The sequence below is a fragment of the Quercus suber genome, unplaced genomic scaffold, assembly GCF_002906115.3.
Source record: "Quercus suber isolate HL8 unplaced genomic scaffold, Cork oak 2.0 scaffold_207, whole genome shotgun sequence".
Taxonomy (NCBI): domain Eukaryota; kingdom Viridiplantae; phylum Streptophyta; class Magnoliopsida; order Fagales; family Fagaceae; genus Quercus; species Quercus suber.
The window spans coordinates 468,462-540,550 of record NW_027069665.1 but is presented as its reverse complement, the minus strand read 5'-3'; the positions used below and the strand labels follow the sequence as shown (position 1 = coordinate 540,550).

Sequence of the window (72,089 nt, the reverse complement as noted above, 5' to 3'; positions counted from 1 at the left end):
CACAGCTTTGTTAATAATGTTAATAATGTATACATACCATTTGCATCATAGGAATGGTTCTTTCCCTGTAAATATACACCCACAATCATTTATATTTCCCTTTTTTCACAGTATTTTCATAATACCTTTATTTTCAGCCATTGTAAGTTTCGGTCTAATCTATACTACTATTCAAGGGGCTTCCCCTGTTTGGACCAAATTTTTTTCTAGTTCCAAAATACTCCCAACACTCTTAAGTTTAAGTAGAGATAAAACTAAACAATAGTCAAGTAAAAATACATGTCTAACTCCCACTAAAAACATGCTCGAAAAAATCGTAGCATTCTTTAAGGCAAGTTTCTTAGAATCACCTTACCCACCTTTTCCATGTATCCTATCTTCACACAAACTGCCACAAAAAAGAAAACTTCCAAAAAGACTCTACTCCACCCTCTCTCTCTCTGTAATGTTCGGGTAGATATTGAAGAATAGGAACTGCAAGAGAAGATGGCAAGCAACTGCCTGGCCAAAAAAAAAAAAAAAAAAGAAGAAAAATTACTATTATTTGTAGTTCGTTTTTGTTGAATTTTTTTGTTACTAATGGGTTTCACACAGCTTTGTTAATAATGTTAATAATGTATACATACCATTTGCATCATAGGAATGGTTCTTTCCTTGTAAATATACACCCACAATCATTTAAATTTTCCCTTTTTTTTTTTTTTGGTGAAGCTAAAGTCTTATTACACCATCCCTTTCTCTCTAGAGATTGAACAGATTTTGTTCTATGAAATGATAGATCAAGTTGGTGTTTTTGTGGTAGAACATTGTCAAGTCATGGAGGCAATAGCAGAGCACACAGTAAGGACGCAAGAGAAATAAAATTCAGCCTCTTCATGCTATTATGCTTTTCCTTTAGCGGTTATAAACACAATCACATTGGTGATAATTTTACACATGACCTTGTAACCGCCAAAGGAAAAGCATAATAGGACGAAGTGGCTGAATTTTATTTCTCTTGCATCCTTACTGTGTGCTCTGCTATTGCCTCCATGACTTGACAATGTTCTACCACAGAAACACCAACTTGATCTATCATTTCATAGAACAAAATTTGTTCAGTCTCTAGAGAGAAAGGGATGGTGTAATAAGACTTTAGCTTCACAAAAAAGGGGGAAAATATAATGATTGTGGGTGTATATTTACAGGGAAAGAACCATTCCTATGATGCAAATGGTATGTATACATTATTAACATTATTAACAAAGCTATGTGAAACCTAATAGTAACAAAAAAAATTCAATAGAAACGATCTACAAATAATAGTAATTTTTTTTTTTTTTTTTGGCCAGGCAGTTGCTTGCCATCTTCCCTTGCAGTTCCTATTCTTCATTATCTACCCGAACATTACAGAGAGAGAGAGAGAGAGAGAGAGAGAGAGAGAGAGAGAGAGAGAGAGAGAGAGAGAGAGAGAGAGAGAGAGAGAGAGAGAGAGAGAGAGAGTGGAGTAGAGTCTTTTTGGAGGTTTCTTTTTGGTGCTGTTTGTGTGAAGATAGGATACATGGAAAAGGTGGGTAAGGTGATTCTAAGAAACTTGCCATAGAGAATGCTACAACTTTGTCGGGCATGTTTTTAGTGGGAGTTAGACATTTATTTTTACTTGACTATCTTTTAGTTTTGTTTCTACTTAAACTTAGGAGTGTTGGGGGTATTTTGGAACCTAAAAAAAATCCGGTCTGAACAGTGGAAGCCCATTAAATAATAGTATAGATTTAATTCCAAGCCCAAACCCAATGCCTTCTAAATTGAAACCCTTTGTAAAACCTTCTGCTTTCTCACGGTTACAACTTTTGTAGTTGCTTTCCTTTTGTTACACAGTTTCAAATTCCTTTCTTCCACGTTTTGTTTCACCGTTTCAGGTTTAGTTTCTTCCCCTTCCCCACCTTTTGTTTCTCACAGTTTCAGCTTCTGTTCCTACAGTTTTACTTGCGGTTTAATTTTTTGTTCTACAGTTTCAGCTTTTGTTTCGGTTTCTAATGGTAGCCTCTTGGTCTTCCTTCATTCTTTCCTCTCCTCACAATATATTAGTACTAACATAAGCTGGGTGATTGAGTTGAGGTATCCTTACATCCAATTTCTTTTGTGCTCTATTTCTCCTCATGGTTTAATTTTTCCCTTTTTATGTTTTGTTTCTGCCTATTTTGTGTTGTCATGTGGATGGTTGTTACGTTAAATTTATTTGTAAATCATTTTTCTTATGTTGTTGAATTTGTTATTGTTGGTTTTTTTATTTTATTTTATTGGAGCACTGCTTCTTTTGGGTATGTTCATTCTGAGTTCTTGGATTGGGTCATATCTTGTGTTTTGTGCTCTATTCTTTTGCTTGATGTTTGTTTGTTTTTTTGTTTTTGTTTTGTTTTGTTTTTTTTTTGTTTTTTGTTTTGTTTTTGTTTTTGTTTTTTCCCATTTTGTTTTTGCCTATTTCATTTTGTGGTATAGATGGTTGTTACGTTGAATTTACTTTCTAAATCATTTTTCTTAGGTGTTGAATTTGTTACTGCTGTGTTTTTTAATTGGAGCACTACTCCTTTTAGGTATGTTCATTTAGAGTTCTTGGATTTCTATCATATCCTGTGTCATTCCAAGTTTCCAACGACTTAGTGTGACTCTGATTTATATAATTGCAAAATCTAAAGAGTTCCTACAAGCGTTAATTGGGAACATTTGTTGTAATTTTTTTCATGCAAGAAAGGTGTTGTCTTTTCAGAATATGAACTACGTGAAGATGTATCACTTGGAGAAAGTCATCGACCTGCAATTTTTAGTGTTTATGTTAATGAGGATACCAATGAAGTTAACTATAATGTGGCGTTTGGTACGGAGTAATATTTTAGGATTCCTAGGAATGTTTAAAGATTCTCATGTTTGGTTGCAAATCACGCTAGGGAATCATATGCCAAGGGAATCTAGATTCCCCCTTTAAACCTCTCTTAGTAGGAATGTTGATTCCCTTTAAAACAGGTGGGTATCCAAATTCCCAAGCTTAAAGGAGATTGTATTCTTTATAAATTGACAATTTTAACCCTTTTTTTCTTATAATTTAAACAATTAAGTTAAAATATAAAACAAATCATCAAATATTTTCCCTTGTCGTTATCTTTTCCCGCCAAAATAACATAAACATGATAGACAATTTTGTTGATATAATTTTAACAAAGTTCTATTTAGGTTTCACGTGTGGGAAAAAAAAGTTTGAAGGACCCCCCATTATTGCCAGGTATTCACTTTTGCTGTTGTGTGTGTATTGCTTAACAAATTATTAATAGTTTATATTTTGTTTTTCATTATTTATTTAGAGGAAGATTTTTTTTAAAGGATTTGGTAGTTCACATTCAAATCTAGAATAGAATGGGAACAATAAATAATTTATTTAAGATTCCTGGAAATAAACCAAACATTATCATCTCACATTCCTAGGAATCTTAAGATATTCCCAATAAAACCAAACATAGGAATAACTACATTCCTAGGCATCCAGATTGCAATGAATCACATTTCTAAGAATTTGGATGCCAAGAGTAATGTGGATTCTCTCGTACCAAATGCCACATAATTCCCAATTAGAGTTATTGTACTTCAACATAGATAATTTAAGATTATAAATATCTAGATAAACTTTTGATTCCTAATCTAAGCTCAAAAGAATCTAAATTTGGTTCCCCCCCCCCCCCCCAAATGTCTTTGGTTTAATATTTCACTTTGAAATAAAATAGCTTATGCACTTATTTTTAATAGTTTTCTTAAAATTTTGTTTGTTTATATAGTTCAACATATTTTGCTGCATAGCATACTTTAGATCTTCAAATTTCCTCCCTACAATAGAAATCAAGTATTTCATTTGAAAAATCAATTCATAACTTCTGAGATTTGTGTGTCATGTGTTTATTCTGGGCTACCAACAATGCATTGATTGGGGCTCTTTAGTTTCTATTATATTGTCTTCATTTGTTAAGTTTTGACTTAGCAATTTTGGATTAATTAAGGCTATTTAGACATTCAAATTTCAGATTTTACCAAAGTTTGTTGATGTTCTGAATTTATATGAAGTTATTTTGAACTTGAGAAATAATCAATGAAAAATTATTATTCTATTTTAATTAGATTTGTAGATGAACTTAAAGTCTGGTTTACTGTGTAGTGTACAATATAAGGAAGTTCAACTTGAAATTCAAAACAAATTGAACAAGTGGGTTAACCTATTTTTTCTTTTGAGATCACATTATAATGGTCAGTAAGTTGTATTACTTATGATTAAATTGCTTCAAGTGATTCTCAAGCTACATTAATTTTATTGTCTTGAGTTTTCTTTCTTATTATTTTTTCCTCAAAAATTTCTGGTGTAGGTCAACTAGAACCATAACTTGTGTGTGTATCTGCAATTGTTGATTGGGTATATTCACTATCACCATCGACAATGCATCAAGTAAGGCCTAGGCTTTCCTTTGGTTTACACTTTATGCCATGGTTGCTTCCATTTCCTATCTATATAATCAGAAATAGCTCTTTTCTTTCTTGAATATATTCGGTTTTTGACAATTCATCCCCGTTTCAAATCTTATGTTATGGCTCCCTAACTTAAAGTTGCTGAAGCAGTGACTTCAACGCTTTTATAGATTCTGAGGTATGCATCTGTTATTAACCTTATATACTGTTATCATCAATATATCTTTATTTGAATATTCAATCTTTAGAAATAGTCAATGACTGAGACTATGAAATTCTGTCTTTAGATTTGTGCAAGAAATTGAAGAGTCCAATAAGGAAGAACAACTTGAAACTCGAATTTGATGCATTTTTGCCTGATATTAAGTTATGGATTTTGTAAGCCATATTACTATTCTTGAGTTTTCTATCTTTTTTATTATTTACTTTTATCCTTGAGACTTTTAGAGAATCATTTCAAATAATATTTGATAGAAATGACTTCAGCACTTTTTTATATAACATCTGTGATTAGTCTACTTACATATTGATGATCATCGTATATATCTCTATTTGAATGTTCAATCTTGAGATATAATCAATGACAAACTATGAAATTTTGTTGTTAGACTTTTGGCAGAAGATAAAGTTTCCAATAAAGAGGAGCATGTTGAAATTTGAGTATGATTCATTTTTTTGTCAAAGATTAAGTTATATTATGTATCATCTTTAAAGAATGCCAACAATATAATCTACNTTCTTGGGCAGACTTTTGTTTTTTTTTTTAACACATTATTTAAAGTAAAAAAAAAAAAAAACACACATAGTTTTACCAACAAAAAAGAAATATGGAAAAAAGTACTTTCCTCCTATATGTTTAGGCTAGTTTCATTCCCCAACTTTTAAGTTGAATAATTTCCTCTTTTATATTTTGTAGACAAGTATATAGTCCCTAATATTACTCTCTTAGTTAAACCCCTAACAAAATCTTATGATTCCTAGAATACTTCATTGTGCAATATCTAAAATACCTCGCTAAATTTTAATGTTCCAAAAATTTTCTTCGTGTAGTTTGAGTTTTATGCGTCAGTCATACTTAGAAAGTAAAAATGATGATGCATGGTATTCTGTTTGTTATCTAGAGAACACTAATTTATTAGTGGTTTAAATTATCTAGATATACAATTTTATCTAATAGAAACTTCAATGACATATGTCTTTTGTTATTTTGTTCTTTTTTTATCTGTTTTATTTCTTAAAAAGGTGTTCATTAAAAATTAAGTAAGCTAAGTATCGTAGTTAGGCTCATGAAATAAAATGATAAAAAAGGAAGTATGAATAACAAAATATTCATTGAAAATGCTTGTAGGTATTTAATTTAATAAAGAGTTTCAATTGTAATAAATGTCAGCATTTATTGCAAATTTTAAATATTTTGCAATGTTTTATCAAAACTTAGTTTTTTGTTGTTAGAAGATGACGACATTTGTTATTATTCTTAGTAGAATTTTTTTGTGAGTATATACTGTCTTTAGTAAATAGGTTTCTAAAAAATGAAAAATGAATTTTTTTTTTTTTCCAATTAACCTTAAATATAAAAGAATTTCGTTAGTTGTAACGTTTCAAAACTATCTAGGAAACTAACATCTCGAGTGTTTAAAACTCAAGATCAATGCAAAACTCGAGCTTTTAATCCTCGAGTTCAGGATTTTTTCATACACTTACGTGGACAATTTTCCACACGGAACCACGTAGAACTCGAGTTTTAGACACTCGATTTTTCTTTCTTCATTCCTTCCTCTGTTCTCCATGTTCTTCCTTTTCTCCTTATACCTCACCCACCAATTCATCAAATCTCGGCACCGAAGCAACAACCCAAACCCACGGATTCATAATATCTTAGCACTGAAGCAAAAACCCAAACCCAAAAATCACGATCTCGGCACTGGAGCAGCTCCCTAAGCTTGGGTTTGTTGATCTCGACACCAGAGCAGCTTGGGTTTGTTGTGGGTTTGTTTATCTCAACACCAGAGAGCACTTGGGTTTTATGTTCCTCTCTGGTATTGTTTCTTGGTTTTGTTTTTGTTTTTTTCTGGGTTTGCTATCTTCAGAAGTAGGTTTAGGGTTTTGAGAGTTAGAGAAATCATTAGGGTGTGGGTGAAGGAGAAAACAGAGAAGGAAAAAACAAATTGAAGAGAAAACAGAACTCAAGTGTCTAAATCTCGAGTTCCACGTGGATTTCAGCCTCCACCTCAGCTGTGCCAACTCATTAAAATCGAGTCTTTTAGGCTCAAGTTGCTACAGTAAACTCGAGTCTAAAAGACTTAAGATGCTATTTTACTGAATTGTTTCAAACACGTACTAACTAATGATATTCTCTCCCAAATGGTTGCTAGTTGGAAAATTACATCAATGAAAAAGTATTTTGTATCAAATGATACCAGATCATCCGTATCAAAATCCAATAAATGAGAGACATGTGTACAAAAATAACTACCCACTAACACATATCTTTCAATTGTTAGTGGGTTAATTATTTTTTACTGACATATCTCATACTTATGAATTTTGATACCACTAACATGGTATCATTTAATACCAAATACCTTCTCCTAAGAAATTATCATACTAAATAGATAGTCATATGTTAAATAACTATTCTAAATTTAAATACATAGTTTGATACTACTTCAAAAAAAAATTATCTTAAATTTTCTCACTCAATGAGCAACTCGTGCCTTGTGCGTACAACCCTTACTAGTATTAATAAAAATGTTGAGTGTATGCTGACCTTCATATGTTGTTTTCTTCAACCATTTCTAAAACTCTAAGGCCTGTTTGGTACGTGTGTTTAAACAACAGTTTTCAGTTTTTTTGAAAATACATGTTGGTGAAAAAGTGTATGAAAATACGTGTAATGTTGTTTAAAAACTGAAAACATGTGTTTGAAATCGCGCACCAAACGAGCCCTATTATCCAAAAATTCAATTTGTCCTACGTCACATATACTAAGCTAATGCCTGATTGCGTTGTTTTTGACACTTCCTTTTCGTTACATATCATAGACATTACCAAACACAAACTTGAAAAGTCAGGATCCAACAACAAAGATGGCGAAAGGAATCACATTAAGCCCTAATTGCGGGGCAATCAACTATGCAACAACGAGCTTAGATTAATAATTTAAATAATTATTAAAAGAACAAAATTTCTCTCTAAACTAGTTTGGAGAAAAACTCTACAAACTCTTCATATATCTCTATATTGAGTGTGAATTTTGAAAATCTAACCGTTAGATTGCATGTTCTTATTATATTCTTCATGCATGTAAAATTTCAAGAAAGATCAAACATTTGCTATCTCATCAAAAAAATGTTAAAATTTTAAATTTTTATGATCTAAAATTGTGTATAAAAAATGAGTTTATTGATCGAATAGTAAATAATATTCAATTTGAACAAAATTTGATATACATGTTAAGAACATAAATAACATGAATTTCAACGGTTAGATTTTCAAAATTTATACCAAAAAAAGATATATATGAAAAGTTTGAAAATTCTCTTCAAACTAGTTTGAAGAGAAACAAAGTTCTTCTAAAAATGCTTTCTATCTTTCTTATCATCAAGTTGGTCGAGTAGGGTGACACCCTCAACCGCACAATAAAAATTAGAACTTTTTTGTTAAAATAGACTACGCAGGTCCAGAGCCTGTATTCATTCAACCGAGTATCAAAGATTCAAGATTTCTGGACTCCATGTTGCTATTCAGTATTCAACTGAGTATCAAGATTTCTACATTATAAAGTTCAGAATTAATGAAAGAAGGTTGAAGATAATGAAAGAATTCATTCACCTCCCAAATATTACAACACAAAAATGAGCATTGCCCTCCCAAATTTTGAATCACAGAAACAATGAACACTGCGTGAAGCAAAGCATAATACACACATGACAACCATGTTTTCATCGCGCTTCCTTACAATGATACATGGATAAATTGATCTTAGAACTTGCAAGATCTTCAACAACATAAACAAACATATACCATTAGACAGGATTTGTCTTTTAACTAAAATGGGAATGATCTTTCCTGTGTATGTAAAAAAAAAAAAAAAAAGCATTTATGTTTGACCAGCACATCAAAGACTTAGCTGCTTTGTCCATGGATGGTAGCATTGGTCAAAGCTTTCATTTTCATGGTCTACAATAATTCATTGGTCAACCTTTTTGGTAATGAAAAAGAGAGAGAGTCTAGCATCCAACCTTCCACAAAAGAGCCCGCTACCAAAGATGATGTTGTAGACCATATTATATTCACTCTTTTATTGTTTATTCCTTACAATGTTAGAAGTCAATGAATTCAGCCCCATGCTTCACCAGCTTCTTCATCTTAGCTTCATCATCTTTTTCATTCTTCCGGTATCTATATTTGCAGTCGATAAGGACTACACTGCTTGTAGTCAGCCATTCAAGTGTGGAGGCTTCCACAACATTAGCTACCCTTTCTGGGGAGATCCCTTATCCTCATACTGTGGCATTCCAGAATTCAAGTTTGTGTGTCAGGATGGATTCCCTGTTCTACAGATCATGTTAGAAAGATTCCAGGTTTAGTTGATCAATCATGAAAAACATATTCTAAGGCTTGCTAGATTAGATTTATACAACAATAGTTGTACTTCTAGATATGTTGACACCACCATCAGCAACCTTTTCAGCTATGCTCCTCACTTTGGAATCCTTAACCTTGTTCTACGGTTGTTCATCAGTCACTCCAGCCTTGGCCTCCGATGCATTCAGCTTTCATAATAATGATTCATCCACTGAAACTGGCTTTTATACAACTGGCTCCAATCTAAATGTTGAAAACAATAGAACATGCAATTTCAGTATCACTGTCCGGTACTTCAAACAGCAGCATAAGCCATTAGAGATAATGTTTCATCTCTTACTGAAGTTCTGAATCAAGGCTTTGAGGTCCAGTGGATTATTGATCATTCAGCATGTTCAGAATGAGTCAGCTCTGGAGGGCATTGTGGATATAACCAGTTACTTCCAACCCATCTGCTTTTGCCCTGATCAGCCTTATTCTTTCAGATGTCCAGAAGGTACATAGAACTGTGTTCTTTTCCTTTTTTCCTGTCAAAGTACATGTTATAATGAGTGCTTACCTTCTAACTTTTTGGGATAAATTATAATGAATGGTTACATACTAAGCACACATTCAATTTGTCCAGTAGAAAGCATCAAATAGAGCAATTTCTGTTCATAGTCCAAATTATTGAGCTTATGTGGAAAGTGAAGCCAGAGACAAAATAGAGTATCATATTGTAATGGATCAAACTAATTAGCCCTGAATTCTTGCCTTTCATAGCAAATCATAACAACCTTGATGGTACAAGTCAGTAAGGAGAGACAACAGCTAATTTCTGAATAATCACTGTAGAACCTCTATCATATTGAACCTACAACCTCATAAATTATAACACAAATGTGAAAGTCAATTGGCAATTAGTTGCTTAAATAATCTCACTCACTGTTTGGTGTCATGCTTCTGTTGCAAGATCCAAATTCAATTTGAGGAACAACATTTTAATAGGCATTATACTTATAAAAGTGATATTCCCCTGCCTTCGTTTTCATTTAACAAAAATCAAAGATAAAAATCTACTGAAGAACAATAGATATATTTTTTTAACTTGAAGGGATATAATATGTCTCTTGTGTTTGCTTTCTTTAATCGATGCAGCATCAGTGGTGGCAGTCTGCAGTATAATAGTGACAGTAGTCATTCTTTGTTGCCTTAGACGGAAGTCAGCATCATATAAATTAGTAGTCTTCTGGAAGAAGAAAACAAAGAGTGCTGAATATGTGGAGGCTTTTCTAAAGAAATGCGGACCCTTTGCTCCCAAAAGAAATAGCTATTCAGACATAAAGAAAATGACCAACTCCTTCAAAGACAAACTAGATCAAGGAGGGTACAGTGATGTATACAAAGGAAAGCTACCGGATAATCATATAGTGGCAGTAAGGTTGAGTGAGTCAAAAGGTAATGGAGAAGAATTTCTTTATGAAGTTGTCAGCATCAGTAGAACTGCCCATGTAAACATTGTCACTCTTCTGGGTTTCTGTTTTGAGGGATCCAAAAGAGCTCTTATCTATGAGTTCATGTCGAAAGGATCTCTTGAAAAGTACATATATGATTATGGTAAATTAAACAAAATTCCCCCCTTAGGATGGGAAAGAATTTACCAAATTGTAATTGACATTGCAAATGGCCTGCAGTACTTGCACAAGGGCTGTAATACACAAATCCTTCATCTTGATATAAAACCACAAAATATCCTCTTGGACCAAGATTTCTGTCCAAAAATCTCAGATTTTGGTCTGGCTAAATTGTGCAACAGAAAAAAGAGCACCATGTCACTAGTAGGTGCAAGAGGAACAGTTGGATACATTGCACCAGAAGTATTTTCAAGAAACTTTGGAATAGTCTCACAAAAATCTAATTTTTATAGCTATGGGATGATGATTCTAGAAATGATTGCAGGAAGAAAGAACCCTGATGCAGGAATCCAACATAGCAGTGAAATATATTTTCCACACTGGATCTAGAATTAGAAGGGAATTTAAAACAGCTCTTGAGCATGAATAAAGCAGTGGAAGAACTTGCAAGAAAGATGATTCTAGTGGGTTTGTGGTGCATACAATCTAATCCAGTTGACCGGCCTTCCATGGATAAGGTAGTTAATATGTTAAAAGGGAGTCATCAAGTTATCCAAGTTCCACCAAAGCCTTTTCCTTCTTCCCCTTTGGGAATTCCATAAGGCCATTCCACAACATCCTCTCCAAATCCTTCCAAAAACGGTGTTGAGACTCTACTATCACACTGAAATTCTGTTAGGAAGTTTTACATTTAGTGTAATTCTAGATTAAAATTTGAATTGACATGATGGATGGAGAACATTGAATGACTTATTTGATTGCCAGATGTACACCCATTTGTTTCTCTTACAGTCACCTTCACACCAGCAGAGACTAGTCTTATGGATGTCATGGTTTACACCTGCAACCAAATGTTACACTTTCCACCAACATGATTAACTGTAGCTCCATTTTTTCAACTTTTTGAGTCAGTGCTCCAGGAATTATCCTGTCCAATAAATTAGGGTAAGGCTGCCTACTATAACCTCTCTCAAACCCAGCAAAAGCAGGAGCTTTGTGCACTGGGTACAGCCTTTTTTCTTCTTTTTTTTTTTAACTCTGTACCCCAGTATAACTCATTTATTATTGGTAAGTTATGCACGTACCTCATGAGTCTTAAACCCATGACCTTACCCTCCACTTAAAACTTACAAGGATAGGAGATGCCAATTGAACTAGAGCTCATTGGCCTTTCTATCCCAACATGACAGTCCCACAATTCAGCATATGGTAAATTTATGTAAAATATGAAATGCTGCAGCATGCTTTAAACTAGTCCTCAGCACCTCACCTCTGAATGCATATTTATTATATCTACGCTGATCTCAGAGCACCATAAGACACATTTTTGAACAAATAAAATTCAAGTAGCACCAAGTAATACAACTGAAAACTTCCAGAAACTCCAACACATGCATTCTTTAAGAGGAAAATAATATACAGTCCATGATTGCTTCTGGTGCCTAGGAAGTTTGCCAAATCTTTTGAGGCTCACAACAATCAACCCCAAACCTTTCAATCAGGCTATTTTTATACTTTTGTATAATGAGTAGCTGTGCAAATTGGGAAATATTGATCACTTAATATATATATAAGGGAAATATTGATTAAATTGAAATGTTACAAATAAACTAAAACACTTAAATAATGGTCAAAAGGTAGACTCTGGTCCTCTTATTGATTATTTTGAGGGACACCATAATTGCAAAGGATGTAAAAGTACCTACCAGATTGTTTAAAGTTTTTGACAATCCTCAGCTACCGAAGTGGCATGATGATTGATATTGTGGATCTAACCATTCCAGAAAAGAGACCTAAAACCAATATTTCAAAAGACAGTATCAACTTACTCAAAAGAAAAGGTCAAAGTCCAAATTAAAGTAAAATTTCATTTGAACTCAAGGCAAGTTTGATAGAATACAGACAAAATTAAATATTCCATGTGATCATGAGTAGCTTTCTAGTTGTTTACAGTTCAACGAAATTAGCACATGATAGTTCACAGAAAATTCATCTCAATCTCAAACAATATTCAGATAAAAGTGAATTTTACATTGGAAATGTATAAGGCAAGAAATGAATGAACAGGGAGAGAAGTTAGAATTAGCATCATTTGCGGTCTTGTGAGAGAAACATATAACATGCTTTGGTCACGTGCAGTAACAACTAATGATTGCACCAAGAAAGAGTAATATAACTCATAATAAAAGAGATGCAATGACAAAGTGACACAGGACAAAACCAAAAAGATGCAACATGAAAATTAAACAACAAGAAAACGAAGGATGGATAACCTAGGAGTCAACACCTAGGCTTGCTTAGAGTCAACACCAAACAAAAAAGAACCTACAATTGGCTAGGACCAGACCATTAGAAGAATTTAAAGAGAAATTTTATTTGTCATCAAAATTCTTTCAATTCTTATAAGAATTAACATTATGCTTATAGACTATCTAGACTAAACCCTAATTCTAACTTACTTGAGAAATCCTAAGTATCGAATTACAAAAGTACCCTTGACTCTAAGAAATTAAATAAAAAATAAAGTAATAAACCTAATTAACTACTATCACCTAAAATTAAATTAAATTAAATTAAAATAAACATTTCTTTGCGCTTCCCACAGGCTACAAGGCATATGGATTATGGTACCAAGAATTCTCTTTCAGAATAAGTGAAATAGAAATTGATTACTAGATATTATACTAAATGGAGTCCCACACATGGGCTCAATAAAAATAAAAATAAAATGAACTTTAAACAAACAAAATGAAAGGAGTGACATAGGGAGCATGAAGACAATTTTATTTTTATTTTATTGAAGAAGTCAATTATATTTTTTTATTGATCCATTGGATTGTATTTTAGTTATAATTCAATTAGGTTATTAGTATTTTGTTTAATTTACTAGAGTCAAGGGTATTTTTGAAATTCAAAATTGGGCTTTAGCTTGGCTATGATTCAATTCCAAACAACCCTTGGCATTGATTCCTTGATTTTGCTTTCTTGCTTTTTGCTGATTCCAAGCAAGCCTAGGTGTTGATTCCTAAATTAATTTTCATTTTTGTGTCTTCAATTTCGTTGTTGCATCTATTTAGTTTTCTCCTACATATAAGGAGAGATCCAGTTACTAATTTTTGTTACCTTGGAAAATTACTAGTAGAGGCTAACTGTAAAAATGTCAAGAAAATCAAGAACAAATTCAACAACATAGTGGGTATAGCAAATTCATAAAAGCCTAAACATCATCAACTTAATAGGCCTAAAGTCTCAAAAGGCTAACCATTGTCAACTTAAGTGGCCCATAAACAAGAAGATGAGCATCACCAAAGGCAGTGTAGCAGAAACACAGCCAAGCCTAGAAGAAGGAATGAAGATTACTTGATGCAGCTGACACCTTCTAATTGTATCCTCGCTCATTCAGCATTTTCTTGCAATTAACACAATATGCAGTCATTTAACACCCACCTATTGGATAATACATATGCAAGAAAATCTAAGTTATTCATTTATGTGATTATTCAGGTATTTTCAAGAGTAGACATGGAACAATCTTGACAATTAATGTAGGATGTACTTAATCGCAAATTTTGTTTGATACAGAAGATCTTGGAGATGGTCAACTAAAATACGCTGTCTCAAAGCAAGAATATATGATACAACAACAACAAAGCCTTAGTCCCAAATTTTTGGGGGTCGGCTATGGATTATCAACAGATTAGTCAAGGTCGACTACATGTATTTTAGTAGTCGATAACCCAACGAGTATCTATAGTGGTCCATTCATAAAAGAATGACTAATTTTTACACTAGCCACATGAATATGCAATACTAATTCCCAAAATTATCTATTCAGTCCTATTTGAGAGAATATTTCAAGCAAGATAACTTATAGATGCTCTGGCTTAATTCATCATACAGTGATACAACCAACAGTGAAAACACCTATCTATGTTGCAGGAGTTCATATGACACATTCAGAATGCCTATCCTAAAGCCAATCTAGATGAATTTTCAGTTCCAATATGCCAGTTTTATTGACTCATTAAGTCAAATCAAGTGGTGAGGCTCAATATGTTTGGATGAATGCTAATGTAGCACCTAACCAGAGGGAAACTTGCCTATAATTGATGCCCTTGAGGCCCACATATATTTGGGGCTCACCTTCTGAATTTAGCTTACAACTTGACAGTCATTCACATCAATTTTCAGAGAAATCTTGTCACAAATTCAGGCCCACGGTACCCAAATCGTTCTTAAACTAAGGAAAAAGTGCTCCTTGTACAATGATGCAAATCTAAAATGACTGCATTTAGTATTTTACTCAAATCATAATATAAAAATTAAAAATTGTCTCAACTTCATGGCATAGGGATATCAAGTAACAGGATTACATGTCTATAAGGAAACTATCTGAGTTCCACCAAAAGCCTTACTTGCAAAGTAATTTGGTGAGTAGCAGATGGGGAACTCCCCTCCAATGGCACGTTCACATCCTTCATCTCCCAAACAAGATGAACGTTTTAAGAGGAATCATGGCATGATAAATCCATTACCTAAGGTTTTGTAAAACTTAAAATTCTCGTTGATTCACCAACCTGCTTTCCTGCAGCTCTGCCTGCAAACTCATTAGCTAAAAAATGAAACCAAGATTCTAGTTGCAGTATTCACCAATTAGACAGTGACAGAAACAAATGTAGCAGGTTTGAGTAAGTAGATAATGCGGTATATAGTTTTAAAATGGTCAACAAGAAAAGGCAGAAAGCTTGCTTCAATTAGGATCTTGCTAGGCTCATGATAAACTACTTTAGAAAGATGCAAGTATAAGCTTAAGTTTCAAGATTACCAATTTGAGTTTCAAATCTGTGATTGCCCGCTGTCTCTCACAAGCAAAATACTTCAGCGACTGAGACAAAAAGGGGGGGAAAATTTTCAAATCATAGTCTCTAACCACATGATGACATATATGGATTGAAATATATATTCTTACAGAACCAGGAGATGATGAAGTAGGAACAAAATAAGAACTTGACTTACTCCAAGTCTCTGCATCTCAATGGATCTATGTAATGCTTTTCTCTTAGTCAGAAGATTCTTGTGCTCTGGTTTTAGAGGCCGTCGGTAGTTTTTCCCACGGTAAATAATTATAGCATGACCTTCTTTTCGCTTGTCCACTGAAACAAGAATTCCGCCACTTTCTGCTTCAAGCAGTTTAGCAGTGTAAATGACCTGATGAAACAATCTCTGCATTGTAATCACCTTGACTACTTCTCTGTATTTCCAGTGTTGATGCAGGCCTTCTATAACACCATCAAAGACCCCACGCCTACCTGAAGCCAACATAAAACAAAAATATGTGTGAACAGCAAAAATAACTTTAAAAAAATAGGCAGCTAAGACTACTGCTTCTTAAATCATTTCCAGAAAGAATTTTTATGTCCCTTCGTTACTTCCTTTAAGAACCATTTGGTCCAAGGCAAAGTTATGGCAGTAAGTAGGACTTTTTCATCTCTACACTCATGATAAAACCAGACAGTCACACAAGCACCCAGCTCTAGTTGGATTATGTAAATAAGTCAGTAGGAATGACTAAGAATAGTCAGCCAAATCTGTAGAGCATATGCAAGACAAAATTTAATGTTGTGAAGTTCCTCAAATAGGCTTTAAGTCATATTTTATAGATTGATTTCCATAATAGCTGCATATTCAATTAATGCCATCAAAATATGCAGATCAATTTAGAATAGCATTCACTGAGAGAGTTGACATTTCTGCCCCTAAGTTATAGCCCCAAAACAAGAGGAAGATCCACTGACCAAAACTAAGAAGAAGAGCAGGAAGGCCCATGTGCTCAGGAGTACACTATTAACAGAAGCAATTATTAAGCTCGGGATGTTGAATTCAGATCTTAAAAATTGAGTAAATTAATATATACGTAACAAAATACAAGAACTGACAAGGTTACTCATCAAAAATAAAATAAAGTAGAAAATAACTTATTACTGCTATTTAATCGCTACATTAAGAAATAATTACTGAGCACAGGATGTTGATTTCAGATGTTAAAACATAAGTTCATAAAAAAGGGTAATTATCCCACATTGCTTAAGAGAGTGTATTGTATGCAATATAACTTGCCCCCTCCCATAAAAATTACCCTGGCTTTTAGAACCTCATTTTTTCTCCCTCATGTGTGCGTGTGTTTGTTTCTAAAAACAAAGGGTAATTATCCCACATTGTTTAAGAAAGTGTGTTATGTATAATATAACTTATCCCATCCTCCCTTAAAAGTTGTTTGAGCGTCTCAAAAAAATTAAATAAAAGTAACAAGATACCAGAAGAGCTGACAGGGTTACTCATCAAAATACAATCACATAGTAGAAAATAATGTGTCTGCCATTTAATCACTCCGTAACAGAGAATACAATTTTTTTTTTTTATTGATATGTAAGAATAAAAAAGAGGAACATCAATAACATAACAGAGGATACATATTGAAAGGAAACAACTAGGATGCAGCATGCTTGAGCAAGAAACAAATGAAAACAAAAACTTAAACTCCTTTTAATCATGAAAAACATTTTTTAGGCAACTAATTATTAGGTTATATCGTGCCAAAAATAAATTTCTGCAGAAATTATTATCACCCAATACATTAAAGAGTAAATTCATTTCCAATTTTGACATTGGACCAATCAATAGTTTAGAACTTAAATAGCTAACCAAGAATACTGCCTTCTATAGAAATAAAGGATACAGGATAGAGCTATTACACAACTAGACAAATAAGATTTTTATTACCAAGAACTAAACAACTATCCATCTTCAGTCCTATCTTCTGGAAACACAGTCTCTCTTCTTCTGTCATCATTTCCTGGTCTGCATCCTGCTCTGCAGGTGCCCATGCAGCATTCAACTTTGATAACTCCTTCATTGACTTATCAATCTTTATGTTAAGCTGCCAAATCCACGACAGATATTTTACAAACGGTGCAATGAAATAAGATTAAAGGGAAGTCCAAGTCCATAATTGACCCTTACAATAAAAAGCTTGTGCTCTTGCTTTCTTAGCTCACTCTCTAATCTTTGTTTTTCAGCTTCAAATTTAATTTCAACATCTGAATTTCCACTTTTCAGGTCCCTGAACTCTGTTTGGATATCCTGGAATTCTGATAAAGTTCCAGACACACTAGTGTTTTCTGTTGGGCCATTATCTAAACAAATAGTTTCAATTGCTTTAAGACGTGCACCTTCTTCATGAAGTTGGAATCCTTTGAGCTTAGTTTCTCTCTCCGATACTAAATTTGCTACTCTTCCAGGAAGGAAGTCCTTTCCCCTATAAAGTATTATCAGAAACTTATTACGCAACAAAAGAACCCCACCTGTAAGAATCTGCAATCATAATTAATGTTCAAATAAATATATATCCATGGAGATAATGCACAGGCAGGAATAGATAGCATCACAAACATAGGTTATGCATGTATGTGCATAGGCACGCTTGGCTTCACCTTTGAAGCATCCCAGCGTACCCCCATGATCCTTCCAGAAACCAAACTTCTAAATCCAAGTATAACAGCCATCAATACAGGTGTTCTTGTGCTCAGATCAATGAAGAATTATTCTAGCAGCTACCACATCCACTGCGGCAACGATGTGGTGATATAAGCACAAGTGACATGGATCAGAAGCTATCATAGTTGGATCAGGTTGATATTCATTAGGGAGAACAAGGGGTGGGCAACCTTGCCTCAAAAGGTGGGCCATTTATTTGCCCCTACTGTCACTTTGAGATGACATGGACGGTCAAAGCTTGTGAATGATCAATATATAGGTAGACTTTACCCTTTTATATAAGAAACAAAACAAATACTGGCATGTCATAGACCTCACATATCTACAGCCCAAAAGTCTATATTATATCAAACTTGCCTTGAGTTCAAACGCCATTTCCTCATTGTTTGTATTTGGGACTCCCCACTTCAGAGCAATCTTCACTATAAGACTTTTTTCCCAAAGTTTTAAGATAGCCACAGCCAAGCCTTGAAGTTTTCTATTTCTCCCTTCAAAAATCAGAGGAAAGCTGGAATTAAAGTCTTGATGACACACACCAGCTAGCATAGCAAAGAATATCTAGCATGATAAACAGATTCAAAATTGAAAAATATTCTTTATGATGTTGAAATTTTGTGCCTAAAATAGACCCAAGATGATCATTCTCTACTTTTTCAAATATTAATATATGTTTTATTATTTTTGAAGACTACTTTTTCTAGGGATGCATTATATAATGCTTACTGCAATTTATATTATTATGGTACAATTACAAAAGATTAAAGTTGTTATGATACAGAATTGTAGATCCATATACTCAGGTACATAAGTGTCATATTGATATTCAAGTGCATGCTTCTGGAATGACATCAATAAAGTCTACAAGATATTTTCAGAGGAAAGGATAAATTCAGGTGATTCATTTATATGGCCATCATGTGTAGAGAGACTATATTCCTTGTCCCTGAGTCTGGACTCTTCACTAGTGCTCAGTTTAAGGGTGAACAAATTGAACACAATGAACAGGATACAATTAGCCATTATTGCTCAAAAATTTAACCCAAGGTACTTTAGATAATGCCCTGTCTAATGCACAGATGAGATTACTTAACTCATTCATCGCAGCATTATACCAAATTAGGAACTCTGAGTATGCTTGAAAAGTTGCAGATGCCACATAGGAATCCACCACTTTGTTACATTGGAAATATCCAGAACACATCTAACATGACCAAACACATGACAAGAATCTGGTCATATCAAAAGGTTTTAAACCCATTCCACACAAAAATCATATTTCAAAAAACATTACATAGGAATTTTCCGGTATTCTACTTAGCCTATGAGGTTTTTTTTGTGTGGTGAAGTTGTGATTAATTCGAGAGCCAATCATTATAAATTTAACCATTACAGGCTAAATTTTAAGCTCAAGTACCATGTAGACTTAATGTGCAAAAGAAAACTTCACTTCATGTGAATGACGGATTCTATATTCTTTCTGTTCCTTTAGAAGCAACAATACTAAATTACCCACCTATTGCAGTTATGGAAAATTCCCAACAGAAATCCCAAGGAGAAGGTGTTCAAGAGGGGAAACAAGAAGCATTTTACTTCTTAATTTTTATTTTTTACATTTTTGTCTTGAAACAAGAAGCTTTAATGAGTGGGAGCACCATAGGTTTGTTTAATTTCAGTTCAAACTCTAAAAATCAAAGGTTTCTCATTTTAACCCACTTCTTCTTAGGGTCATCTAACCAAAATTATAAAATCTGTATACTATACCTCAGTCAACTTCAATGTACCCCTTCACCCTAAAAGATAGATCTTAAATATCAAAGGAAATTTAGTGGTCTCTAGATGTGTCCAAAAAGTCATTTCTCCCAATGAAATAAAATAATTACAAAGATTGAGAGAATCACAAACATTTACATAATATTGATACCATAGTACAGTTGTATCCAAAAATTTATATCTGATCTTAACAGAAATAATAATAATAGTGACCGTCATACACAAATAAGTCTCTTTATAGTCCGTAAATATACAACCTTATGCAATGCTTTCATGGACTTCATCTAGGGGTATAGTTTCTCTTCCTTTATTGATAAGTATATTTTGCTTCTCTTCTTGTCCTAGCTTTTTTTATATGTAGATATTATATTGTTACCATGTTTCCTGAAAATTATATGTTCAGGGAAAAACTGAAATATGACAACAGACAAGGTCATACCAAGGACAAAATGAGTAGGTAAAGCACGAGCAAGCTTCCTCAAGGATGTCAAATCCTCATCTGTCAACTTTGCTCTAGTATGCGGTGGACAAAGCCTAAATGGTGGCCTAAATCCAGGAACCACTTCAGGAAGTAAGTCCGCATCTATTGGCAAAGGTTTGTGCATCCACCAGTCAATGAAGCGAGGTCCCAAGCCATCCAATAACCTGTCCATTTCCCTCTCATAAAGTGATCCACATACTGGTTGGCAATTCAAATCTTCATTTAAAAAGATGCTACTATGAAAAGTCTCTCTCTTACTGTCCTTTCTGCATATCTTTTCAACTACAGAACTTTCATTGGAGTTAACTTGAAAAGTATCAGAGTTTCTTTCCAACTGTGGCTGACCCATTTTGTAGAGAGGCATTTCTCGACTGCCAGCAAGCCATGCACGAGTGTTTAGAAATTTCTTCGGAGTTAACTGATAATTGCATCCTCGATATACAACAAGAGTATCTTTCTTACTCCAAACAACCAAACCTCCAGTCTTGATCTGTATATTAAGAAATGAATTACGAAGGCAAATATCAGAACAATAAAAAGAAAACAAATGTATTCAGCCAAAAAAAAAAAACAAACAAACAAACAAACATTATACAAGAATGAAGAAAATAATAATTTAATAAGAGAAGCAGCATGACAAATAATTAGAAATTTCAACCTATCAAGAAAGCATCATAAGTAGTACAAAAAATACCAGAAAATTAAACATCTTAAAGCAGTCAAATGGAAACATTCACAATTATATGGTCAATCTACAGAACATAAGTAATATTTAAACAAAAAGACAAGTCAAAGTAGAAGAAAAAAGATTAATTTTAAAAGCAAAGCACTTGTTTGTGTTGAAGAACAATCAGGGGATAATTTGCAAAAACCAAAGAATTTTTGGTAGTTGGCAAAATGGCCCCAGCTGAACCTAATTAGTAGTTGAATTCCAGCTTATAAGCATTGCAGTCAATTCTAAATCACAACAGCTATCTTCTATTGTTACATAAATAAGTAGTAATCTTCATGCTATTAGAAATATCCTACTTCAATTATCTAACAACTATATGACCCGTTTCAGTAAGTCCCCGTAAAAACAAAGAATTAACAAGTACAATTTCGTTCAGGAAAAAAAAAAAAACAAAACGAAAACATGAACCGAACCTCAACGATTTCTTGAGCTCTATCCATATTCCTGCACAAAGGGACATCGAATTTCAGCATAACAAGCTCATTCCTCCTCCAAAGCAGTCTAACCTCATCAACCACACCTTGAGTGACACCAGCTTTCTTCACCTTCACCCATTTCCTCATCTTAGCGGCCTCACCTCTCAACCTCTCAAGCAAGGCCTTGTCAAGCCTCAATTCCGCAGCAGTTACCACCTTTTCCTTCTTCATCCTCCGAAAAACTAACTTTTCCACATCCTTCTCCCATGGCATTTTCTCTATAACTCTCTCACCACTACTACCATCTTCTCCAAGCCCTTCCAAACACACTTCAAGCCCAAACTCACCAGAACCCATCTGGGTTTCTTCAGAAAGATCGTTTTTTTGAAGCTTTTCAATTTGCCTAACGATCTTACCCACCGCTCGCTTCCCTCTGACTCCAACTTTCTCAGTCAGGGCCTTATCAGACTTTTCCACTCTTTCATTGTTAGAGCTCTTCTTGGTGTGGAGTTTGGAGAGGTCAAGAACTTCATGGGGTTGAAGAAGAAGGGGACCCTTCATCCATGGAGGTGAGGGAGCTTTAATGGTGGCATTGGATTGTGAAAGTGGGTTTGAGGAAACAGAGAATTCTGGGTTTGTGGTGCTTGGGGTTGGGGTATTGGATTTGGAGGAGTGAGTGGGGTTATGGGTTTTGAGAGGTTTTGGGTTTAAGGAGGATGAGATGGTGAGGTGAGAATATTGGGAGGGGAAATGGGGAGTGGAAGAGAGGAAGAGAATTGTAGGCATGACTGAGTGAGAGAGTAAGTAAAAGTTTTTGCAGAATTGAGAAGACTGATTTTGGTGGCACTTTTTTTCTTTTTCACTTTCTTATCATAAATATCCATGGAATATCGGGGTAGATGGAATGGATATTTTGTTGGGCTATTGGATTTTTTCTTTTTTGAAGTCATATTTGCTTCTTCTTTTTTTCTTCTTTTTTTTTTTCTTTTTCTTTTCATCTCTAATAAATAAGGCATCATTTAGTAGGTACGTTTAAATAATAATTTTTAATTTTTTAAAAAATACATGTGAATGAAAAAGTGTATAAAAATATGTATAATGTTGTTTAAATCTTGAAAACATATGTTTAAAATGGTAAACCAAACAGGGCCTAAGTCTCTTTTCTTTTTATCTTTGCAAAAATATCATTTTAGTCCTTACATTTTGGAGTCACAATCAATTTAATCCCTACATTTTTGTAGTAATCAATTTGATCTCTATTATTTTCAATTTGTAATTAATTTGGTTATTATCGTTAACTCACTAACGAAAAAATACATATATGGCAAATAATGTGAACAATTGGTATACTTGACATTGATGTGGCATTAAAACAATAATAAAAAAGGCAGAAACACCATTTTGGTCCCTATATTTTGAGATCATAGTCAATTTAGTCCCTACATTTTTGTAACAATCAATTTGATCCTTGCTCTTTTCAACTTTCAGTCAATTTGGTTTCTACCGTTAACTCACTAACGAAAAATGCTTACGTGGCTAATAGTGTGAATAGTTAACACATTTGATACTGGCGTGGCAAATAAAATGTAGCGTAAGCATTTTCCATTAGTGAGTTAAAGGTATGGACTAAATTGACTGCGTGTTGAAAATAACAGAGACCAAATTGATTGCTACTAAAATGTTGGGACTAATTTGACTATGACTCCAAAATGTAAAAACTAAAATTATGTTTTAGCCAATAAAAAATGCTCCATCAGCATTTGAATAAACAAAAATTAATTTATCAATTTTAATGAAATAAAAAAAATAAATAATAAATAAAAACCAAAAACTAAAAACATGAACTCAGATGATTTTGAACGTAAACCTAGATATGGAACCTATTCAAATCTCAATCATCCAAAAAACCCCTCTGAAATTTAGCGAAAATAGCTCAAAGACATAGAACCTTTCAGATTTTCTCACAAAACCCCTCTAAAATTTGCGTTTTTTCATTTATAAAATTTTCAATAATGAATTGAAGTTGATGAAGAGTTTTGCAATAGCATTGAGAAAGTGAATGGAGATATTGTGAGTTTGGGTTTTTGGCTTTGTGGCTATGGTTTTGGGCTTCGTGGAATGGAATGAAAGTTGTGAGGGAACGAATAGAGATATTGTGAGTTTGGTTTTTCTTTTTTTGTGGTTAAGATTTGGGTTTAGTTTATGGAGATGTGTGTTTCCAAATCTAGGTTCACGTTCAAAATCATATGGGTTCATGTTTTTAGTATATGGTTTTTAATTTTTAATTTTTTTTTGTCTTTTTATTTCATTAAAATTGATAAATTAATTTGTGTTTATTCAAATGTTGATAAGGCATTTATTATTATTATTTTAATGCCACGTTAGCCTTTTTCTTTTCTTTTTTCTTTTTTTTGAGGGGGAATGCCACATTAGCCTTAAGTATGCTAATTGTTTACAATATTTGCCACGTAGATATTTTCCGTTAATGAGTTAACGGTAAAGACCAAATTGATTATAAGATGAAAATAACAGGGACCAAATTGATTACTACAAAAAATGTAATGACCAAATTGACTGTAATCCCAAAATATAAGAACCAAAATGGTATTTTCACCTATATACAATTGTACATAAAAATAATAGTATTTTTAAAAATTGTATATATACAAAGAAGTTAAAAAATAAATAAAAAATAAAAAAGCTAAGACTTCCTTTTGCTTCTTTTTGAGGTGAAGATAAAAATATTAAAAGTCATTATTCTCAATATTAGGGGAGGACAACCACATTACCATCCGAACCTATAAAAGTAAATTATTTCTTATAAATTGATAATTTCTAAAAGGCTCCATAATCATTGAAACCCACAACGATTTTTGCATTGATTAGTAGTTATATGACCAGGTGTATATATTAGTGTCGGGCCAAAGAATCTAGTGACCCCAATCCACTTCGTACTAATCCCAAGGCCCATGCTGAGAAGAAAGAAATGCCCAAGGACGAGGTGATAAGAGTGCAAATTGCCCAAGAATGTTGCCGAGGACGATTCTTTCTTCAGCCAGTCAAGACCATGAGAGGAGAAAGCAGTGGGGCATCATAGGTAGCTTCCTCGAGCATCCCAGGAGAAAGGGCAAATACAAAGTGTCGGCCAAAGAAGCAGGGTGAGCATCCCATTAAGTGCGCACATCTAACTCTCTGGCTGCATTAATGGAGATGTGACCTCTGAATAGTGCTGTCTCGGTTGCTGCAACTCACAGGAATGCTGGTAAAGTGGCCGATGAGACGGGCAGTCAGAGGGGGGCATGGATGATCAATAAGTGGAAGAAAGAGATCATGGAAGATGGACTATATAAGAGGGAAAAGCAGATCAAGAGAGAGGGGATGGAAGAACGACAGAAAAGCTTCCTGGCCTGTGCCAAGGACAAACTTACTTAGAAAATCTTAATTCCTCTACGTGTGATTGTGTTGACCATCATGCTAGCCGTTGTAATCCTCACTAGTGCCTAGTTCTTAAACTCATTCTCTACAAATTCATTGTATTGGGCTAGTTGGGTTTGAGTTCACTCATCCAAATGTAGAAGTACCCAAGCTCAGTCCCTACAATTGGCGCCGTCTGTGGGAAGAGCTTGTGCCTTAGTAGGTGCAGCGGTCAAGGTGATGGTGGGATCGACGCACCGATGACGTTCTTTGATGATCATGCAACCAACGGTATAGAACATGTGGCCACAATCCTGATTGTTACTACGTTGTTAGCCTGTTTAGGGTTAGTGGCTGAGCGCCGCCGTCAATTTTGTTAAAATCAAGAAAGCAACCCTTTCATTACCGTCAACGACACCAACTCCAAGTCCCATTGGAGGGAAAAAACAACGATGCACCCACTCGTGAAGTAGTTGTTGCAAAGAAATGAAAGATTAGGAAAGTAAAAAAATATATATATAAAATAAATAATACAGTCTTTTTATTAAATAAAAGAGGGGTACATCGTACATTGAGGGTTTTAGCATGCTTGCTCTAAAGCTAATTACAAAAATAGGGGCTTGGGTAGGCTTGTTCTAAAGCTTATTACAAAAGAGAGGCTGAGGCAGGCCTGTTTTAAGGCTACCAACAACTCCCGAGCACCTGATGGATGGTACCGGCGATGAGAAGGAAGAAGGAGCGGAAGCGCCTGATGACCTAGGTGTTTCAAGGCTACCAACAACTCCTAAGATGTTCCCTTGATTCTCTCCTAGTTTCATGATAATTAACATTGGGGGTGGCAGCACCTAGGCATCAGCAGTCCCACAATCTTACAAACCTCCATCAGATGCCCTGCTGTCAAGGTTCAATCTAAACTTGGCTGCACCGAAAATCTGAGGTGATTCACCCCCGCTTCGGCTCTCAATTAAAAAAAGTGGGCCTTCTTCCTGACTCGGTTGGGAGGTAGGAACGTCCTTGGCCTCCGCTTTCTTTGCCCCAACGGCATCATCTAGGATCTAGGCAGCACTCTTGGTTCCTGAAAGGGACTTGGCTTCCTTGCCCTTGCCATCATTCGAAGCCACCCCACTTCCCTAGGCTTCGATCACAGCCTGCACAAAATCCTAAAGAATATCTAGAGAGCTGAGAATTTAAAGTTTCTTTTTAAACTCAAAGGTTTACAAAATGTGTGAGAACAATCCCCCTAGAACGCCTTATATAGAAGGCGAAGGTTACTGGGAATTAATCCGCACGGAATTCGAAGGGAGAGCTATGACCAACTAAACCTAACCAATTTCCAAAGGGGTACCCAACCGCTGAACCTACGTCAATCCTCAAAGACATTAATGGAGGCGCGCCTCGCATACCGAAGCTTCAGGCACGCAACTCGAATAGCAAAGAGACTCGAACAGCCAAGAGACGCCTTGTAATCTGTAGTGGTGAAAAACTGGCACAATGCGACTACCGTCGCACGTGAGGGTGGAAGTCCAAGCCGCCCTTGTCCAGGTCAACGTTGGACTAGGGGCCCAGTCCGCGGAAGAACCCACCCCTCGGCAAGGCAAGGCCAAAGCCATTATTCCTTCTGAAGTCGGCTTTTCAACGCTGAGGACAAGCCCCTTCGCGCCAAGCAACAAAGATTAAGTACTAGACAGAACCAAGGTCTTGCATGGTCCTCGGACTCAAACCTATGGGGAAACTAGTTACTTCACAAAGATTAAGTGCTAGACAGAACCAAGATCTTGCATGGTTCTCGGACTCAAACCTATGGGAAAACTAGTTACTTCACAAAGATTAAATGCTAGACAGAACCAAGGTGTTGTATGGTCCTTGGACTCAAACCTATGGGAGAGCTAGCCACCTACAGCAAAAGGGAGCGTGAGCACTCACCTAAGTTGCGAGCGTGGCCAGAGGAGAATCTAGTGCCTTAGATTACTTGCCCCAGCCTACTTCAACGAAGATGCAAAACGAAAGCACGCCCATGAGCATCACTTAAAGCACTTCAAGTGCTGAAACGCTCTCTTAGGCTCAGCAAATTTACGTAAGGCGTATGTTTGTATAAAGCGTATGATGTGAGCCAGAATCCTTTGTGATTCACCCAAAGGGGAAACGAATTGCATTGCTGAAACTGTCCAGTTTTCAACTGGAACCTGAGGCAAAAATTATGTCGTGGGTCCATCACTTTCAATTATCCAAGCACCATAGGCATGCCGCCAAGATTAACCGAGTACAGAGCGAAGCATTAAAGTACGACAAGTAAACAGAAGCATCATTCAAGGAACTAAGCGCAAACGATTGAATATATTACATACCAAATAGTTTTATTACAACATCACCAAGACAAAAAGCAAGATAAAATGAAAAAGCGAAGCGGGGTTAGAGTGGCCCAAGCCGTCAAAATAAGGTAGCCCGTCGAAATGGCCTATTTCTTCAACTTGATGGACAGCATGCCCTTGGAGGTCTACCGAGGGGTCTCGTTTGATGCCTCGGGATCCTGGCTTGGAGGGGGGTCATCGGAGGACTCGTCTTCGGTAGGAAGGAACTGAAGGATAACAGGTGTGGCATGAGAGTCAACAAGAGGCTTCATCGCATCCTGGGGCACTTCTTGGTTACTGGTTTCTTCTTTCTCCAACGCTCCCTGGTGCTTAGTCTCCTTAGCAGTCTTATCTGTTGGAGTTGGGCCCTTGACAACACTGGCCTCAGCAGGCTTATCAGTTGAAATTAGGCCCTTGGCAGCACTGGCCTGGCCTCCATCTATCGCTTGCAATTCGGAGCCCGCTTTGAAGGTGGCGGAGGTAGCCTCATGAATGGCGGAGGGGTAGTACACTTTATCAGCCCTCCTCAGTTTAGATGAAGCCTCAACCCCAGCCTGGTTGAGGGCCTCATTTCAAGTCTAGGAGCAGCAGCATCTGCATACTTTGGGTACTTGAGCCTTAAGGGCAGCCTCAATTTTAGCCATTCCCTCAGCGAAAGCCTCCTCCTCCGCTTGCTCTTTAGAGCTCTCAGCCTCTGTCCTCGCAAACTCGGCTTCTACTTTGGCCCTCACAGCCTCGTCCCTAGCATACTTGGTAACGCCTCTAGCTCCCTCTGCCTCAGCCAGTTTCTTCTTTAGGTAGACGATATGCTCATTGGCAATTTGTAGCTAGCCTTCAACTTCCTTCGGACGCCCTGTCTAGTCCTCGGCCTGTTTCTTAGTGCTAGCTAGGCCGAATATTGCGCTGTCTCTGGCCCTCGTCATCTCCTTCAGGTCCTCTCTCACCTTCTTAAGGTCAACCTCAAATTTCTTAAGGGTGTTCGCGGCATCCTAGTACTTGTTGCGCTCCTGATCCAGGTCCCTACTATGGTTATTGGCCTCCTCCTCCAGCCTAAAGGTGGCCTGGACGGCCTACCAATCGAGACAAGCACACTTAAGCTGGGAATTAAAGAGTAAAAATCAGCAAAGGCACAAGTATCAAAAGTCTTACAATGCCTAGGTACCTTTTGAGGTTAAGGGCGACTTCCTGCCTCCTCAAGCCCTCCAGCTCGGCCATGTCAAAGGGGAGAAGCAAGGACCTCTCCAGAGCATCGGCTACGTGAGCGCCCTCGCCCCTTCGGAAGTCCCTGAGGGAGGCATCATGCATCAAAGGCTTCCTATGAAGCATGGCAACGGGCAGCCAGGCTTGGGGCTCGAACTGCTGGGTGACCTCTTTTCCCTTGCCTTGATGACTAATCCTCAGCTACTTGGAAGGTTAGCGAGCTTCACCTTCCTTTTGGGAGGAACAAGACCTCCCCCCATCCACTAGGACTTTGCCCTTGGAGGGCCTTTTCCTCTTCAGATTGGTAGGCCCGAGCTGAGGATCTGAGGTCAGCTGGGTAGAGGGTAACCTGGACTGCGTGGGCAGAGACTTGGATGGGGAAGGAGGGAGCTTTAGTAGAGGAGAAGGAATCTTGGATTGCTGCTTCTCCGGCGCATCTTTCTCGGGCTAGCCCTCGATCAAGTCGAACAGGCTAGTTTAAAGTTGCCTTTTGAAACCCATATCGGCTTGTGTACCAGTCCCTGATGAGAAAAGGTTTGCTTCAGATAGGTAGGGATCACTCAAGTCACCAAAAGGATCCTCAGACAGATGGACTTGGTTGAATACACCAAAGTCGTCCTCGGATGGACCCAGATCAGCTACCTCCTATTCTCTCTCCAAACTTCCCTTCTCAACCCCCGCAGCTTGGTGGGATGAGGAAGAGCTTGCCAACGGGATGCCCTCTAGGGTGGAAGATCCTTCAGAAAATGAGAACCTGTGCTCTACCACAGTGATTTGGTGAAGCCGAGGATCGCGGGCTCTGATCACGTACTTCGGAGCCGAGAACGACTTTTGGGCCTGATCGTACCCAAGGATCTTGTGAGCAGCCCTAACCTGATTGTCGGCCTCGTTCAGGAAGATCTCCACCCTGAGAACGGATTGCAAATCTTCTCGGTTAACCAAGTTGAAGTGCTGTTCAAAAGCACGTGGATCTGCAAAAAGAAAAAGCATGTTCTAATTAGTGACCAAACGATGCAAACTCTGAAAAAATAGCATATCAACCCCCATTACTCCGAGTACCCACCCGGCTCTCCCTCTACTGTTGGGCAATGGAGGCTGTTGTGTCACTCTCCTGACACAATGAGAAAATCCTGATTTAACCCCTTGCTAGACTCAGGGAGGCATTGGATAAGTCGAATCCTATCGTCCCTTGTCTTCATGTAGTAAAACTTACCCCTTAAGTGTTGGAGGTTATAACACCAATTTACATCATGGTGGGTTAACCTCAACCCCATATTCTCGTTCAAGGCGTCCACACACCCTAGAATCCTAAACACATTAATGGTGCACTAAGTGGGAGTTAGCTGGAAATGCCTAAGGTAGTCCCTCGTCACTAGCCCTATAGGGATTCTCATACCACCTTCTACGAAGGCGATTATAGGAACCACCACTTCACCTTCTTTCCTCCTAATAAGCCAATCCCCTTCTTCACAGTACCTCAAACCCACATTACTGGGTATCCTATAGTCGACAATGAATTTCTCCATTGCTTCCTCAGACTCAACCAACTTCTTAAATCTAACCATCCTAAAGAACGACTAAACAACTCAGGGAAGAGTGAAAGAAAGAGAGGAATGAGGGGAAAAGGAAAATCAGAAGTGGAAAAGCACGAGATGGAGTAAGAAGAAAACTTACAAAAATGAGGAGAAGCTCCTCAGACAGGCTTTTTATACTAGAAAGGGACGCGAGTTGGTTTGGAGGTTTGACCGGATTCAGAGTATGTGCGCCAGAGTTCTTGAATATGAAAGAAGGGAGGCAAATCGGTTCAAATGAGTATTTATATCCTCAGTTAAAAACAACTGGGCGGAGTTTCCTGCCCATAAAGGCAAAAAAATCCCCGCCATTAGATTACCATCATGTCGTTGAACATAGGGAATATGGAGCTGCTAGAATTTAATACGGGTGCGTGCCGTATATCGAGGTGCCAGAAACGTGCACTGAACAGACAAAAAGACTCCAACACTAACGTAGGTTAAGATTGGGCAAGTCATGACAAAGGTCTGAGGACATCAAAATCCTCCTCCCCGTCTGAGGATACGGGCAACAGGATCTTGAGGGGCTATTATGGGGCCAAAGAATCTAGTGACCCCAATCCACTTCGTACTAAACCCAAGACCCACGCTGAGAAGAAAGAAATGTCCGAGGACGAGGTGATAAGAGTGCAAATTTCCTAGGAACGTTGCCGAGGTTGCTTCTGTCTTCGGCCAGTCAAGACCATGAGAGGAGGAAGCAGTGGGGCATCATAGGTAGCCTCTTAAAGCATCCCAAGAGAAAGGGCAAATACAAAGTGTCGGCCAAAGAAGCAGGGTGAGCATCCCATTAAGTGCGCACACCTAACTCTCTGGCTGCATTAATGGAGATGTGACCTCTGAACAGTGCTGTCTCGGTTGCTGCAACTCACAGGAATGCTGGTAAAGTGACCGATGAGACGGGCAGTCAGAGGGGGGCATGGATGATCAACAAGTGGAAGAAAGAGATCATGGAAAAGGGACTATATAAAAGGGAAAAGCAGATTAAGAGAGAGGGGATGGAGGAACAACAGAAAAGCTTCCCGGCCTGTGCCGAGGACAAACTTAGAAAATCTCAATTCCTCTACGTGTGATTGTGTTGACCATCATGCTAGCCATTGTAATCCTCACTAGTGCCTTGTTCTTAAACCCATTCTCTACAAATTCATTGTATTGGACTAATTGGGCTTGAGTTCACTCATCCAACTATAGAGATGTTTAAGCCCAGTCCCTACAATTAGAATAAATTATCCTCATTTAAAGGTCTTGAGTAGAGTTTTTTCCAACTATAATAACTGTTCAAATCATCATCTACGATTCTTTATTTAAAAAAACTTGTTAAGGTATTTATATAAGTTACATGATTTTTTAAATAAAACAATGGCAAGGAGATAGGAATTGATTTTTATTTCCTCTTGAGAGAGAGAGAGAGAGATTTATTTAATTGGACTAATCCAATCTTCTCATTCTTCAATTAAAATTGCTTGGAAAATATTTAAATATTAAATTTAGTAATCATTGACATAGTAATTGGTTACAATTGCTCTATATCAATTTAAATAAAAACTAATAAAATAGGTGTACAAAAAAAAAAAAATGCAATAAATAAGTGATGGAAGTTCAAGGGGTGATGAAAATTTTTTTTTTCTACGAAGAAAGTTTTATTCCAAGTCACAACATACAAGCCCCTTTTTTTTGACCTGGTTCTTTCAATTAGCAGGGTAGAAGGATTCAAACCCAGCTCCCCTTGTTAGGAGAATTGGGCAGTGCCATTACAAGGCTCTTGGAAAAAGAATTGTGCCTTGGTCTAGTGTGACAAATTATTAATATTTAACGACACATAATCCTTCTCGGGTAAATTTCTACTTGTGTGAGGTCCTTAAAAGAATAGACTAACTATAGAAGGGAGAGATTTTTCCTTCCAGAATTGAGATAATTTCCTTGTTATAGTGTTGAGTTTCAACTCAATCATCTAACTAGGATTAAGATGCCAAATCTTATGGTAAGCGTAAACTCAAATATGTAGTATATATTGGATGTTGGAAAAGTATAAGGACATAAACATTGCCACAACTTGCTTATATATATATATATATATAGTGATAGGATTACTTTTCATTTTTTTTTACCAAGTGCCCATAGTGCCGTGGTGAATCTATGTATCAGTAACGTAATCCAATCACAAATTGACTTATGTATAAATTGTGGCAAAGTGTTTGATAGTAGAAAATTGATGGATATTTGCACATAACTTTCTTATAGACAAAATAAAATGCCATAGTGCCATCACCAAAATTGTACTTTAATTTTACATGCATTAATAAGTGGTAGTTTTAAGAAGAAAAAAAAAAATGCATTACGAAGTACTTTGATTTATGCTTTGCTCCAAGCATTGAGAAGTAATTGAAGCAGTACAGATAACCTAGCTCGTAATTTACCTTCGTTTGGATGGAGGGAGATTGAAGAGAGGAGAATGAAAACTGGCTAAAATGTGCAATTCTTTAATATATCATAACCACCATTCCCTTTACTCTCCCCTCCTCCTCCATCTACTCCAAAAATATCCTTACACTGCATAGCAAGTACATCGACATATTATATACCATATATCAAAACTGGCATGACATATCTATCAGAATATTAGAATTAAATGAGTTTAAGTGAACCCCTAGAGAAGCTAGCATGGCTGCTCACGTCCTGGCTTCATGGTCTTTGTCCAATAGATTAGCTAGTTTTGTGCTCAGCTCCTTCTAGTTTCTCTGATATAATTCTCATGGAGCAAGCCACTGTCTGTGGCACTCCTTTGTAACCCGTTGCGTTCTTTGTTTACAATAAAAGTTTTATCCAGATCATCAAAAATAAAGAGACCCACTGCAGCTCAGGTCAGGGATGCAAGGCAAGTCTATTTGAACAAAGCAATTGCATATACATCAATCTCCCACCCGTTCCATGATGCACATGCCAGAAATTTTCATATTACATGCCCCAAGGAAAGCTTGTGCCAGCAAGAATTTTTGTAAAGCTGATGACACTACATGGTCGTGTAGATTCTAGACGTTTAACTAAAACCCTTTTGTGAAATATAAGGCAATCGAACCTTTACAACTGGTACCTGACCTCCAAGAGTTACAGGCATTCTAGATGTGCATGCATCTCTAGAGCATTTGGGGGCCTAATGAAGCACGTGTAAGGACAAGAAGACCGGAAAATATACATTTTGAGAGCAAACCTAGTTTATCCATTGCTACACCTCCATTTTTTGAGAGTACATGGGTTTGTGAGAATTAGTTCTACCTGAGATAAAAACATATCTCAAATATTCTCTAGTCATGGGATATAAGAGAAACTAGTAACCAACATGACTTACATACAAAGACAGCATACAAGAAAGCAATCCGAATACATTTTGAAGTTGAATAACTGAATGACCAATCAGGAACAAAGGCAAGAGCATCACAAGACCTTGGATTCATCATCCTGCGGATCACGAAGAGTGCCAAACATCCAATCCATCCATATAGTATAATGGCCGTAGTTATGACGGTATGTAGTATGATGAATGGTGTGGTAGCCAGCACCCATGACAGGCCATGCTTTGGCATGTATGCAATCATGAATGTTTGCTGTCCATATAGCCTCAAGGAATAGCAATGCTATGTGTGATGTAAAATGGGTTGGTACAAGAAATAGTGCTATGACATGTGGTACAGCCTGCAATATTCCGTCAAGTGGGTGAAAGGCCAAACCTGACATAACATATAAGTCATAATCATCAGTTCATGTAGTTAAATAAGACTTTACAAATGCAACCTTCTAATAATAAGGCTGAATGTTTCAAGTATATGAACGTTGTACATAACATAGAAGATGTAGGGGAGCTTATTGCTTAGAAAGGTGAACCAATAAACAATAATGTCAGATTAAAGATAGAGCCATGCTTCCTATGCTTGTTGCTTTAAATCCCCTCAAATAATAAGATCTAATTCACATCTATGTAAGATGATGCAAATGATGTAGAAAGAAAATAACTTTTCAAGAAGGGAATCCAAAAAAAATTAGATAAAATTTGATTCTTCAACAAGATCGATCAGATATTACAAATTACAAAAACCCAAAAGAAATAAACTCCCATCATAGCCAGAATATATTAACTATCTTTCAATTAACTAGTAATGTACCTATCAATCCTAATCCACTTTGCAGAACAGTGTATATAGCCGACTACTACCTGTTCTTAAATTGGCCTTGGAAGCAAATAAGAAAAGCCTACACTTTAATCAAACTCCATGAAGACTAAAAATTTTCATTTGGCCTAAAAGAATCGTCTCATATTGAGAACTTTCTTCATTTTAGTGAGTTTTTGGATAGGAATTATAATTCCTGCGTTTGCGTTTTTGTGTTTCTTTTTTTTTTTTTTTTTTTTTTTTTTTTTTTTTTGCCGTTGTTTTTGACTTTTCAACCCGTGCACTGTTCACAGCAAAATAAGTAGTGGGGTGCACACCAGTGGGTCTCATGCACTGTTCACGAAACCCACAAATCTCACTTTTTAGCAACTTTTTCATTAAAAATAGGTCACACGGTACTATTTACATATTTAAAAATTATTTTGCTACAGTGTTTTCAGTTTTCAGTTTTCAATTTTCAGCAAAATAAGTTATATCCAAACGGACCCTTAAAGTTTGATTCTTAGAAAGGAGTAGGACCAAGGACAGTGATTCTTTATTTCTTTTAATTTTTGGGGATTTATTACTGAAATAGGCTGGGGTCTGCCCAAGTGATAGACCACAAAAATCATTAACCATTGAAGCCAACCAAGAATACGTAATGGCCAATGCATATTAAAGTGACCTAAACTTTGTGCCTGATAAGTGAGAGAGAAAAACAAAAAAGAACCCACTATGGACCCACTGTGGTCACGTACAGAGTTCTATGTCCACCTTCACTAACATGGCTTCTCTTTCTTTCACAAAATCCTTCACAATCCAAAATTCCTAAGTCCTAACAATAACCAAATGTGCACTTGTTAAATAAAAAATAAACAGCTATCAAATGCACACATACACCTTAACGTTAATTTGATGTTTCAATAAGGGTTTACCAAATCTGTTTTAACTTGAGAGTATCTTTTTCTTCTGTGACTATAATCAAAGTTGGAAAAGTACCCTGATGAGCAGTTCCATGAAAAAGCCAAGTGCAACTCTACTTACTTTAGTTCAACTTGAGCTTGAGCTGAGCCAAATAGTTCTTCTAGGAACACAATTTTTGCCACAACTCTGATGTGGCAAACTATGAGTGGATGCCTATCACTTTTACATGGACCCACCACATTTTCTCCACCACTGGCAAAGTCATGGCAGAAAAAGATGTGGTCCTAAATTTTCTCTGAGCCAAAACAGGAAGCAACTTGAATGAGTCAAACTGACACAGCCTAATTCTAAGCTTCCCTCAGTGGAGCATTACAACTCAGAATTCATTGTCAAACCAAATGGAGCACTTCCCTTCAGTAAAATAATATACTTGGTCCCCACCCAAACTTGATCGCATGGAAAATTGAATGAGACTGCAGTTAATCATATAACACCCTATAACATTTTAGAAATCCTCTCCTCCTTGCCCCACAATTAGGTAAACCCCACCCCCTTTAGTTTTCCAAAAGTAAAGTGAAGATATGATAATGGATGTCAGAGTCCAAGAGAAACATGGCCAAGAGGAAACCATACTGTTGCATCAAGTATAAACCAAAGAATACAATATCAATGTCATGTAATGAACATGAGAACCAGTGACAATGGGCTTCTAGCTTGATGACACTTAATTCCTCCCTTCTCCCCCCACCCCCCCCCCCCCCCCCCCACACACACAAAAAAAAAAAAAAAAAAAAACGAGAACCAAGATGAAAGCCAGTAAATCCAATAAGCTTTTATACAACTAAAGAATAAAAATATGCATTATGCAGCTTCAAGAATACGTTCTTTTAATGAATCATATTATCATATCTTTGTAGAAAGAAACGTTTCTGTAAAGAGAAAGGGACATATCCTCCTCATGATCATCTAACTGAAAAACTGGCAGTTCAAGCAATTAAAATTTCTAGGATTCAGTTTTCACACTCTCCAATCAAACGTAGCAATTGAGCCAGGTATGAGGTTGTAGCATACTTATGCTTGCAAATGTAAACTAAGAACAAAGCAACAAAATTCAACCATGACAGCCACACACACACACACACATATATATATTGAAACAAAAAGAAAGATGACTTTAGAAATTAGATAGCACACATTTCACGTGGATCCTATGGCTTGAGTGCAGTCTTTTTCTCATCCTCATTCCCTATATGTTTGTGTCAAAAATCTGGTAGAGAATCACCTAATGGGCAAAACATGGTTTATCACACTTTTGGTAGGATGGGAACTTTACACGAGAGAAAGGCTATTTGGTATAGAGATTTTCATAGTCATGGTCAAATTCAGTAAATGAGATCCAATGATGATTTTATTTAGAGAATATGAAGAAGAGGATAAGGCATAACTTGTAATGGCATATTTCCAAATCCCCAGATCTTTTTTTCCCTAAATTTTCTTGTGCAGGACAATATGTGTGTAGTATGATCATATCCATGAACGTTGAATGACTTTTTCCATAAAAGCCGGAGTTATATTCAACATAGTTCCTGCTGTCATAGCTAGTATTTGGGGGTGGATCATCATTTCACCCAAAAGAGAATTATATGCACCAAGTGAATACTTTAAATGCTTTCACCCTGGAAAATAATTCCACTATAAAATTATTTTAAGCAAGAAAGGATAAATCCTAGGACCTCCCTTAACATTCTTTTCAGAGTTCAGCAGTACCAATCGCACCCTGTTCTGATATGTAAATTATTTTCAGGATTAGATGTTTCTGATATGATACTTCTTATATATATACGTGCAGCATCTATGTCAGCTTATGTAAATCTAAAAAAGGCGAAGATTACACATACAAGCATCCAAAATCCAAGACCCGCCAACTAGAGATAAAACCGTGGAGATTGAATTTAGTAAATTTGAGAACTTACCAGCAAATGGGGAAAGAGTATTCTGTTTGTTGTAGATATGATGGGTAGCATGAAGATACTTATACAGAGGTTTAATGTCGTGCAGCTCCCTATGCATCCAATAAATTCCAAATTCCACAATTACAAGATAAATTGCTAAATAAACAAAGTAGGCAGGCCAACCTACATCACTTATTCTTGAAAAGCATCTTGTCCAGCCATTTTCAACCATGTACTCAGAAAGAGTTGGAAGAGCACAGTACCATGGCATGGCTTTCATGGCAACATACATTTGCAAGAGCATGGCCTTATTAGATGGAATGGCATCTGCAGCAAGGGTATTCAACATATCCAACAAAGATGTTAACATGGGCCTAGATGGAATAGATTCTCTCATAAAAATATCAACATACAATGGAGAACAATTGTCAGCTGAAGTTTCAAGAATTAAACAGCAACCACTTAGGTGTTTAAAATATAATAGATCAATTCAATGTTTCATAAACTATCTAGAGTTAGTTAAGTTCAGACAGTATTATCCTGAACTTATGCAACACAAAGGAATCAACAAGGAACGAAAATCAAAACAAGACAAAGTTAAATGCACATTACAAGCTATATTTCAGCATGCCTTGTAGAAATGCCTTTGGAATGAGGGGGAGAAAAGGGAAGGAGAGGGGAAGAGGTGGGTGACACACCTTCTCCCTCTTCAGATTTTTTCTTTAAAAGAAAAAAAAAAAAAATATATATATATATATATATATAGGAGGAGGCAGAGAAGATTTGAGGGGAGTTGGGAGGGGTACCATACCCCCTCAAAGTTTACTTTTCTAATGTCCTCAAATTGGGAGAATTCAAAGGTAAGGGATACCTGCTTTAATGAATTTTCAGTACTTTACACCTTAACAATTTATCATAGTGTTGCCAAGAGACTGGTAAGTTTAACTAGTTGGCACCTCCTAGAGTTTCCAACCGGGACATCCAAGATTCAAATCCCCTCACCCCCACCTATTGATATATCAAAAAAAAAATGATCATAATGTTAATTATCAAGCCAACCCTTAAAACTTCTCTCTCTATAATTGTCAATGAACATGATAACTTATCTTTTCTCTCCATTCCACTCTGCAACCAAAAGAGGGGAAGGATATCTACTCCCTTCTCCCGTCAGTTTCCTCCCTTTATCCTCTCGCTCCTTCCAAACTTTAAAACATTAGTTCAGACAGTATTATGACACATCTATGACTATTTAATCAAATGTTAATTCCAGGATAGATAACATTGCATAAAAAAAGTTACAAGTAATAACAGATATTCAGCACATTACATTAAAAGAAGCCCTCAAAGTTGTGTCATAGAATGTGAAAGTATTCAATATATAGCTTCTTGACAATTAGAAATTTTCCACAAATTTCCATGACATGAAAGCTTAATGCAAAAAATTTTAGGCCTTACTAAGGGCAAGGGGCAGAAGCAGAGGTCTACTTATCAAGCTTTGTGCTTAAAATTGTTCTACTCATCCTTAAGCCATTTAATTTAGGAAGTAGCATTAGTGGAAGAGAAAATCTTATTGATGAGAAAGCTGAAAATCTGACAGCACAAGAATAACCCTTTTTATTTTAAATTGAAATTGTTCCAGTCTAATTACTATCTAATCCGGATCCCATAGATTAGCAGAAAAAATGGTACTCGAGATACAAAACTTTCTACTCTCAAGAGATCAAAGATCACAGCATAGATCATTTCTAAAATCCTGAAAGTTTAACATACACATTCCTTCATTCGTTTCGGTTTTTCTTTTAGGAAGCATTCCCCTATTTTTCTCTCAACACACCATAACAGGTGATAGCTACTGGATTAGTGAGTTCAATCAAACAATTATTTTGTTCCTTATCATGTGATAAGAAAGTACCGGTGCAGAAACAGGTGGCAGCAAATGGAATAGACACGTATCCACTCATGGACAGAGCAAAATTTTAGACGCAGATTGAACTGACAACCAAACAAGACCCCATTGACACCAAAGAAAAACAAAGAAACAATGGAATCATACAGGCAGTGACTATTATTTTACCCTACAATTAACTGAAAAGTCTAGACCATCTCAGATCCAAAACTGACACTAAAAAAGAAATGCATCTGACAACACAACTGAAAATAAAACACTAAAACAAACACTGGTCATTGATGATACTTTACGATTAACTTTAAAATCCAAACACAATTATGCAGACAGGGTTTAAATAAATAAATAATACAGTGCCTAGAACAGAGCAAAACAAATTGAAATAAAGCATGTAAATCAATAAATAATAAGGTGCCTAAGCTCAGAAGAAACCATTATGCAGACAAAAAATTTCCAATCCTCAATTAACTTTCAAATAGAACCCAGATTCAGATTCAGCAAAACCCAACGGATATCAATGTCAAAAACCGCAAAAATCAACTACTATAATGAAATTTACCCCAACAAAAAAAGAAGAAGAAATTTATAAGAAATCAGGAATCAAAATCAAAGAATTACATTTATAATCTCATATTCCAGTCATCTAGATTACTATATGTTTAAGCAATGCAAAAACAGATTAAGAATTAACAACCAAGCAAAACCCATCTCATATCGGCGTAAACTAGTCCAAACCAAACATCCAAAACATTAAAAATCACAAGAACAACAAAAGCAACATAATTGTGAATTAAACCCAACACAAAACGCATATATACCTTTAGGAACAAAAACATTGCGCTTGAGATAATAAATGTAGAAACACCAGAGGAAGCCAGAGAGGAGGTAGACTAAAGTTCCACCAATGTAGTTGCGGACCCATGTCTGGATGAAGTGGGGTAGTGGGTCCCACAGTTTCATTGGCAAGAAACTCCCAAGCACAATGCGGTTGTAAAAGGTGGTCTCATCCATGAATAGTTGCAGATATGCATCACCATGGTCATCCATGTTTGGTAGTGGATGGTCCAATGATTTCTCGGGTCGGGTTCCGGTGATCGCCGACGGAAATGTTGCCGGCGATTTGGAATGGGAGGTGTGAGTTGGAACAGAGTATATATAAGTAGAAGATTCCGAAATTAATCGTGTGGCAACAAATGAATAGTGCGGCTTTGGGGATGATCCATTTCAATAACCATTGATGGGTTTTTTCTTTTTTAGTGCGCTGCACGTGGGGTTGGGTGTTTGACTGGTATTTATAAAAATAGCAGTTTGAATTATAAATTATCAAAAATAATAATGTATATATAAAGAAGTTTATTTTATATTTTTTTTTTGACATAGAGTTTATTTCATACTTAAATCAACTATTTAATAATACTTATTAAAAAAATACTTTTCAATAATAATAATAACAATAATAATAATAATTTATTGTTCACTAAAATTTATTATAAAAATATTGTTAACTAAAATTTGTTGTAAAAATATTTTAAAGATAACATTACTCTAATATAATTTTTTTTTTCATAAGCTTACTTAAAAAAAAATGTTCATGCCCTTGCCCCACACCACATGTATAACCAAAACCAACGCAACACCTTTTTTTTTCAACCACATTTTCTTCACCTCTTGTCTTCTTTATAAATTCACTTTTGTAGGTAATTTGTTCGAGTATTAAAATTGACTAGGTGTGGTTATGGCTATTCTTAAATATATGATAAAATAATATGGCATACTGAGATTGGAGGGATAAAACATGGGTTTTATACCACATCCTTACCGAATTTAATCTCTTTAAAATATGGGTTTTGACAACTTATTTGATAGCTTATTTGGTAATATGGGTTTTGGTAACATCCTTACGAAAATGTTACCAATTTTTTTGACAGCTTTTTTATATATCATGTGTCTATAATATTATAATCTATAGTCTATATAAATTGAAGAAGTTTGATTTTTAGTTAACCTTGGAATAATATAAAATTTTGAAGTTTCACAATTTTATATGTGATTATTCTCTCTCTCTCTCTCTCTCTCTCTCTCTCTCTCTCTCATATATATATATATATATATTATAATAAAATTTTCTTCTATATTTAAACCTTCCCTTATAAATTATAATCTTGATATATTATTTTACAAAAACAATCATAAGGCAAGGGTGGGAGGCGTGTGCACACATGATTAGTACACCCTTCCTTAGGCTCAATGCTTATAAGGCAATGGTGTGAGGCGTCTCTCCCCGATGTGGGATTGAGCAAATTTGTGAGGGTCACACCTAAACCCAAAGTGAACAATTCCTTCTTGGGGTAGATTCACAGATACTTTATGTCTAAATGGAAGTATTATTTTCTATTTACTACTCACGGATCACAATTACACAAATCAATAGATCGTAAAATTAGACACGAGAAAAATTGTATTTGTAAAATATTATAAGAAAATAAAGCACTAAAACAAATACTGGCCACTGACCATATTCTTTTCTTAATGATTTATTTTAAAATCCACTTGAAACTTTGCAGGCAGGGTGGAAATAATAGTGGCCATGATAACGTTCATCAACTGAGAAACCCAAAAAATAAAAACTGTAACTTTACGTTGAAATTTTGTAATTTTTACGTTGCTTCGTGATCATCAGTATCATCATGAACTCAACGTAACTCTCATATAGTTGAAAAGCAAAACAATGCAAGGAAAGAAGAAGAAAAGAAACAGAGAAAAACTAGAGAGAAGGATTTGATGAAAATGAAATTCTATTACTCTTCATTACTATAATTCTCGTACTAGCCCCAATATATATAAACCATAACCACCTTCACAGAGTGTGGAACAAACATAACCAACCCTAATTCAATCATACCAGACCCTGACATGTGTACACATAGGGGTGTCCACGGGTCAGGCCGGGTCGGGTTTGTGCCCAACCCGGACCCAACCCGAATTAATCGGGTGGATTAAAATTTGACCCGAAACCGACCCGGACAACTGGCTAGATTTTTCGGTTCGAGTCTTGTCGGTTTCGGGTTGTATCGGGTCGGTTTCGGGTTTTATTTCGGGGGCCGATTTTGGCCGGATCCGGCGAGATCTAGCCGAAATCTGGCCAGATACGACGAAATCTGGCCGGATCCGTCGAGATCTGGCCTAGATTTCCTCAGATAACGACGAGATCTCGCCGGATTTGGTCTGGTATGATGAATATTTCGCCGGAAACGTTAAAGGTATGGAAGATTTGGTCTGGGTTGCTTAATATTTCGCCGGAAACGTTTAAAAATATCGGCGATTGGTTTGGGTTGTGTAATATTTCGCCAGAAACTCCAAAAGTATCGGTTCGGGTCGAGTTTCGCCGGTTTTGAAATGCAAAACCGCCAACCAACCCGCCGGAGGTCGGGTTTGACAGTTCGGAACCCGCGTTTGACCGCCAGAGTTATCGGGTCGGGTGGCGGCGGGTTGACCGGGTTAAGCGGGTCCACGGGTCTCCTGGACACCCCTATGTACACAGACTTACTAACTAACTCCACTGTTTTTACCTAATTTAAGCTACTTGCAGTTTTACCTATTGTATCTCTATTACAGGTCGTTCACCAGCAACTTTGTCATCGTATGCCTTTACATCCCCCCCTCAAACTGAAGAGAGGAACTCCCATCAATTTGTGAGCAAGATCAAGAAATCATGGAGAAGAGAGAGCTTTGGTAAAAATATCAGCTAGTTGATCAAGAGTGAAGATGAAATTAACCTTCAATTCCTTACCAATAACTTTCTCCCTAATATAATGATAATCAACTTCAATATGCTTGCTCCTAGCATGAAAAAGGGGATTGGAAGCCAAAGACAATGCAGAGACATTATCACACCAAAGCATAGGAGGCAAAGACAAGAAAACACCCTAGTCTTTAAGAATCATCCTAATCCAACTCAACTCTGCAGCAGTGGTAGTTAAGGCTCTATATTCTGCCTCCATTGAAGATTTAGCCACAGTAAGCTACTTCTTAGCAGACCAAGTATTAGGAGAGTTACCCAAGAACACCACCATACCAGTATTAGACTTTCTATCAAGAGGATTACTAGCCCAATCAACATCACAATAAGATGAAAGGATCAAAGGACCTACCTGAAAATGGATTCCATGATGCAATGTACCCTTGAGATATCTAAGAATTCTCTTGGCTGCCACTAAGTGATGTTGAGTAGGATGACTCATAAATTGACAAACCTGCTAGACAGAGTAAGCCAAATCAGGCCTGGTAAAAGTCAAATATTGCAAAGCCTTAACCATGCTCCTAAAGACAATAGGATCAGGAAGCAAAGAGCTATTCTGAGAGTTGACATGAATTGTAGGAGAGCATGGACTAAGGCAAGGCTTGCAGTCCAACATATTGAATTTGGTGAGCAAATCCAAGGCATACTTGGATTGATGCACAAATAAGCCTTGAGAAGTATACTTAATATGAAGTCCAAGAAAGAAAGCAAGGGGGCCAAGATCTTTCAAATCAAAGACAGCAGCAAGTCTTGAAACAAGATAATCAACGAATGGAAGACTATTACCAATAATAATGATGTCATCCACATAAAGGAGAAGATAAACTACAAAAGAACCATGATGTAGAATAAACAAGTTACAACCTGTAGAAGAAACTTGGAAGCCAATATGAAAGAGCTAAGAAGTAAATCTATCAAACTAGGCCCTAAGAGCCTGTTTAAGACCATAAATGGCTTTATGCAATTTACAAACATGATCCGGATGAGCGGGATCCACATAACCTAGAGGTTGAGACATAAAAACCTCCTCTTGAAGCAACCCATGAAGAAAAGCATTGGACACATCCAACTGCTTCAAAGACTAATGATTCTATACAGCCAATGCTAAAATGATCCTAACAATGGCAGGCTTAACAACAAGACTAAAGGTCTCCTCATAGCCCAAGCCATATTGCTACCAAAAACCCTTAGCAACCAACCTTGCTTTATACCTAGCAATGGACCCATCATTACTCCTTTTAATTTTGTACACTTATTTATAATGAACCACATTCTTACCAAATGGAAGAGGGACTATAGACCAAGTATTTTGTTTTAAGAGAGAATTATACATAGAATCCATAGCTTCAACCTAGTGTGGAAACCTTGAAGCAACATGAAATGTAAGAGGCTTTTCTTGAACATAATTTCTCACAACTGCATATGCTTTGGGCTTGAAGATGCCATGTTTGGATCTGGTAAGCATAGGATGAGTATTTGGAAGGGAAGAAGAAGTAAATGGAAAAAAATGGAGTAGTGGACTCAATTATGGACTCAGTAGCAGCAAGAGGTGGGGACTCAACTTGACTCGAGGAGGGAACAATACTAGAGGAAGGAAGAGTAACATCAGCTAAAGTGGCAAGAACACTAGAAGACTCACTAGACACAAAAAAAGGGTGAAATGATAGAAGGAAAAGCTTCAGAGACAGCAGATAAAGAAGAAGTGGAAGAATTGGGTAAAAGGGTAGAGGTCCAAAGGTCAAAAGGAGGATTGTTAGATGAAGAGATGCTGAGAATCAGATAAGACTATAGGAAGAGTAGGGAATTCAGATTCATGGAAAATAACATGGGAAGTGATGTAAATCTTTTGAGTATGAGGATCAAAACAAGTATACCCTTTGGATAAAGGAGGATACCATATGAAAATGCATTGAGTAGACTTAGGCTAAAGCTTGTGATTAGTATAGGGCTTAATAAGAGGAAAGCAAGCATGACCAAATTTCTTCAAAGAATGCAAAGAAGGAACAGAGTGAAATAACAATTCCCAAGGAGACTTAAAAGCTAAAACTGAAGAGGGAAGCCTATTAATCAAATAAATGGCATTGCTAAAAACATAACACCAGTAAGAAGAGGGAAGATTAGACTGATGAAGCATGGAAAGACCACTCTTAACTATGTGCTTATGTTTTCTTTCAGCAACACCATTTTACTAAGGTGTATAAGGGCATGACAACTGATGTTGAATGCCATGATCCAAACAAAAAGACTTAAAATGATTACTAGTATACTCATCCCCACCATTAGTTCTAAGTGTTTTGATTTTAGACCCAAATTAATTCTCAACAAGAGCTTTAAAATGCAAGAAAACAATAAACACTTCATATTTATGTTTAAGAAGAAATAACCAGGTGAATCTAGTGACGTCATCAACAAAAATGATATAGAATTTATAGCCAAGAATAGAAGTAATAGGAGCAGGGCCCCAAACATCACTGTGAACAAGTTGTAAAGGAGAAGTACTAGACATAATATGCTTTGAAAAAGGAAGTTTGAGGAGAAGTAGTAGACATAATATGCTTTGGAAAAGGAAGTTGTAAAGGAGAAGTACTAGACATAATATGCTTTGGAAAAGGAAGTTTGAGAATCTTAGCACTTATACAAGATTTACATTGAGAACAAATGTCATCATGTATAGAAATTTTAACACTGTTATTGAAAGAAGATAAGGTAGAGTGAAGAAGCTTGGAACAAGGATGACCATATCTTTGATGCCACAACATTGCTTCATTGGAAATAGGAGCATTAACAGAAGACTTGAAAGTAAGAAATGAAGAAATAGCAGAATCAGCAAAGAGTTGTGAAGGGAAGGGAATGGGATACACACCATCCTTACTCAAGCCTTGATAAAGAAGCTTCCCCATAGGCAAATCTATAATTAAGAATTGATTGGCATCAAAATAGCAAAAGGCATTGTTTTGTAAACAGAGTTTATGGACATATAATAGATTTAAAGCTAATTTAGGAACCCTAAGGATATTATCTAAATGAAAACAATGAGAAGGTGTATGAAGCTTACCATTACCAACATGAGTCATAGGCAACTCTTGCCCATTGCCAATAGTTACAGTTTCATGACCAGCAATAGCTTGAGTGTCAGTGAAAGTTAAGAGAGATCAGGTGTAACATGGTCAAAACAATCTGTATTAGTAAGCCAATTTGATGTATTTGCTGAAGCAGAATTAGCAGTTGCAGTTGCTACCATAGATACTAGCTTGGCTGAAGCATGTCTGCCTTGGTAGGCAAAATTCATGTGATGATAGCAGTCCAAGGCAAAATGACCATTCTTGCCACAAATTTGACAAGTAGGTCTTGAAGTCTGAGATTGTCCTTGAGACTGAAATGAAGGAAAACCATTCTAAGTTGAGACTGTGGTTGAAAACCAGGAAATTGAGAGGTAATAGTTGCATTTCCAGAGGATTGACCATTATTAAATCTAAAAATAGGGCCAAAATTATTGAATCCTCTGTCACGACCCCTCTAATTGCCATTTCTGTCTCTACCTCCATTATTAATCTGATTAAATCCACTCTGAAGGATCATAGCCATAGCTGTATCCCTAGTTTCAGATTTCTTCTTAATAGCTCTCTCTTCAACATTCAACAAAGTATTCAACTCTTCTATAGTAACCACATCATTACAAGTCCTTATTGCAGAACAAAATGCACTACATTCATTGGGTAAAGCTTCTAAAATTAAATGTATAAGCTCTTCTTCATCAATGAAAACAGCAACAGAACTCAATCTATCCTTAGCTTCTTTTAATTCTTTGAAAGAAATTATCCATGCTTTCAGAACCGTTCTTAATACTCAACAATTCATTTCTCAAACTCAAAACATGAGAGTGAGATACAGAAGCAAACCTCTTTTCAAGCACCTTCCAAACTCCCTTCGCAGATTTCTGACCCACGGTGATGGCTAGAATTGACGGAGATAGAGTGGAATTGATGAAGGTGAAAAGAGCTTGCTCTCTGCTTTTCCAATTGAAATACTCTGGGTTTGGCTCTCTAGTGAAATTTCCAGAACTATCTTTCAAGAAAGAATTAGAAGCTACACACGAATCTTTAAGAAAACCAATCATGGCATAAGCTTCAAGAATCACAACAATTTGATGTTTTCACACAATATAATTTGTGAAATCTAGCTTCATCGTCATCATACTCAACATATTTGACAAGAGCAGTAATGATGGATTCACCAAAGGACTTGTGGTAGTAATGGTGGAAGGAGTTGTTGAAGAACTAGAGCTCGGAGCAAAAGTCATTAATAGTGGCTCTGATACCATGAAAAGTAAAGCAATGCAAGGAAGGAAGAAGAAAAGAAACAGAGAAAAACTGGAGAGAAGGATTTAATGAAAATGAAATTCTATTACTCTTCATTACTGTAATTCTCGTACAAGCCCCAATATATATAAACCATAACCACCTTCGCAGAGTGTGGAACAAACATAACCAACCCTAATTCAATCATACCAGACCCTGACATGTGTACACAGACTTATTAACTAACTCCACCATTCTCACCTAATTTAAGCTACTTGTAGTTTTACCTATTGTATCTCTACTACAGGCTGTTTACCAGCAACTTTGTCATCATATGCCTTTACAATAGTCATATCGGGAGAAAATGTGCAAATGCCCTTTTCACGCAAATTATGTAGCGTTTTGCCCTATTCCCAAACTAATTAAGAAAATACCATTCCTTTAAAACTCGATTTGAGAAAAATCAAATTAGGTCCTATAGTGGCGTTTTTAAAGAGCCTATAATGACGTTTTAAGGACCTATAGTGACATTTTGTAACTCGATCTCCATGAACTTGAGTTATAGATAAAAAAAAATGCCTATAACTCGAATTCATGGAGGTCAAGTTTCAAAACGCCACTATAGGTTCTTAAAACGTTACTATAGGCTCCTTAAAATGCCACTATAAGGCTGCAGAAATTTTTTGTTTTTAAAACTCGATTTATTTCAAATCGAATTACAAAAGAATGATATTTTTCTAATTAGCTTGGAAAAGATGGCAAAACAATACAATTTTTGCTTAAAAAAGGCATTTGCCAATTTTTTTCCGGTCATATCAATAAAACTTCACGAATTACTAATTAAAGAAAAATAATTAAAAAGTGTTAACACGAATTCAACACCGAGAACAGATCAACAGAGCAAAACCATATTAAATAAAGTTCAGAATAAAAAATAATAATAATAATAATAATAATAAAATCACAACAACAGCAACAGCAACAACAACAGCACTAAACAGACAAAAAATTTCCGATCCTCATTTAACCTTCCAAAAAAAGAAGAAGAACCCAAATATAATTAAACTGAGCAACAGACTTATATCAAAGAAAAAAACAAAAACTTATATTTACTCCGAAAATGTTTTAAATAAACAAAATAGCATCCATAATTTAATCTTATATTACAGTCATCAAGATTACTTTGTTTAAGCAACAATATAAAAAACAGATTAAGAAAAACCCACTTCTCAAATCAAAGCCAACTGGTCCAAAGTCCAAATCAAACAACGAAAATATGGAAAACACCAAAAACAAAGCAACGGTACTACTGTGATTGTGAATTGAACCCAACTAAAAAAGCAATATAAATATACCTGTAGGAAAATAAAGATTGCGGTTGAGATAATAAATGTAGAAGCACCAGAGGGAGGCAGAGAAGAAGTAGATTACAGTACCACCAATGCAGTTGCGAACCCACGACTGTATGAAGTGAGGTAGTGGGTCCCACAGTTTCATTGGCAAGAGACTCCCAAGCACAATGCGGTTGTACAAGGTGGCCTCATCCATGAATAGTTGCAGATATGCCCTACTACTTCCATGGTGGTCTTCCATTCTTGGTGGTGGATGGATGGTCCAATGATTTTTCTGGTCTGGTTCCGGTGATGGGTCACCGGAAATGTGGCCGGCGATTTGGAACAGACAGAGAAAGAGAGAGATATGTACTGTACGTCACAACAGTGCAGGACAATTGTAGTTGCGGAGGATCCAATCCAATTGATGGTTTTTTGTAGATAGATTTTATTGGTACACGGGCACCATTGAGCTCAAATTGCCTTTATTAATAACACATATATCATACTTTGGTCCCACGATTGGACATGGCTTATCTTTTGGGTCATTTCTTATGACATGATGTGATAAAATAAATATTTTGATATTGCTTTGCCTTCAGCAAGATGCATTTTCCTTTTTTAATGCGAAAGTAAGATACATTTTTAAGTTACAGTAATCCATACTCTTTATTGAAAATTCTTTATTTTATGTCACCGACACACTTAACCACACTAATGTGAGGATGGGGTAGAGAAGGGCCTTAGGTTTGGCAACATAGATACTGGGTGGGGACTTAGGCTTGTGACACCCCCCACCTTTTAGAGCGGCTGTTTTTCTATATTTTATATTTTATCAATCTACTTTTTAAAATGCATTTTTTAATAGATTATTCATCATTTATCTATCTTATTTAAATATTATTTTTTATTCATTTTTTAACACATATATTCCCATACTCCCATTCCCACTCTTTTCTTCACTAATTTTTTTTATACTATTTTATTCTTTTGCTAATGAACAATAACACATCAAGTTTGGAGAATAACTTTTCATTAGAAAAAAACTTTTTGAGTTTTAAAGAAGCTGTTGGAGAACTATTTTATAGTTAGAATCTCTAAAATAAAGATGATTTTGTGTTTGCCGATGCTATTGAAGATGCTCTTAAAGCCTATTCCAAATTAATATCTTTTTCTTTCTTCTAATTTATTTAATGTTTGGTTGTTTTATTCTAACAAAATCATGAGTTCTAATCTGTTTTAAAATCTTAATTGGCATGTAAGAGAAAATTAAGTATAATAAATTAATAATAATACTAATTTGTAAAAATGTGAGATTTTTCAAAAAATTACGAAAAGTGTAAGTCTAATTTTATATAAATTTTATCAAAAATAGTATAGCATCTTTAATATAAAATGAAAGATATTAATAATTGTATCATTCTAAATGTTTGATTTATCTAGGGAAGAAAGAGTGCTAATTAAGTAATTATAAAGAAGTGGACTACTTTTTTTCTTCTTTGTGTTTTTAAGTATATTTTGGAATAGGCCGATTAATCAATGTGCCTAAAAGAGTTACAAAAGCAAATGATGAAATCATAGAATTAAAGGAAATTAAGATGGTAAAAATAAAACGTGAAAAATATTGGGTTGGTGAAATAAGAATGCTACAAATTAAGTCCGACTTGATCGATTTTTGGCAGTTTCTTCTGGTGGTCAAGTGGAATTGAATTAGAAAGTTGAAACTAGAAGGAAAATACTGTCGGGTTGGTGAAATTGAATCCAAAAAACCCAACTCGACTGCTCTTTTTAGCCTTATCTTCTTTTGACATGTATCATGCCTCTTTTTCTCTTTCTTTCTTTTTTATTTTTTTATTTTTTATTTTTTATTTTTTTTATTTATCCCACATGAACACCTTTCTCTCCCTCTCTAATTCTCACAATCGTAATGTTGACATTGTTGATGTTAAAATTGTTGTGCGATTATGAGTGATGATTGAATGACATTGAGAAAGCCGTTGATGGCTACATATTAATATTAAACACTTGTGTTACAATGAACTCAATGTAAAGTTTATATACTAAAACATATTTGAATAACCCTAAACTAACCATAGACTGACTTAAGGTTAATATACTTGTTCTACAAGTATATAAGCTTACAATTGATTTGGATCACTTTCACCATAATATGTGAGTCTTGGTAGATCAAATGATCACCATATAGGAATGGCCATGGACTAGGTTTGGGTCGTGTATACCAAAACCCGACCCAAAAATTTTATCATCCTCCAAGTAGCGACATTATTACAAGTTGGTTTCTTTGAAGTGTGAGTTCTCATCAAATTTGTCACAAGCATTGATTTTTGGTTGTCCAATTCTACCAAAGTATGTTTGTTTGCACAATTTTTATGCTATCGCTGCTTATTTTCTACCAACTTTTGCTGAATCCCACTGAGTTTTGGTGCTTGAATAGAAGTAGGTGGTGGTTTGCTCGTCACTTGACGGCATTCATTATCATTTTCAAAATATAACCCAGAATGTAAATTAAATTGGTAAAGTTTATTACTAAGAGAGTTGTAAAAGATACGTTTATCAAAAAAGAGAGTTGTCAAAGATACTTCAAATCTATATTTCGCTGGGTTTCTCAAAAGAAAGAAAAAATTCTATTTTTTTTACTGGGAAGAGGAGATGCCAAGTGCCAACTACAAAAAAATCTAGTACCATAACATATTAAACAACTTTTATTTTTTGGTCACAAATATCACGCGATAGAGGGTTTTTTATTTTTATTTTTGGTGAAAAATACAGTAAACTTTTATTTAACATAAACTGAAAAATCATCTATGTCTTGAACATATTTTACTAATAAGTGAGCCGGCTTATTTCCGTGAGAGAATTCAACCTGTCAAAACTCCCGAGTAGCTAATAAAGAGCTGTACACAATGGCAGCCACGGAAGAGGGAGGAGGACAAATATCACGTGATAAAGTTTAATGGGTAAATAAAAAAAATAATATAAACGTGTGAGTGATAGGAGCCAACCATTCAGAGAATCAGAATTGTAGCAAAAAGTGGTTGAATAATAACCGCTTTGCAAAATTGGCAGTAAAAGACAAGGAAGAACTCAGTGGGACCCAGCTCCCAGACAGAAAAGGTGTAGAAGGGACATTCAAGTGTTGTAATGTAAAGGGAAACTTCCAAAGCATAGTGTAACCTGATTCATCGTTCATGCATCTAGTCCTCTCCTCTTGCACCAGAGGTCGGCATGTGGGATTACCATCGTGAATCATGATGTAAACTATTATTTTCGCCAAAATTTATAACACCATAAAAACCTCTTTTTAGTTTTTAAAAATATATGAAAACAATATATATATATATACACACACACACATACTTATGTGAATATATCTCATTAAGTAAATATAAGAGAGAACCTAGAGAACTGTAATCAAGTAAATAATTTGTATTGTTAGCTTGGACATTTCTATGTTTACGTCGGAGGGTTCTATTTTATAAAGTAAAAAAGTTTTACGGAGAAAGTGAACAAGAGTTGTAATTTTTTGAAAAAATTATAGGGTTCTATTTTATAAAGTAAAAAAGTTTTATGGAGAAAGTAAACATCATGACTTGTATTTTTTGAAAAAAAGATAGGTTTCTATTTTATAACAATAAAAAAAAAAAGTTTTACGGAGAAAGTAAACAAGAGTTGTATGTTTTTTTTTTTGAAGAGAGAGACTCTTTTACATTTGGTTTGGGAAAAGATTGAAGAAAATGACATCATTTGTATATAGGGTTTGAAAAAATTTCCCCTTCTCTTCTTTTATTTTTTATGTTTATTTTTTTAAAACTTTTTCTCTTACAGATGCGCTTATACCATTTTATTAACTTTTACCAAGTAAAATAAATATGAAAAAAGTTACTAATGTTGTAAGGGTAGGTATTGGTTTAGGAAATATTTTTAAAAAAATTAAAGGAAAAAGAAAAAAAAAAGTAATTGATTTTTTTTTTTTAGTTTTTTTATATTTCATATGAAAGTAATATAAAAACTTTCTTAAAATTGTCCATTAACAAATGTTTTAAGGACACCTATTAACTGGACCAATAAATATAAACTTTCAATAAAAGGTGAATCCCAACACATATAGAGATTGCTCCAAAATATTTTGAGAGAAATTTGGCTTTGTTAATAGGGGGAGGCATGTATAGCTTTTAGGCCCCCCAAAATTTTGAAACCCCTTGCTATAAAAATTTGGTGGCCCTGCATAGTGATTAGCCCCCCAAATCCATCGATACAATTAATTTATGTTTTGGGGCCATTTGGTAATGTTGTTCTAGTAACGTTATTTATATTTTTTGAAAATACATGTGGATGAAAAAGTGTGTAAAAATATATGTAATATTATTTAAAAACTGAAAACATGTGTTTAAATACATGTACCAAACAGGTCCTAATCTTTAAAATCCCACAATAACTATGAGTGTTCAATGACTTTGAAATCCTACAGGCGGACTCCACCCAAACAAAACAATGACTTTTTCACATAGCCCAATCCATCGATAAAATATATGTTTTCACCTGCGAAATCCTACAATAACTATGAGTGTTCAATATATTTAATAATAATTAAAAAAAAAAAAAAAAAAACTATGACTGTTCAATGACCTGAAATCCTACAAGTGGACTCAAGCTCAACTCAAAAAAAAAAAAAACTTTTATTGATCTCTAATAGATCCCCAAAATAAAAAAATTGATATTTTCATATCAATATGTGTTCAATTTGTGAAAGTGCATTGTGCACTGCTGGAACTGGTGATTTTTTTCCTCTCTCTCTCTCTCTCTCTCTCTCTCTCTCTCTCTCGCAAAATTAATATTTTTCTCAAAACCAAATTTTGTTTTTCTCCAAGTTACATATATATATATATATATATATATCTTTCTCTTTTATTATCATCAATTTTTTTTTTTACTAGTTGATTTTTACTTTTAGGTTCAGATTTTAGGTGTTTGATAATTTATGCCAACTGCCAACATTGATTTGTTTCTAATAGAAATTTGGGTTGCCAAAGAGATAAGGTACTTTTTTTTATTTTTTGGTAAGATTTGAAAAAAAAAAAACTGTAGAAGTTCCATGTGGAATGGTAATTGATGAATTTTATTCGATGAAAGATCGTTGTTGATCATAACTTAATTGATAGGAGATGCTAAGGTTTTTTATTTTTTTTTATAAATATTTTTTTACGTGTTTATAACAAATTATTAGACAATTTTTTTGATAGAACAAATTAGCCAAATTTTGCATACTAATTTCAGTTTAGAAATATAATAATAGATTAAATTTCATTATTTTATATACAATATACACACACACACTAGCCTCTGAGGGATACGGATCCTCTCCATTTCCCTTTGAAATGGAGAGGCTCCAGTACACGGTGAGGATTTCGTCCAAAATGATCCACGCTCAAAAATGATCCACGTATTTAAAATGTAAACCCACACTTAAACTGGAGTTTAAGCACTTAACTGGGGTTTAACTCAACTGGACAAAAAAAAACCTTTTTGGAGGGAAATGGAGAAACAGAGGTAGATACATCAGTGCACTGGAAAACAAAAAAAGAAAACATTTTAGAGGGAAAAGTGAAACAGAGTTAGCCTACGTTCAAAGCTTCACAATTTTAACCAAAAAAAAGCTTCACCGAATACTCACAGAAGTATATCCGTGCACTGGAAAAAAAAAAAAAAAAAAAAAAAAAAAAAAAAAAAACCTTTTAGAGGGAAAAGTGAAAAGAGGTAGCCCACGTTCAAAGCTTCACAGATTTTAACAAAAAAAAGAGAGCTTCACAGAAGGTTTAGAGAAGACATCTCTGTTTCTATCTTGCCAAACAAGGTATATTAGTAAAACTTGTTTATGCTTATCTTATTTGATGTTTGATAATTTTTCTGCATTTATATTGTTGTCTTGGTGAGTTTATATGGTTGTTTTGGTGGTTGGATGCAAGTTAGAGTCTATTTGAATTTTTATTTTTAATTTTTTGAGATAATGATTGAATTTTTATAATGGCTGGATGATTTTAGGAGTATTTTTAATTTTTTTGAGATAAAGATTGAATCTTTTTTTTTGGAGATAAAGATTGAATCTTTATTAGTACACACAGAGAAACAAGCTTACGTGGGCCTAACTAAGAAAATGAACATTGAAAATTTCTTGAACATATTGTTGTTTTGATGGCCACCAATAAAAGCTACACACAGAGAAACAGCTCACAAGTTTATATTGTTGTTTTGATGGTGGATGCAAGTTAGAGTCTTCCTAAAATTTTCATATAATTAAATAAGATTGAACATTGAAATTTCTGTTTAGACCCCAATGTGAATTAATGAGCAAAATTATCAAATTATATTGGTGAAGTGATCCACTCAGACAATTAATTTTTCACTATAATTAAGCAATTAACAAATCAATAAGTAATATAAAAAGCACAATTAAGCATGACATAACATTTGGTACGAAGTGGAAAATCAAAGAAGAATATCTTTAATGGAGAAACCACTTCAGAAAGTAGATTAGGAAAGTATAAACTAAAACAGTACTAGATTTTCAAACAGATAAAATTAGATCAATAAATTTGAATTTATTACCATAAAATGTTATGGAATGGATCAACACTAAAATCCTTACACACATGATCCTAATTCATAGTGTAATCAATAAGTTTAGTGGCACAATTAAAAAAAAAACATATATATATATAATATATATATATATATATATTATATATAATATTATATATATTTCCACAGCTGTTAATATAGTCTATTATAATCGGTTCGTAAGAAAATAGTATCAATGATGAGTTTATGTGAAATTAAAAAATGATTACTTGTATGCTTAATGTGGATTATGGACATATATAAAGAGGTGATCAAAAGGATACTATTGTGGTGTTGATCACAAGGTTTAGATATTTAAATTAATAAATTTCTCTTTTGAAAAAAAAAAAATTTCTCATAATAAATAAGTTCTTTAATCATAATAAGAAGATTCCTTTATAATGATTCTTGATGGCATATTATGGATGCAAGATTTTAAAGAACATGTTTATTACTGTCATGTTTAAATTGATTGGCCTTTGAGTGAGTTGAGTTGAAATCATGCTTGGTCATCTTGAATTTTTATGTTTAGTAACAAAGATATATAACATTTCTCTTATATGAGGTACATCCTCATTAGTATGTTGATCATTCATTACATCCTCATTTTTTTTTTTACATCATCTCTGTTTTGAAAACAAATGATAGGTGACAGTTATAATATATTTATGTTCAATATTTTCTAGGGATAATGATGGGAATACATGTTCCTTCTAATGTGCCCATGGAATCTACCTCATTTAAAGGGATGGAGTTTGAAGCGGATGAGATTGCATATGGTTTTTATAATGAATATGGCGGAAAGGCTGGTTTTAGTATTAGAAAAGAATATGTAAATAAATGTGAAAAGACTGGAGTGGTTACTTTAAGGAGATTTGTGTGTGCGAAGGAGAGAGTTCGAGGCAAAGACAAGAGAGATTAGAATGTAAAGAATCCACGAGCAGAAACAAGATGTGGTTGTGAAGAATGTTTGGTTATCGTACTTAATCGAGATAGTAAAAAATATGTGGTGAGTGAATTTATTGCTGAGCATAACCACTATCTCCACCTTCCATCAACTGTGCACATGATGCCATCAAAATGGAAAGTGGTTGCAACTCATGCTATTGAAATTGATTTGGCACATGAATCGGGATTATGATTAAAGCAATCTTATGAGCTTCTAAGCCTTGTCAATGGGTCGGTCCAGGCCAACCTAGCCCCTTTTTACTTGGCCCATGGATCTAATGGGCTGGGTTTAACGGGTTGTTGACTAGTCAATGGGCTGGGTTGGGTCGGGCTGGATGGAAAAACCCTAGCCCATAGCCCTACCCATGGGCAATGCCCATTTGGGCTTTAGCGGGTTGGGCTAGTGAGGTGGGTTTAATGGGCTATCCATGGGCATTTTTAACGGGTCTTCAATGGGGTTATAAAAATTTAACCAACAAAATTATAATTATATATCATTACAAACTATCAAATTGAACAATTATATCTACTAAAAAGATTCTATTAAAAAAAATACTAAGACATACCTCTTAAAAAGGTACTAAAATAAGATTAATTAACTTGTATTGATAAGAATAAATAAGTACATTGAAATTTTCATTAATATATTAGACTGAAAAACTGTAATTGTATAAATATAACTATTAAAAATATAATACTATTATTCTATAAAGTATATAACTATAAGAGGGCAAAAATAATAAGAGATGAAAAATTGAGAATAGTCTAGGGAGAGTTTGAATTTGAGAGATTTGTTGTGAGTAAAATGAGATAAATGGCATAGGTATTTATAGATTGGATACTTGAACACACACACACACACACACACAAAAGAGAGAGAGAGAACTGACTTTTGTATTGTTCAAACGGTAAGCATTCTTAAAGGAAATATATTAAGAATCAAATATTTGATTCTTCATATATTTGACTTATTGTATTGTTCATTCGGTATGCATTCTTAAAGGAAATATAAGGATGCTTACCGTAAGGAAAGAATTTCTTCCATGAGTTCCAACCAACGGTAAGCTTTTTTTTTTTAAAGGAATTTCTTCTATAATTGTAACTTGTAAGGAATGAATTAGAATTTATCAAAGGAAAGAATGACTTTCTTTCCAAAGGCATAGAGGTAGGGCAATGGTCATCTTAGTAACTTAGTTTTAAAAATCAAAACTACTAGACTAATACCAATATATATATATATATATATATATTTATTATACACATTGTATCACAATCACTCCAAATATTTAGTGGTTAGGTGTGTGGTATTGAAGTTTTTATAATGTCTAAAGTTCAATCCCTTACCCACCGAACCCCCAAATTATTTTGTTATGAATTTTGGGCAATGAGTCAGACTAACGGGTCGGGCTAACGGGCTAGGCTAATGGGCTGGCCCACCGGGCACCCATGGGTAAAGAAACTAACCCATAGCTTGTCCCATTGGGCTACTAGCTACCTGCGAGCTTCAATATTACAGGGCTAGGCTGCCCATTAGCCTGGTGGGCTAGCGGGCTATTGGGCCAGCCCATGGGTCATGGGCTATTTGATGACCCTTATGAGCTTCTTAGTAAGCAAGTTGGTGGATATGATAATCTTGGTTTTACCAAGCAAGATCATAAAAACTACTTACGCACTAAGTGATAGAGAGACATGGAACATGGGGCAGCTGCTAGCTTGGGAAGATATTTCAGTCGTCAACTTAAGGAAAATCCTTCATATTATTTCGCTACTCAATTGAACTGTGAAGAGTTGATTACTAATATCTTTTGGGCCAATGCAAGAATGATCATTGACTATAGCCACTTCGGTAATGTAATAACGTTTGATACAACGTATAGTACAAATAGAGATGCAAGGCCACTTAAGAGTATTTTTGGGTCTCAATCACCATAGAAAAACTATTGTATTTGGAGGTGCACTTTTGTATGATGAAACGATTGAATCATTTGTATGGTTATTTGAGACCTTTTTAGAAGCAATGTCTGAAAAGAAGCCAATCACTATTTTCACAGATCAAGATGCAGCAATGTTAGTTGCAATAAAAGTAGTCATGCCTAAGACGTATCATGCATTGTGTAGTTGGCATATGTCGCAGAATGCTGCGAAACACTTGGGTCATTTACTAAAAAATGAGCATCAATTTAATACTGATTTCTTAGCATGTATCTATAAGTATGACGGTGAAGATGAGTTTCTACAGCTTGGAATGAAATGCTAGATAAGTACAATGTTTGTGAAAATAAATGGCTAATTGATTTATTTAAATTGAAGGAAAAATGGGCCCAAGTATATGTTAAGAGAACTTTCACTGCAGGAATGAAGACAACCCAACTTAGTGAGAGTTTCAATAATGACTTGAAGGATTGCTTGCATACTGATCTCAATATAGTAGAGTTTTTCACTCGTTTTGAAATAGTTGTCAATCAAAAGCGGGATAATGAGTTAGAAGCAGAATACAACTCTAGACAGAAATTTCCAAGATTAAAGCTCAAAAGCTCTCCTATGCTTAACCAAGTAGCAACAGTGTACACGCCTAAGTTGTTTGATTTATTTTAGACAGAAGTTGAAGAGGTAATGACACTTTCCATCCTAGAACGCAATGTGAGTCAAACACATAGTTATGTGGTTAGAGTTTTCAATCAAAATGGAAAAGATGAGGTCATGTGGAATCCATTAGATGAGACTCTATCTTGTAGTTGCAGAAAGTTTGAGTCATTTGGTATTTTATGTAGGCATGGTTTGAAAGTTCTTGATGCATTGGATATCAAGTTAATTCCTAATAGATATATCATGAAGAGATGGAGAAGAGATGCAAAAGATGGAAGCGGAAAAAATTGCACAACACAGAACATTAAGCCGGATACTCGATTGGAATATGTAGATCGGTATCGGGATTTATGTCCAAAATATATTCAAATGGTGAATAAGGCATGTGAAACTAAAGAAGGTCATAATATTCTAAGCTTAGCAATTGCAGATTTGAAAAAAAAAAAACATTGTGACCTTAGGAATTGCAAAGCTAATGTAGAAGAAGACATCATTAGGCCTTCCACCGATTTTGTAGACAAAGAATATCAATTATGTGCTTCGATTACGATTGTACCAAAAGGGATAAAGAAAAGAGAGGTTTATCGTAATAAAAAGTGTAGGACGAAATCATGGATAGAAAAGATGAGGAAACCAAAGGAAGGCACATCAAAGAAGCAAACAAAGAAAAGAAAAGTGCATGAAGTAATCTTCAATTATCCTTATTTTCACCATTCTATTTTATTTTTACACATTAATATAGTATACTATTATTGTTGCTAAACTAGTACAATTTTTATAGGAAATATATGCACATGACGTCATGGCACAAAAGAAAACTGAGGATATATCTTCTAGAAATATTACTAGTTTTACAAAACTTTTAATGGTAAAGATATTTACAATTATATATTTTATTTTGATATTAATAATAGTTTAGATGCATGATTTGATAATTTTAATACTAAGCTTGTGATATGTGTAACATGTAATTGAATTTTTTGTAGTCGGCTTCTACAAGTTTTGCAGTCATCAGGGAGGGTCATCAGCAAGTGTTGCATTAACATCACATTTAGAGAATACATCAAGCGTTGTGGGCTCCAACGACAAAATTAATGGTGCAGGAGGTCTCTTGACTCAGGGAAGTGTTGCAAGTGCAGGTCCCTTGACTCAAGAATGTATTACAAGTGGATGGAATCTGATGGTTCATAAAGTCAAGCCATTTTTCTAGTTTAGGATCATGTTTTATAATTTATGACACATGTTGAGATTAAGTGCTCTTATTTTGTAATTTTCCTAATTTAGGACTGGAGTTTTGATGGTCCAAAACTTAGTCACATTCAAATGTTTAGATTTTTTATTATTTGGAAAGAATACTTAATCTGCATGTTTGATGTATCTCTGCAAGGTGTTAATTTCTGCATAATTATTTGTTACTGCAGAAATTGTTACTGTTTCTGGATAATTTCTGCATAATTACTGTTATTGTTACTACATAATTACTGTTACTGTTACTGCATAATTACTGCATAATTACTGTTACTGTTACTGCATAGGTATGGTATTGCACATTCTGCATAATTATGTTTTTCTGCATAATTGTTATGCTAGGCAAGAGTTGTTTTTATATATAAGTGTTGCTGTTTGGGGAAAAAATTTATATAAATAAGCCAAGTTTTGAGTTGTATGCATGTTAATTGGTGTGTCATTTTTCTTTTGCATGAGTTTTACAATCCTTATCTGCATGAGTTTTACAATCTTTTTCCTCTCCTTATAAGCACTCCACGTAACTAACTAACTACACACCTTGGCCTAACCAACTAACAACCCACAATAGCAATACAATTTATCTAGACTGTACACTCCCACGCACCCACATGCAGGCACACATGCACACCCTAGCAGCTATTCCCGTACCACTTGTGCACACCCACACGCAAAGTCCCCTACACACCCTTACACACACATCAGCTTTACCCGCACCACTTGTGCACACCCTTACACACACAATTGTCACACCTACACATACCCCAGCAGCTTTACCCGCACTACCTGTGCAGCACACCCTCACACCTACTTAAAAATATCCACAAATATCAATAGCCCACAACTATCACAATCCTTATTTACAAATATTTGTAAATATCCACATTCCACCTGTCACAATCCTTACAATCAAAATTCAATCCTTACAATCCTTACAATAACAACTGTCACAATCCTTATAATCAAAATTCAATCCAATAGAGTAGACAATAAGAGAATTTAATAAAAAAAATGAACAAATTTTATTAAAATGTATACTTTGATCACATAACAAAAATTCCATTAAAATAAACACTTTGATTAAAATAACACGAAACTTCTACAATTGGTGTGTTTATTGCTTGACTATACATTCCACCTCTTGCTTCTTGATTAGTGGTGGGTACTTATAGTGAGGCCACAAGAAAGCTGAAGTGCATGTCACAGAGGAGAACTTGAGTTTACCAGCCAACCCAAACGTATATTTTCCTTTGGTTTTGGACTTGAATACTACTTTTGAAGACTCTAGGCCATTATGTGCAAGGCATGGTGCAGCTGATGCACTGTGAAGCTATGCATAGCACTCTTCAGCTATGCATAGCACTCTTCATTCAGTTTTCCATCTTTTACAATCTTATGATGAACAGACACTTTGAACTTTCCTTCTTCATCGAGTTTCCCTACCCCTCTTGTCTTGAAGTGTCCATTTTCTAGCTTGCAATAAATTGTTACTTGAAGCCCTACACCATGATACACAAAATTATTGTTACTTGTTTTTAATATTGTTTGTATATGGCATCATTAATCATATGCAAGAAAAAAGAACAATGCACCCATCACTTTGTCCATATTGTCCATAATTTTTACCCTAAACAGAATATGGGACCAAGATTAGCAAATAGTAGCATTTCAAGTCAAAGCATGCCAACATTGCACTTTTACAAGGTGTTGAGGACCATTTTTTTGGCCCACGTGGCATTACTTCATTGGCAACTCATGTCACATCAACATATTATTGATTTTATAGGTAAATCTATTTAAATCCCAAAATAAGCTCATATCTCATTCAACTACATGGATTGGGCTCACATGACCCACGAGATCCTTACTTCACGAGATGGGTCCATGGTCTACATTTCCTCTACATCAATTGGGATCATAACCCCATGACATTATCAACATTAACATATAGATCGGGCTTAAACAATGAATCAAAACTCATGGCTCATATTATCTTTCTTACACTCATGGTAAGCGACTTCTTCAACAAGAGCCCATATTTACACAAAATGACAATAAAACCTGAGGTACATCATCTCACCTTCAGCTTATGATCCAAGCATATAAGTCTCTTTGGGGAAACTTTGGGAGTCGTGGTTTGGAGAGCCAAGAGATATGTTCAGTAAAGCTCCAGCAGTTTAAAGTTGATAAAAGAAACATGTTGCTTGGCGTGTCTTCTTCAATTCCCTAAACTCTGATGAGTCCGTGTGTAGCTGGTAACATATGGTAAGCATCTCTTATCACGTAGCAGTATAGATGATAAAATTCCCCATTGCTCTTTTCCTAAAACTTGATATTCATCATGTGACAAATGCTTGATATTCCTAGCCATCTAACTGCTGGGAAGATTACTGTTCATTCAATCCCCAGCTGTTGCTATACATATTTAGAAACTTCATTATATTATTCTACATAAATCTCATTACTACTTTCAACTAAAATCTAATTCAAACACGTGACCTAATCTAATTGGCTATCTTTTATCTCTCACTATACACAAAATATTCATGATATCTTTTATACCCAGCTGCTGTCTGCCACAATCAGACCATATATTTCTTTGCCAGCTGCTAGAGCAAAACATTAAATATTCTTCTTCCTCACCAAGATTATGTCACAACACAATGAGACCTTAATTAAATCTCTAAAGCTTTATTATCTTTCAACCAATCCTTCTATTATTTACTAAAAATGTGTTGTAATGGAACCTTGCACCAAAAACACAAACACCCAAAGAAGGAAGCATTTCCAGCTGAATCCTAGCAGTGTATTCAGAACTTGACACCTAGCTGAGAGTGACAACATCAGCCATTTAATGCTGAAATCTCAGCAGCTAGCTGTTATACCCAAAATAGTAAGATACCCTCCAGAGAGATCTTACCATTTTCGGCCTAATCCTTGAAATGATCTCTCCAATAGTCTGAAATAACCCATTTGACCTCATTGGTTCTGCCCAAAGCAAACAGATTTTTCATGATAGCTGTCACAACTTTTCCTGATAACTGGGACAGCTTTTTCATGATAGCTGTCATAGTTTTTCCTGACACCTGGGACAGCCTTTTCAGAACTGCTGTGATAGCTGACCCAGCAGCCTGAGCATTATTGATTTTTTTTTCACTTTTGGCTAAAACCAAAACCAACTAAAGAAACTACCTTTCTCTTGCTAAAATACTTTCCTTTTCTGATACTTTTTCCCCAGCAACTCTTACTCGAAATAGTAAGAATACCTTAAAGTTAAACCTACCATTTTTTGGCCAAATCATAAGATGGATTCTCTGAAGATTCATTGCTATTTAGGACAGATTTTGGCTGATGTTCTTTGCTAAAATACCCTCTTAAACTCAACTAAAGAGAACCCTCATGAACACCTCAAGGGGGGACACCAATAGAGGGGAACTCACTGATAAACTTCTCTCTCCCTCTAATTACCTGGGGAAGCTCTCAATGAAGTGCTGAACTTCTGAGTTTTTAGTTTCCAAATTAGGAACTAAACTCTTTAGCCCTTAGCTCATAAATGCCATTCATAAGCCTTCATACAATCCCAGAAGAAAATCCCAGCAACTTTGCTAAACACACTACAATACTATTACTACTCTTATACTCATTCTCTCATTCTCCATACTAAGAAAATACACCTATCTCACTTCTCCTATCTCCATACCTAAATACATCTCCATGCCCTTCTTTTACAAAAATCTTTCATCTTGGAAAGCCATCTCTACAACTTCTCCAGCAATTATGATCTCATATTTTTACTATCTTTAACTACCATATCTCTCATACTTCCATATATCACACATCTTACAAATACTACATCTCACAACACATCTATATATTTTACCATCTCAATACTTCTCAAGAGATGCCAAACACTCATACTAAAAGCCCTTCTCATGGAAGGCATGAACTTCTATTACTAAAGTCCTTCTCCTAGAAGGCACCAAGATCTCATATCAAAAGCCTTTCTCTTAGAAGGCACAACTACTTCTTACATAAAACCCTTCTCTTAGAAGACACATATACTTCATACAAAAGCCCTTCTCATGTAAGGCAACACTATTCATAACTTCACAAGAACTAAAAGAGCATTGTCAAGGGGAAATCTCATTTAAGTGCATGATAAGAGGAGCAAGCTTAACCAGCCCCTACACATAGCTGGGCATACTCTCTCTCCCTCTAGTTGCACTCATTTTTTCTCTTCAATCTTGAAATCATCATGGCAAACCACCGCTGGCATTCTGTTGGAATCTTATCAGCTCACTAATGCTACATAGCTGGGCTACAAACCATCAAAGATAAATGACTCTGTTTCCTTACCTTTTAATTTATATCATTACATGATTACTTTACATTTAAATACATATTACTTTATTCCAATTACTATTACAACTATTAACTAAGACTTAAACTCATTTAAATGCATGACAAGAGGGACAATCTTAACTAGCCTCTACCGCTGGCATCCTACTGGAATCCTGTCAGTTCACCGATGCTACACAGTTGGAGCTATAAACCATACAAAGGGCTTAAACTCATTCAACCGCTGGCAAACTGCCTCTCTACCATTGACACTTTGTTGGGATATTATCAACTCACAGAAGTTGTACAGCTGGGGTTACAAACCATACAAAGATAAGTGACTTTGCTTCCTTATCTTTAAATTTACATCGTTGAGTACACGATTACTTTACCTCTAAATAAATACTACTTTATTTCAATTGGCCCAATGTTGAGTTCCAGGCGCAACTCCCCAAAAAGAACCGGGGCTAGTAAGGTCATCCCTCCAACAAATGACACGTGGCGGGCAACTGAAAAATGGCCTCGAACACAAGGCAAACTTGACATTGACATTTAAAAGAACAATGCACTCATCACGAGTAGAACAAAAAAGAAACAATGCATCAACCATGAACAATTCAGTATTTATGACAGTTCCAAAAAAGAAAACCATACCTGTAAAGGCATGTTTAGTCTTAATGTTACTCTGCTCACAGTCTGCACAAGCAGCTAGACTATAAACACTTAAACTCATCATACTGTCATACACATGAAAAAAAAAAGAAAAAAAGATCTAGATATACTCCAATTTGGACCAAAAAAAAAAAAAAAACCTAACTTTTGAGGAATTCATTTCAAAGGTTTGCTAGAGCAAATATTCGCTCACTATTAAGCAATTAAAAAAAATCATAATTTGAAGTAATTTTCGGTTTATAGCTAATCAAGAAAAACATGGAACATGAATTAGAAAAATTCATGAATTAGTTTGACAATGGTAAAACGCATTCATCAACTTAAAGATTATGATGAATATATAACAATTTTAAATCAACAAAGCGAAACTTCGCAAAAGTTTGGGATTTAGTCCTCTCATGGTGAAAAATGACAAAAGATAAATGCTTGTCTATTTAAAAGGAAAACAAGTAGGTAAACCACCATTTATACATACAGATTTTGTTATTTTTGTTGTCTTTTCACTTGAACACAATCTGTATCCAATAACACAAATTCCACATTATTTTTTTCCGAAGTACAATAGGGAATTCAATTTCTTTATCAAAAGAAAATGAAATCCTAATACAATACTAAAAATTAAAAAAATCTTTTTTTTTTGTTGAGAAAATTAAAAGAAGAAAAAAATCAAAGAGGGAGACAGAGGAACTTTATTGGAACCACGGCCGGAATTGGTGGAGGAAAACACGGTGGCTGCTAGTGGTAGCCATGGAGATTGAGCATCAACTTCTCTCTTTCCCGATTTTCACCAAACCCAAACCCTAACCTTCGCTGATTTGGGTCTGAACTAAATCGGCAAGGCTGGCTCATTGCAACCACCACCTTCGATGGTGGCTTCTTCTCTCATCCAACCAAAATCTCTTTCTCTGTCACTTAATCTCATTTCCCTCTATAGATCAAACCTGAAAGATCATCAACTTCTCTCTTTCCCGATTTTCTCCAAACACAAACCCTAATCTTCTTTGATTTGGGTCTGAAAAGCATCAATGTCTCTCTCTACACCTGATTCTCTCCAAACCCTAGCCCTTACTCTCTCTCTGATCTGGATCTAAAAAGGATGCGTGTATGGGTGTTGGGATCTCTGGTGAGCTAAGGTTTTTTCTTTGTTTTTGCTGATGGGTTTGAGTTGAGTATGCTAGAAGTGGAGGCTGAGAGAGTTTGAACTTTGAAATTTGAGAGAGAGAGTTTGAACGGCTGGTGAGAGAGTTTTTTTTGTCCGGTTGAGTTAAACCCCAGTTAAGTGCGTTGAACTCCAGTTTAAGTGTGGGTTTACATTTTAAATGATGTGGATCATTTTTGAGCGTGGATCATTTTGGACGAAATCCTCACCGTGTACTGGAGCCTCTCCATTTCAAAGGGAAATGGAGAGGATTCGTACCCAGCCTCTGAGCACGCGCTTATGCTCGTGCTTAGAGGCTTTTCTATTTTTTTGAGTAAAAGTTAATAATTTACATCTATTATAATTTAAAAATATATATTTTTATTTTTCAAACAAATAAAATGGATCAACTTTAAAGATAAACAATAATTATAATTCATTTTTGAACGTAAGGGAAAAAAAATTCTAAATTTTAGGAGTTCTCTTTTTGAATTCAAAATTAAATTAGTTATTTGACATTTATAACCATATTTCTATGTGTACTGGAGCCTCTCCATTTCAAAGGGAAATGGAGAGGATTCGTACCCAGCCTCTGAGCACGCGCTTATGCTCGTGCTTAGAGGCTTTTCTATTTTTTTGAGTAAAAGTTAATAATTTACATCTATTATAATTTAAAAATATATATTTTTATTTTTCAAACAAATAAAAAGGATCAACTTTAAAGATAAACAATAATTATAATTCATTTTTGAACGTAAGGGAAAAAAAATTCTAAATTTTAGGAGTTCTCTTTTTGAATTCAAAATTAAATTAGTTATTTGACATTTATAACCATATTTCTAAATAAAGTTACCATTCATTAATAAGGGTATTTTTGAACCACAAAAAAGTCTAGTTGGATTCAAGTTACATTATCTTTATATATCCATCATTAGATTACATTATCTTTATATATTCTCCATTCTTGCTAAATTTCAAGGTGTTCAAAGATCAATAGCCATGTCATCAATCAATTGTTTAAATTCAAGTTTGTGTAGTTTAAAATAATGCATAAAAAATGAGTTTATGGACCAAATGGTAAATAATATCCAATTGACATAAAAATTGACATGAATGTTAAGAACATATAGAACATATAATTCAACGGTGAGATTTTCAAAATATGAATTCTATAACAAGTTATTGGGTGGTATAATATTACTTAGAGTTACACCAGGTGTAACTCAACTATATATATATATATATATATGTATGTATGTATGTATGTATGTATGAAGTACAACTAATGTATGCTTAAAAAAAACATATGAATACATAGTTTGGCCCTTAAGTTAAAAATCCTTGTTTACCATTAAAAGGTAGTTGGAGAGGAAAATCTAATTAGAGGAGAAAATAAAAAGAAAAACTTCATTAAAAATAGGTGTAGTATAAAGCTTACTTTAGAAGATTTTCTATTACTACAAAACTCAAAGTTTTTTTTTTTTTTTTTGGGAACCAAAACTCAATGTTTAGTTGGGTTATTAGCCTATTATTCAAAATTATGCTGTACAATCCAGTGGGCGGAAAGTGGAAACTGCTTGATTGTGGACGGATTTAAGATTCTGTTCACAGTTTCAACTTACAAAATTTTGTCACGTATAATATTAACCAATTATAGCGTTTAAGATTTTATTGGGTGTATGTTATCAATTTAGTTCATAAAATGGTAACCGTATCCTGGATCTCACAATCATAATTCCTATACAACTATAATGCATTTAATCATTAACTTATCATTTTCTTTAAATAAATCATTAACTTACAGTTGTGAACATTTTTATTAGCCTCTTAAAATACTTAGGGTACGTTTGGTACGCTGTAATAGCTCATGTAATGGAATAGTTATTCATGTGTAATATCAATTCGGTCATTTGGNTTTTTTTTTTTTTTTTTTTTTTTGGTGGTTTGTAGTTTGCTGGGAACAAAATTACACCCATTAATAGATGCAAGAAAGCTCTGTTACGTGGTTTAGAAAATTCTCTAAGCCCATTTGCAAGATTGCAAAGTATCCGAGATAGATGAGAGAAAATCCTTCCTTCATTATGTAAGTGAGATCTCTTTGTAACTCAGTTTATGCATTGCATACCTCTCATTGTCATGGGCTTTCAAACATTCCAAACATATTTACAAAACTATTCATGGAGCCCAAGGAAGGTTCCAAAATGTCTTTTTTATGTCTTCCAAACAAATTTTCCTCAGGACTTGATTCATATGTTTAGGACTCACTTTTTTTTTTTTGGAGGGGCTGTTTAGAACTCATCTATATAATAATTTTCAACATAATAAAGGTTTGTTTGGAATCCACTTATTTACTGAAACTGAAATCTTTTTGTTAAAAATATTATAGATAAAGTAAAGTTAGCTGAAATAGTACAACGAGACTTTATGATTGTTCCCAGCAAACTACAAACCACCAAAAAAAAAAAAAAAAAAAAAAAAAATCTAAACCCAATCACAAATAATGTTTATTTTCTTAATCTCTCAAAATTTAGCAGACATTCCTCCATATTGAAAATTAAACATTTAATAGATATCATAGTTATTAATCTTTAATTATCTTGAAATTTTGCTAGCCTAAAGAGTATAACGTTCCCTTTTTTTTGAAGTAAAATATTTTTCAAAAAATGTTTTCCCATTTTTAGGTGTTTGTTTACCTGTAAAATGTGGTCAAACATGTAAAATATTTTATGTTGACCATAAATTCTTTTATAAAAGTTGTAAATGTTTTATCTTTAAAAATTTGATAAAACATTTTACAAGAATACACAGTGGCTTTCTCTCACACCATTTAGCAGATAGGTCACCAATTCGCTGGGCTGGGTAGTCGGTGTCAATAGTCTAGTTGCTAGAGTTGCCAATCTAGTGATCAGTGTCAGCAGTCCAATCACTGGAGCTGCCGTTTCAACGACTGGTGTCGATGGTGCAGTGGTTAGACCCATTGTTCCAATGACCAGTTCCAGGGTCTGGTGGTCACGCGGAGCCATTATTCCAACAACCAGTGTTAGAGGTCCGATAAGTGAAGCCATTGTTCTGGTCACCAGTATTAGGGATTCGGTCACTGGAGAGTCGGAGACACCACTTTAGTGGTGGTCATGGTAACTCAGTTGATCACTAGAGCCACATTCCCTGCAATTTGGCTAATCTCCGGCACTAGCAGCTTCGGTGGCTGAGCCATCGATTTTTAGTGTTTTGCTTGAAAATTTGTATTTTTCATTGTTACACTTAATCTTCTAATTTCCATTACAATAATGGAATGAGTATTTTCAAAACTAATAAGTTTCATAACAAAATGGAAGATGATATTTAATGGACACTTTGATTTTGTATATTAATTGAAGATGAGTTTTTAACATACTCTTTGATTTTATACATTGAAATGGAAATTGCTACAACATTTAGAAAGGAATTAATCATCTATGATCTCCTAGATTAAACAGAATGTTGAACATAATTTTGATAGATATTTGCATTGCAATATATGAATAAATAGTTATTTTGTGTTTTTTCATTTGTTAAAATTTTCTTGGTCAATGGGTGCTTATTTGGATCATCATAAAAAAAATTTAATTCATATTTCGGCCCCATCAATAGGAATCCTGGCTTCGTCCCTACTCTTGAGAGTGCAAAAGTTGAGTTTTGACATGATTATAAATATAGATAAAAGTATTTGTTTTCCTTTTAACGATAAGGCTGATTCTTTTGATATTAATTATTACCTTACAAAGGTTCAAATGTAAAATGGTAAGAAAAAACTTTGCTCTTATATTAGGAAGGCTCTCACCGACTTTGTTTCCAAAAAGAAGGTTTTGGATACCATCAAGCTAACTGAAGGCCTTCTTGTACTGATTTTCTCATATGGGATGATTTAATCATAAACATTGTTAAAGCATACAAACAATTACTTATAAAAAATGCTTATAAATTATATTCTCTCCGTGCATAGAAGGACATATATATATATAGATATGTCTCCAAGATTGAAATTTGAATGGAATTATATGATTTACTATCACTTTATTTAATCATAAAAAATTAACGATGTTTGAAAAACTCTATGGCTCTAAACCAAGCAACAATGGAGCAACCCTTAACAAAGGCTCCAATGCACTAGGTAAGAATTTCCTAGCAAACAAGAAACATACTTTTGTAGTATTTCCATTATAAGGACATGTTGATCCAGATCGAATTTGATTCAAAAACTCATCAGTGATAGCACTCCATCCAAATTTTGCAGGATGAGGGCCACCCCTCGACCAATCAACCCATGCAATGCTTCGATTCGAGTTGAACTCTGAGTACAACAAGTTCACAAGTGTTGGAATATAATGTTCATCCATGTAACAGGGCATGAGACAATGTTTTTGAAAGATAGGGTAGTATTTGGTGTCAGACACAATGTGCATGGCAAGGTGACGGTGCACTTCAAACCATTGAGCCCCTTTTCTCCAATCTGTGATGTTTATAATGGGCCACATTTGGGGACTATATCGACCGCGACCTGCCGTCCTTGGGTCGTCGAAGGAACCTAGGAAGCTCAAATGCGAGTCCATGAGGTAGTTATAAATGATCTTGAAGTTGAATAATGGAATGCAGGATTCTGAGAGCAATACAAATCTTTGATTGGAGACGTCAAGTAGGGCATTTGCTAATAGGCGTCTCTCAGCATCAATCATTGAGGATGTACCCCAATACACTGGCTGCAATAACAAATTAATGATGCTCATATAATTTTAATTTATGAAAAAAAATTAACTAATTATTAATAGTTAATTAATACCTTAATTATTGCTTACGTGAATATGAAATATTTTTAATTTGCAAATATACATGGAAAGCAGGGATATGTAGGGGGATGGTAATCTTTAATTTCTTTATCTATATATACTGCTGACTCTCGCTTTCACTTACGCCCCTCCTGTTCTTTCTCCTCTCTCAACTCTCATACTCACTCTTATCAACATTGACACCTCCATTATAATTAGATGGTTCTAGAGAGAGACAGAATGCACCCACACAATCCTACCCTGCCAGTGGCCCTCAAAATTTTGAAACTGTTTTTAGGTCATACGTATATTTTTAATTTTTTAAAGTTTGGGCATTGAAAATATTTGAGTCGGCCCCTCCCCCCACCCCAAAAAAAAAAAAAAAAAACTAGGGGAAAAATTGTTGAGAAATTCTAGTAAGGTACTTGTATTATTTATTAAATGATATTTTTAAAGATTTTGATCTCCCAAAAATTATAACTACCCCTAAAAAATTAAAAATCTTTTGGGAACTTTAAAAAAAAAAAAACAGTAACTCATAAAAAATAATAACATTACAAATAGATAAAACCTCACTCAAATCCATTGTTTTTTATAAACATTACATGTCAATATTTAGTGGTTCTAATATAGTTGTATTTATGGCATGTGGCAAAAGAAAATTCATTCTCAAATCAGAAACAAAATAACTATTTGGTATTAGTAACAAAAATGTTGTCCAAGGAATTCAAGTTTATCAACCTAATTCCAGTTCCAACAATGCAATTTTCAGACTATGTGTTCAATACTTCAATATGCTTAGTTTATGTAATTTTCTTTAGTAGTCAAATATTTTTTTCCTACTATTTTGTTGATTTTTGGGACATGAAAGAGTGCAAAGTCATGAATAGATTTTTTTTTTTTTTTTGGAGAGATTTATTGAAAAAATAAATTGTTAAAATAGTTTTTTGTTGATGTATTGCTTTGTTATTTATGTATCAATAACTATTATATACTTGGAATCTAATGTATTCTACATGTTTGTCCAGGATTGTGAATGAAAAATGGATTTAAGAGGGTAAAAGTTTCAATAAAAAAATAATTATTTCATTCATGTGATTAAGGCTAAAAGTATACTATAAATATTAATATATAAATGATCAATTTAAGTTTCTTCTCAAAAAAAAAAAATGATCAATTTAAGTTTAAGTTCTTATACAATAC

At 35.0% G+C, this 72,089-nt stretch overlaps 3 protein-coding genes and 1 pseudogene across 18 annotated transcripts in view; 1 reads left to right on the top strand and 3 right to left on the bottom strand.

The window, feature by feature from the left end:
* Positions 1-8,234: 8,234 nt before the first annotated feature.
* Positions 8,235-22,723, bottom strand: LOC112006612 (chloroplastic group IIA intron splicing facilitator CRS1, chloroplastic). Of its 14 annotated transcripts, none has more exons than XM_024038915.2 (13): positions 21,637-22,723; positions 20,449-20,980; positions 18,597-18,727; positions 17,706-18,056; positions 17,466-17,622; positions 15,702-15,994; positions 15,511-15,570; positions 15,263-15,282; positions 15,101-15,160; positions 13,948-14,132; positions 12,392-12,478; positions 9,413-9,599; positions 8,235-9,315 (listed from the first exon to the last, which is right to left on the bottom strand). In XM_024038915.2, exons 1-9 carry the CDS (start codon positions 22,423-22,425, stop codon positions 15,154-15,156), a joined length of 2,340 nt encoding a protein of 779 aa, XP_023894683.1. In that variant the 5' UTR covers positions 22,426-22,723; the 3' UTR covers positions 8,235-9,315; positions 9,413-9,599; positions 12,392-12,478; positions 13,948-14,132; positions 15,101-15,153. The 14 variants fall into 14 exon arrangements, with proteins under 14 accessions (XP_023894683.1, XP_023894685.1, XP_065635464.1 ...); XM_024038917.2 differs by having other exon boundaries at positions 13,948-14,094; XM_065779392.1 differs by having other exon boundaries at positions 8,235-9,041; positions 9,126-9,315; positions 15,101-15,282; positions 21,637-22,722.
* LOC112006596 (rust resistance kinase Lr10-like) lies at positions 9,148-11,287 on the top strand (annotated as a pseudogene).
* Positions 22,724-33,363: 10,640 nt separating the features above from the next.
* LOC112006614 (delta(7)-sterol-C5(6)-desaturase) lies at positions 33,364-48,937 on the bottom strand. Of its 3 annotated transcripts, none has more exons than XM_024038918.2 (3): positions 48,546-48,937; positions 37,209-37,514; positions 33,364-33,894 (listed from the first exon to the last, which is right to left on the bottom strand). In XM_024038918.2, the coding sequence occupies exons 1-3, from the start codon at positions 48,781-48,783 to the stop codon at positions 33,602-33,604; spliced, it is 837 nt and encodes a 278-aa protein (XP_023894686.1). In that variant the 5' UTR covers positions 48,784-48,937; the 3' UTR covers positions 33,364-33,601. The 3 variants fall into 3 exon arrangements, with proteins under 3 accessions (XP_023894686.1, XP_023894687.1, XP_065635462.1); XM_024038919.2 differs by lacking the exon at positions 48,546-48,937 and adding an exon at positions 39,912-40,345; XM_065779390.1 differs by lacking the exon at positions 48,546-48,937 and adding an exon at positions 38,059-38,345.
* Positions 48,938-70,175: 21,238 nt separating this feature from the next.
* Positions 70,176-72,089, bottom strand: part of LOC112006595 (glycosyltransferase BC10) — a 3,363-nt gene continuing 1,449 nt past the window's right edge. Inside the window, exon 3 of the mRNA XM_024038880.2 lies at positions 70,176-70,820. Within this exon, the coding sequence (XP_023894648.2) occupies positions 70,176-70,820 (645 nt within the window). The remainder of the gene's footprint in view (positions 70,821-72,089) is intronic.

What these genes read in the sequence shown, in the direction of transcription:
- LOC112006612 (XM_024038903.2), bottom strand. Translation starts at nt 22,425, where the DNA reads ATGCCTACAATTCTCTTCCTCTCTTCCACTCCCCATTTCCCCTCCCAA. An exon ending in ACCTACTCATTTTGTCCTTG is followed by an intron (nt 18,728 to 20,448) that starts GTATGACCTTGT and finishes TGATTTTTGAAG; the next exon opens with GGAGAAATAGAAAACTTCAA. An exon ending in AAATGGCGTTTGAACTCAAG is followed by an intron (nt 18,057 to 18,596) that starts GCAAGTTTGATA and finishes TTATGATTGCAG; the next exon opens with ATTCTTACAGGTGGGGTTCT.
- LOC112006614 (XM_024038918.2), bottom strand. Translation starts at nt 48,783, where the DNA reads ATGGAAGACCACCATGGAAGTAGTAGGGCATATCTGCAACTATTCATG. An exon ending in CAATCTTTATTTTCCTACAG is followed by an intron (nt 37,515 to 48,545) that starts GTATATTTATAT and finishes CCCTTGCTGCAG; the next exon opens with ATGCCATTCCATCTAATAAG. An exon ending in TACTCTTTCCCCATTTGCTG is followed by an intron (nt 33,895 to 37,208) that starts GTAAGTTCTCAA and finishes ATGTTATGTCAG; the next exon opens with GTTTGGCCTTTCACCCACTT.